At 37.5% G+C, this 71808-nt stretch overlaps 4 protein-coding genes and 1 pseudogene across 5 annotated transcripts; 2 read left to right on the forward strand and 3 right to left on the reverse strand.

Moving 5' to 3' along the window:
- Window positions 1-4987: 4987 nt before the first annotated feature.
- Window positions 4988-8559, forward strand: LOC119792415 (CMRF35-like molecule 1). Its single transcript, XM_038299035.1, has 7 exons — window positions 4988-5290; window positions 6814-6895; window positions 6978-7066; window positions 7151-7191; window positions 7471-7518; window positions 7621-7695; window positions 7934-8559. The coding sequence occupies exons 1-7, from the start codon at window positions 5032-5034 to the stop codon at window positions 7985-7987; spliced, it is 648 nt and encodes a 215-aa protein (XP_038154963.1). The 5' UTR covers window positions 4988-5031; the 3' UTR covers window positions 7988-8559.
- Window positions 8560-11041: 2482 nt separating this feature from the next.
- Window positions 11042-20042, reverse strand: LOC119792429 (histone-lysine N-methyltransferase SETDB1-B-like). Of its 2 annotated transcripts, none has more exons than XM_038299059.1 (8): window positions 19862-20042; window positions 18980-19051; window positions 17671-18141; window positions 17407-17580; window positions 14388-14589; window positions 14217-14290; window positions 13747-13937; window positions 11042-11706 (listed from the first exon to the last, which is right to left on the reverse strand). In XM_038299059.1, the coding sequence occupies exons 2-8, from the start codon at window positions 19047-19049 to the stop codon at window positions 11587-11589; spliced, it is 1302 nt and encodes a 433-aa protein (XP_038154987.1). In that variant the 5' UTR covers window positions 19050-19051; window positions 19862-20042; the 3' UTR covers window positions 11042-11586. The 2 variants fall into 2 exon arrangements, with proteins under 2 accessions (XP_038154987.1, XP_038154979.1); XM_038299051.1 differs by having other exon boundaries at window positions 18980-19054.
- Window positions 20043-21489: 1447 nt separating this feature from the next.
- Window positions 21490-26967, forward strand: vdac2 (voltage-dependent anion channel 2). Its single transcript, XM_038299078.1, has 9 exons — window positions 21490-21642; window positions 23357-23428; window positions 23526-23575; window positions 24333-24485; window positions 24595-24647; window positions 25187-25414; window positions 25561-25711; window positions 25825-25882; window positions 26073-26967. Exons 2-9 carry the CDS (start codon window positions 23362-23364, stop codon window positions 26162-26164), a joined length of 852 nt encoding a protein of 283 aa, XP_038155006.1. The 5' UTR covers window positions 21490-21642; window positions 23357-23361; the 3' UTR covers window positions 26165-26967.
- Window positions 26968-28374: 1407 nt separating this feature from the next.
- On the reverse strand, window positions 28375-31964 carry LOC119792446 (neurofilament medium polypeptide-like). Its single transcript, XM_038299069.1, has 3 exons — window positions 30867-31964; window positions 30655-30779; window positions 28375-29649 (listed from the first exon to the last, which is right to left on the reverse strand). Exons 1-3 carry the CDS (start codon window positions 31788-31790, stop codon window positions 28605-28607), a joined length of 2094 nt encoding a protein of 697 aa, XP_038154997.1. The 5' UTR covers window positions 31791-31964; the 3' UTR covers window positions 28375-28604.
- A 1174-nt stretch (window positions 31965-33138) lies between these two features.
- Window positions 33139-38501, reverse strand: LOC119792462 (annotated as a pseudogene).
- Window positions 38502-71808: the final 33307 nt, after the last annotated feature.

The raw sequence follows: 71808 nt of genomic DNA on the forward strand, positions 1-71808 counted from the left end.
ACACCTGCTCCTTGTCAGCTCGTTAGCCCTGCCTTTGTCTCAGTCACCTATTTATACTCTCCCTCTGCTGTCACTCCTTGTTGGTTCCTTCTTTTTGCATGTCCTGTTGTTGCTGCTTTCTTCCTGCCTCGTCTCTCCCCGTCTCCTCAGGCTCGTTTCCCCCTGATGTCTTCATGGTTTTGGTTTGTTTAGCATTTTAAGTTGGATTTCTGGATATCTTCCTCTGTTACCTATGGTCTGCAATTAAATCTCTCAGAAATCATCTCTGCTTCACTCGTCTCTGCATCTGAGTCTTCAAGCAACCTCACCACCCATTCATGATAGAAGGAACCAACCAGGATGGACCCAGCAGAGTCAAACATTGCAGGAAGCATGACAAATCTTCTGGAGAACTGTCGGTTCACTCTAGATAGGATTGCCACTCTCAGCCCTCCCTGAAGACGGGGTATGTGCTGCTGCCGACCTTAAAGAGATTTTAACCCCGCAAACAACTCTCCTCTCATCCCTAGGGTTTCTGGACATTTTAGAAGAGGTGGAGTGGAACCACAAGGCCGCTTTTGCTCAGCTTTTTAATAAGCTTCCTCACCTCGACCACAATCACCTGCAGCGGTTGCCTGCTCAACCTCTCCATCAGTTCCTTCCACTTCTCCCTCAGCCTCTATAGTTTCTCCCCAGCCATCTGTTTCCTCCAGGCGTAAGCGCCGCCGGGGGAAGAAGACCACTCCCTCTCTGGTGGGTCAGCCTGACGCCTCCACTCCCTCTCCGGCGGGTCAGTCTGACGCTTCCCCTCTCTCTGGAGGGTCAACCTAACACCTCCACTCCCATGGGTCAGCCAGCTTCTAGCTTTAGCCCCCTCGCAACCAGGTCAGTTTTTCCCTTAGTCTCAGTCGTCACCTCCATGACCAACAGCTAGCCCCATCTTTGAAGAGACTCAAATCGGTACCCATGATTACACCCCCTGCAGTCAGAGCTCCCCATCTAGAGGAGTCTTAGTTATGGGGCTTCTTTTATGGGGAGAGGGAAGATCTTTTCCCTTTCCTGCCACCTCCATCAGCTCCAGAGCCCATTAGCGGGCCAGTTTCCCTAGCTTCCGAGCCCATGAGCGGGCCAGTTTCCCTAGTTTCTGAGCCCATGAGCGGGCCAGTTTCCCCAGTGCCTGAGCCCATTAGCTGGCCGTTAAGCCTAGTGCCAGAGACCCCTTAGCCCGCACTAGGCCGTCCAGATACCCCTGAGCACACTAATAAAAGGCTCTCTGAATTAAAGCTCAGCGGGCTCTCCAAGCCTCCAAGGCCCCTCAGCGGGACTTCCAAGCCTCCAAGGCCCCTCAGCAGGCTCTCCAAGCCTCCAAGGCCCCTCAGCGGGCTCTCCAAGCCCCCTCTGAAGCTGTTAGTGTGCCGCAGTTGGCGGCCCCCTCCGAGGCTTTTCCTGTGCCGCAGTCCTCCTCCAAAGGCACCCCTTTTGTCAGAGACGGCATCACAGGCCTCTGCCAGAGGTCCTCCTGCAGCAGCACAGACTGCGCCCTCCTCCGAGGTTCTTGCTGCAACCGAGTCGGTGTCCTCCTGGGCCGCTATATCAGAGACTGCATCCTCCAAGGGTCCTTCTTCATCGCCGGCGTCCTCCAAGGGTCCTCCTTCGTCGCCAGCCTCCTCCGGAGGCCCTCCTTCGTCAGAGATGGCGTCGCTGCCGGCCTCCTCCAGAGACCCTCCTTCAAGACTCTTCCTGGTCTCCGGCCACACGGACGCCCTCCAGAGACTTTGTGTGCCCTCGCCCACCTTGGGTGGGGTATTTTTTGTTTCTGGACATTTTAGGGCATCTTGGATCGCCCTTAAGTGGGGGGCACTATCATGGTCTTGGTTCTGTTGTACTTTACTTTGCTCCTTGTTTTCTAGTTTTATTTGTTTAATTCTAGTTTTGTTATTTCTAGATTTATGTTAGTTCTCATGTTTTTCTGTTGCCCTCGTGTGTGTGTGTGTGTGTGTGTGTGTGTTCCTTTCCCCTTGGCTCCCTCGTTGTCTCCTCACACCTGCTCCTTATCAGCTCGTTAGCCCTGCCTTTGTCTCAGTCACCTATTCATACTCTCCCTCTGCTGTCACTCCTTGTTGGTTCCATGTTGTTGCTGGTCCTGTCATTGCTGCTTTCTTCCTGCCTCGTCTCTCCCCGGCTCCTCAGGCTCGTTTTCCCCTGATGTCTTCATGGTTTTGGCTTGTTGAGCAATTTAAGTTGGATTTCTGATTTCTTCCTCTGTTACCTATGGTCTGCAATTAAATCTCTCAGAACTCATTTCTGCTTCTCTCGTCTCTGCATCTGGGTCCTCAAGCAACCTCACCACCCATTCATGACAGCCTGGTGTTTTAGTCAAGACTACACCAATAAAGACCAAGACCATATATTGTCTTGGCCTTGTCTTGGTTTTGGTTGGTGTGGTCTTGACTACAACACCAATAAATCCACAGATGATAACTTGGTTTTAATTTACAGCTTTACCCTCTGGTATGGAAGAAACCTATGTTACATAATCAACTGCAACTACATTTGATGAACTTTTGACAAATTAGTCAAAGTGTGATATTTATTTTATGATTATAACAGAACTGAAGAGGACAAAAATCCCCATAAGATATATTTTTAAAAAACGGATGTTTATTGCAGACTTCTATACAAAGTACCAGAATATCTTTCAAGCCTCTTGGTTTGCTGATCTTATCTTTTTTTGCCGTTTTATAAAAATAAAAAAAAACACACAATACATCAAGTCTTCAGAATGAACATTTACATTCTGCATCCTTATATTTAAGGAACTTTCATCACTCATCACTTGTTTTCACTATTGTGGTTCCGTTTCTTTCAACTGAGTGAAACAAGAGGGGGAAACCATTTAAACAGCAATAGTTCTCCCCAAACATTTGTTGTTTAGAAGGGTATTTTCTGTCTGTTAAAACCTGAATCAGTTTGTCAAAACATTTTTCCTCATATGCTTTTAAAATAAAACCCACAATATGTACAACATTTCTTTGTTACTTTGATAATGCTATAATGTAAGGCTAATGTGTTTATGTAGATTGAGTTGTTTGCAAATATTTGTACTCTTTAATTTCTTTAACAAATACGTTTGTTAAAGCTTAGCTCAGGAGGATGGTGCGAGCAGCATATCACTGAACAGCATACTCTGATAATGTGACCATTGCTTTTGATTTTATGAGAAATATACCTGCAGATGTGCTTATTTGAGCTTCTGCTGTCAGTCGGTTTATTTTCCCCTGACAGTGACATCAGCAAAGATGTTTTAACACCTAAAGCTCATTGGCTATTTTTTTCTGATCGCTATTTATATATTAAATTATTGTGAAAGGAAATGCAAGCAGTTTGTACTATAATCAGTGTTTAACGTGCAATTATATAAGAACATTATGCAAAATGGCATGCTAAGGTTTAGAGGTAGATTCAATCAGATGCAATGACTTCATTTTTCCTAAGCTCAATTGGTGGTTTTATTACTTTTATTGATTGAAATCAACTTTAATTTTTTCTTTGTTAGAAAAACTACATTTGAACTGCTTATGTGTCAACACCTCTCAAAATGTTACAAGTTTGTTACTGCAAAAGGTGACCTCTTTCAACACCACAGCAACAAGAAAATTCCACTTCTGTTGTAATTTTCTGTTGCTGTTTCTTGTACTTAAAATTCAGAAAAAGATCATGCCATTAAAAGCTGATATTAGAGAAAGAAACCCTTCTCTAAGGTTTAGCATTTATTGTGCTGAATTTGGGATCAACAAACAGAAAAAGGTGTGAATTAACAGTAATGTAGATAATTATAATAATTAGGCGGCAGTTCCAAGCAAAGGATGTTGAAACTTTGAGAGAATAATAAAAAAAAAAAAGGAAGTAGTGACTCAGTTTTACAGAGCAAGTGGATGTTACTGCTGTCCTTGTATCAATATGTCTAATTCTCTGGGTTTTCTTCTAATTCTTACTCTCATAACAGGTAAGTGTCTTTGGATAACACTTTTTATCATATGTAGACATAATCATATCTTTTTGGTCTAAAATGTAAATTATGTAAATTCGTTTCAGTTTTCATCTAGAAAACCTAAAGTTTTTTTTATGCCTCAGAGAGTTCTGTAATTTAACATTAAAGATTATATTATTCACAGATCACTATTTCTGCTTCACAGTAATATATTGCCGTAGATATGAAAAATATTTTTCTTTAGTCTAAAAGCATAAACACAGTCAGTAAAGCATACATAAGAACTTAAGCTTCGGTCTCCTTCCTCTTGTCTTTGGTATTAATACAGATTTTTATATGCTTAAGCACTGATGTCCATTAGTATCGTTTTTTAACACTTTTTTTTGTTTGCCATGTCCTTAATGACTTGTAATCTTAACCAGTAGTTTTTAGTAATATTTGCCATGAGGACCCAGTTTTATTTCTCTTATGTTTCATAGATATTTGCAGTAAAACATTGAAAATATGCCCTTTTAAGTTATATTTTGTTTCACAGGAACTGAAAGTATTACCACAATCAGCAAGGTTGCTGTAAAGGTTGGAACTTCCATATCTATCCCCTGTCTTTATCAACCAAAATACAGAGGCCATGTGAAATATTTATGTAAAGGAAGTAGTTGGAATTTTTGCAAATATGAAATTAAAACAACTTCATCAAATAACGTAAAGTATTCGATTTCTGATGATAAAAGTCAAAACATTTTCAATGTAACCATAAAACAGCAGACGGCTGAAGATTCTTATTACTGGTGTGTCGTGGAGATTGATAATGGAGGAGATTTCGGGCAGTTATTTGAACTTTTCACCAGAGGTAAGCAATTGTAAAAAAAAAAAAAAAAAAAAAAAAAAACATATTTTAAACAAGACAAAAAAGGAAAACAAAGTAAAGTTTTTGTCATTATATCTTAATATATTTTCATTAAAAGCAAAACAATGTTTGGAGCATGAAGTCTACAAAATTAAAGTGTTTATTATGATTTGTTTCCAATGAAGACAAACCCAGTCTATATGTGGCTGATCAGATGGTGACCGGATTTATTGGAGAAAACACGACCATAACCTGCTACTACAGAGCCAAAGGAAAACTTGATTGGTGTAAACTGGGCAGGACATGTATCAAAGATGGATTAATAGATGGAATAACAGTGAACACTGACGAGAAGAAAGATTCATTCAGTGTGACCATGAGTGGACTGAGAGGAGAGCACAGTGGTTGGTATTACTGTGTCAATGGAGACCTTCAGATGCCAATTTATCTGACTGTGACCATCAGACCCACTGGTAAGAACATACTAAATGGAATAAAGCTATGCATGAATTTAATAGCTGATTATTAATTTCAGTGCTCATGCAAAAGTGGACCTTGTGTGTTGTAGCTATGTTGTCTTTGCTCTAATCATGAGAATAATAACCCTTTAATCTAATTATTTTATCCTCTATATACCATCACACATAGATTTGTTCAATTTCATTACATTCAATTTGATGATTAAAAGTAAATATAAAGTATGACATTCTTTGACTCATTACAGGTTAGCTTTTCTGGCATTAGGCTACCACAAAAAACTATCTTTAAAAACGATTTGCTGTTGGTAAAATCTTTTTTTTAACTTTTGCTATTGGTCCAGAATCACTACTTTTATTCATGGCAGTCAGATCCCAACTCAGACTAGTCTTTAGTATTTTCATTTTACTGACATATAAAACAATGAAATTATTTCCTTGTGTCGTGTATTTTCTCTTCTTAACGACTTAAAAATTGGAACTACGTTTTATAAAAATTCAAAGTTCTCAAAAAGCAGAAAAGTCTTCAAACAAAATCTAAAAAACAGGCAGGAGTCACGGTTTTCCAAGTCCAGAGTGTTTCATTGCAAAACACAGAGCATCCACACTGAGCTGATCTCCGGAGAACAACTGACAATACAATGAAACAGCTTCCCTTTTATACATTTCGGGCTGTTGGGGGCTCCTCCCCCAAGCTCCTCCTTTCTTTTCACCATTTTAGATGCATTTTCTTCAGTTAAGTCTAATTAATTTTGTTCTACCGGAGGAAAGTCCTTTTCAAAACATATTTTTTATATATTTATTCAAAAACCCTTTTTTACAGATCATGGTTACATTTCTTGTAGGTCATGATAACATATATTGCCATTAATACATCACAGTCTTTGTTATTAATGTTTCAGGGGAAACACAGTCTTAGTTATTAATGTTTCGAAACAAAGTTCTCTTCCAGTGAGTCATGAGTATAACTTTCACATTAAACTAGGGTGCTTAAAGTTTCAGTAAAACATCACACTTACTGTACCCAGTACTGCTTGGTATGTGTGTGTTAAAGACAACAACTCCATTTATCACAATTAGTTTAGCTAAGCTGTGCACTCCTGCACCCCTCATTTTCCAAATGCCTTTTAAACAGGCCTTACTTTGACTTCCTGCAGCTTCTGAGGCATTAATGATCTTTGGCTTAGCCATCTACATTTTGCTGAGCTCAGAATTTTTCCCTTCATTAAAGGCCTGCATCTGCAAAGCTGCACTTAGAATTCTTTCTGCTTACTTTCATTAAAAGCCTACATCTGCAAAGCTGCACTTAGAATTCTTTCCACCTAATTAACAAGCCTTATCTGTAAAGCTGTACTCAGATCTGTATGTGCAGGGTCTCTCACACACAGCTCAGCATTTTCCATGCTGATGCTCAAACGGTTAGACCTTTAAAGTAAGCCCTCTATTCAATGTGAAAGATGTTGTGTATATGATTTTAATCATTGGTGCACACTAATTCACTACACTTGTTTGAAATGTAGTCGAATCGACTACAGTTACAGCAGCAACAGAATCTGCTACAGTAGAAGACCAGAAAGAAGACCAGAAAACCAAAGAAGACAGGTCAGAAGTCTTTTTTTTAAATAGTTGTCTGAGTTTTAGATATTAGACTTGTCTAATACGCAATGTAAAATGTATTTTTCAGAACTTTTCCTGCACTACTGAGCCTCATCATCCCTCTGGTTTCATTGATTTTGGTTGCTATTGTGGCGCTATTAGTACTGTTTAGAACCAGTAGGTCTTCCTATTTGTTTCTAATTATTGGATCCAGATTATTTAATGTCAAAAAGCATAATATAGCCATTTAATGTCTTACAGAACGTGCCAAAATTCAAGATTCAAGTGGCAGCTCCAACTTGGTTAGTGATGTTAAAAGAATGACCACATCAATAGGATTTATTACCTAAATAAAAATCTTTTATATATATATATATATATATATATATATATATATATATATATATATATATATATATATATATATATATATATATATATATATATATATAATAGGTTTATTCAGCAGAATTCTGTTTTGTACTGTTGTAACTTTTATAGCTCCAATAAAAAAATCATTTTTACATTGGGTTAAGAAAAGCTTTTGATGTCTGCCGATATTTTAATGTGTTCATTTACAGAAGGAAGGGGAGGTTACGTATTCAGAAGTCAGTTTCAAGAAAAATCAGGTAAACTGCTATGCGAAACATAATATTGCAGTGAGCCGTGACATTTAAAGAATGTGCAAATACATAAAACTTCTGCTGTGTTTATTTCTGTTTGGGACACAGGCATTACCTGTTGAAAGCGATGGAGATGTGACCTACAGCTCTGTTGTTATTAAAAAGCCACAGGGTGGAAAAAGGGTAACTATTTAGGGAGCATTATTTATACTGCCAGATTAGCTATGTATCTTTATCTGCTTGACACAGAGAGTTGTATGTATAATTTCAAAGTCAAATACTGCTAAGGGCCAATTAATATCCCCCCTAAAAAAACACATAGCAAGTCTATAAGTATCTCAAAACCAAGTCATATATGTTTAATAAATACCTCCTATTTTGGCTCTTCCCTCTAACCACATTATTTATTTCTCCTTTACAGGCTAAGGCAAAGGACGACAATGTGACACACAGTCACCACAAGCAAAATGTTTAAATCAATCGGTTTTTAAATGTTTTTCCGTTACATGACTAAGATTTAGACAACTTTGTTGTAAGGGTCTCTTTGCAAGTGTGCAACAACGTAATGGTTTATTGTTTGACATTATTTTAAAAAAGCACTTGATCATATCTTTTTTTAGATTAAGTATAAGCATTCCAACTGATTATGGAACAACTTTAACCTCTTTAACAGCTTCAGAGCATATTGAATGCTTATTGTTCCTCTTGAATGCAAATGATTTAAATGTTTATATTGTCTTTATTTTGTTTGAATCCTAAAAAAATTTGTTAAAATATTTCACTTTATTGGGATCTATGTAAACGCAGAATATTAATTGTGCATACGTCTACTGAAATGTTTTTCTTCCTGACTAATATTTGCTTTTTGCAATAGTACATTTTTAGCTCTAAATGAAATCTGAGATGAACAGGACTTGGAGCTCATCACCAAAAGTAGCTCCTCAAAATATTTCACAAGATGGATGGTTAAAATTCCCAGAAGAAACATGCAGGAAGCATTTTTACAATTAAATTAAATTGTTGTTTTTGGCAAATCAATCCTCTTAAAACAAAAAATAAATTGTTTTTCCCTTTCTTTATTTACTGCTCGTTTGTTATCTTTTAAGGGATTCCTATCTCATAGTCCTAAGGTGTGAGTGTGTGTGTGCAGGGTTGTATGACACTGTGACTCTGTGTTGCCCTGTGAAAGAATGGACACCTCTCCAGGACGTACAGCCCATCTCGCCCATAGACTGCTGGAGATAGGCACTGGCCCTTATGCGATCCTGACAGAAGAAGCCGAAGAGAATGGATGGACGGATAATATTTATAGAATATTTAGGGGGACTTACCAAACTACCCTTAAAGTGTATGACACTAAAATGACCCAATTTGTAGCTCAATATCATAGAATAACAGTATTTCTATATCATGAATTTCTTTGGCAGAATTCAAATGAGCGATTTAAATCTAGATTAATTCCAAGATTACAGTGAGATTAATCTAGATTTGAAAAATTTAAAAATTTTAATTAAATGACTCAGTGCAGAAACTCTCCTCGACAAGTATTATTTGCTTTCATGCACAAAACCAGTAACTCAGTTCAGTTTTTCAACTCTGGTGGGAGAACATTTTTTTTTGTTAAATGTTTGGAAAAAAAAAAACCTACCTACCTACCTATCTATCTATCTGGAGACAAAACTGGATAAATGTGGTGTTCTTTGATTGTCAGTAGGCTCATAAGCACGTTTTAGTTTAAACAAGGAAACAACGAGAAGTGAAATGAAGATGTTATTTCATTATAGCTATTTCGGATTAAGCTATTATTAAAAGTCATGCTGTTTCTGTTAGAACAGAGAAGCTGTGAACCCTGGGTCAACAGGTTCCTTTTGACTTTCCACAGACAGAATAAATTTGCTTAAGAGTTCCTCTTTTAGCAATGAGGAAGAAATGTGGTGCAAAGTCCCAGAAAACTGTGAACCTCAACAGATAGATGAGTTTTTGTTTCAGTTATATTTTTATTTACACAGAGATAAACATAGGTTTTCACAATGGGGAAATTATCTCTCTGCATTTAACCCATCCCCTCGGGGAGCAGTGGGCTGCCATTGTGCGGCGCCCGGGAAGCAGTGTGGGGTTAAGGGGTTTGCTCAGGAACCCAGAGAAGAGGCTGTGGGGATCGAACAGGGTACTTGCAACCTTCTCAGAGCACAAGCACACTGCTCTAGTGACAAAGCCAACACTCCATATCATAGTGGGATGAAGAATGCGATTTCCTTTGCACAAAGGGCTGATATGTATGGTGGTGAGATCCACAATAGGTCCTTTGATGAGAGACAAGTCCACCCCTCAATACCTTCTGTAAGACCAGTGGCCTTAACTTATCCAGTCAGGAAAGATTTTGAAGAACCTCTCTAAGCTGTAATATGTTTAAATCTGTAAAGGAAAAATTAAGCCTTTTTGCCTTCTGAGACAATAGAATGGTTGAAGACTCAATATAAAAACTTAATTTATATTTTAAACATGCAAAATGCCTTGGTTCTAAGGTGAACTTGCTTTGTTATTTAGCCTAAAATTCCACTCAGCCTCACATTTAGGCTCATTAACTAATTTAAATTGGTGTCAATGTGTTTTTGGATAGATTTTAGATTTTCTTCCTAAATACCAGTTTCCGGAGTGTGTAAATCAATGAAACATTTTTTTTTCTGCTGGTTATTCCCTTCATAGAATGCCTTGTACACTACTAGGACAATGCATTTTGAAGTTGAATGATCCAGTTACTGTCTGCCTATTAACAGGGGAGGGGAGTCACTTGTCAAGCTGATGAGTTATACGGTGCAACAATTCCTGAATGTCACCAAAAGAACTTGCTGTTGAAGATAAAAATCCCTGGAAGCATATAAGTTATAGAGTATGAATAGATAGATTGTAGCCAATAAAGGTATTTTAGAACATAACCAAAAATATTTCCAGAAGTTTGTTGCTTATAGGAAGCATGCGGTTGGATGTCTGCACTAAAGGCTGTCAGCAATGAGTCCAAAACATTCGTTCAAATTATAACCACCATCTCCAACACCTCATTTGGAAGCAAATCAGATGCAGCCGTTTTCATGGGAGTCTGATAGAACTTGTTTGGTTCAACCTCTAAAATATACACAAGTTTAAAGCTTTCAAATATGACAGAACAGACAACTATATGACTCTGGTACTTGGTACTAAGGTTAAATGGGGACTTTTTTTCCCTCCACTGTGTCAAAAGCCATAAAGACAGCATCATATCATTGTCAACTATGAATCCTTAACTAAACCGCATAAAACAAGTTTTGTTTATTACATAAAGGCTGCATAGATCACCATTCAAATATTGCTATCTTACAACAACAGGAGCTTTGAAAATGTTCAAGTGCAAAAAAAAAAACACACACAAAAACCCCTGATATTTAAAGGCAACTGTTCTTGGTTTTAGGTATAACTGAATAATATTTTGAACATGAAAAAAAAAACTATTTCTTTTGTAAGTGTTTGAAAACTACTGAACACAAGTGTAGGATTTCAAATGAAAGGTTTTCTATTCACCTATTACTTCCAATCAGTTCAAAAACATAAGAGTAAAGCACAGCTCGGAAACATTCAGTGTCTAGATCAAAGTCAAACTCTTTAAATGACAAAACCCCTTTAAGCTATTTATACTTTTTTTTTGCCCGCAGCTGTGCTTAACTTATACAAATGAGCACTAATCCGATATAAAGGTTTACAGTTAAATTTTACAACAAACTTAGAAAGATGCAGAAAGATGATGCATGCACTAGATGAATAAAATTTGGCTTGACTAACACTAAGCAATCAAAAAGTAGTTCAGAAGGACAGACAAAAAACATTTTAAAACCTTTTCCATTTAATAATGAAAAAACAAAAATGTACATGATAGAAACAGATGCAGATTCAAAAATTATTAACAAAGTTAAAAACAATGATAAACTAAACTAAACATATTGTGAGGACAACAAATGAAAATACGAAAGGGAAGAAATTGGGATCACATTTGCCAAAAATTCAGTAAAGAATATTTTAGTCTCCCTAATGTCAATCAATAGGTCAGAATTTAGGGTCAGAATTTTCTGCATTGGAGTCTTGGTTCAATTTCATCTCCAAGAACTTGGACATGTGTTCCAGGCGTATGGAGCCTCGGTGGATCCAGTCTTTCTCCCCATTCTCCTGTGTGATGAAGGGATAATAAAATACATCAAAATCACATCTCAAAATTCTTTAGACAAAGCAAAGAGACAGACAGACAGCGCATAAAGACAAAGGGCAGATGATGCCAGACTGATGACATTTGTATTACAGGAAGTGTAATGTGCCTGATATACAGACCATCAGGCACATTAAAAGAAAAAATAGCATTTTGTCATATATATATATATATATATATAAATAGTGGGCATAGATTTTTTTTTTTATCTTGAAATTTATCTCACTGTAATCTTGGAATTAATCTAGATTAATATCGTTCATTTTAATTCTGCCAAAGAAATTCATGATATATGTGTGCTACCTAAATAATAAGTAAAAGTAAGTCTGGCTTGAGAAACCTGTTCAACACATTTTCGCTGAAGTAAACCCTGCATCTTTATAGCTGCATCCATGTTTAACATGTCCTCAGATGCAGGCGTGGTTTCAGGGTCAGACATCATTAATGATCACATAGATCCCTTCACTTTAGAAAAACTTCATCAACAAACAATCCTTTTCCTAATTCAACAACTTTGCTTTCGGTAGGCGCTTTCATTGATAAACTCAATCAGCTGATTGTACTCGCAGCCCACTGGCTGCTTTCTTTGTTCGTCTGTGAGGGATCGGCTGGATCCCCCAACCTTGCACTTTTCTTCAAGTCATCAAGGACGTTTTTCTACTTGTTACGGCTACTCTGGCAACATAATAACTTCCCAAAAATAAAAAAAATGCCAGGAGGAGCTTTTTGACTCACTCAAAAATAAAATTACTCGCGGAGAGCTTTGTGGTTTTAGAAGGTGTTTCCTTTTCTTATAAAAATAACAGAAATAATCTGAGTTGAATAAAACAATTGGATCAACCACAGCAGCTGCTTCTGCTTGGTAATCACAGCAGGAGGCGGCCTGACAAGGAGGAGGGTCAAATGAGATAAACAAATAACAATAGGTCTACCGTTCACATAACCTTAGATCTTTAACAGTAATAATTTAGCAACAACAACAAAAAAAATTAATCTAATTCTTAAGAGGCTCCAACAGCATGTCACGTTCAATGTGGTTATTTCACAGTACGCCACCACAGGTTTGAAGACTGATTCGTTCTCGCCCCCAAATATACATCCGCGCTAGAATATCATGGTGAAAGTCATCAATATAGACCCAGCTCCCAACCCAGCTGTGAGAATAGATTAACAGCAATATGTATATTTTTTAATCACCCGACAGGAGTCTGGCGCTAATGCTGAAAACGACCCACCACTAATATATATTTTTTTATTGGTATTTACACACTTTAAAGGTGCATTACGCAAGCTTCAAGGCAAATACCTTTTTTCTTCTTATACATGGCTTTACAATCAAAGCCAGATAAGAATGAAGTGAGATTAAAAGCATTTATTTTTGTTGTTGTCACATAAAACAAATTTTACTACAAAAAGTCAATCTCCAATCCATAAAGTACTTTACCTACGTCTGGCTAATTTACTTGCAATAGTACAAAATCCTTTCCAACTCCTCAAATGTTTGAATTAGAACCCATAATTCAAAGAGATTATATCTAAAAAATGTATGTGTACTTGTTGGGTTTAAATCCAGAGAAATTTGCATTTAAGAGTTTAAAGAGGACGACATGATCAAACACAGACAGGGATTTGCAACATCAGCCTCTGCACAGGGGAGAAGAACTGCTGGCTCACAACCAGCACCTTTTCTCACTGTTCCCTTCATAGCAGAGCCTTTTATTAACAGTTTATAACATAATAGGGCGGGTCTTAAACAGAAGACCCTGTAATGATTATCTGGCAGGATACAGGTCATAAGACAGTGTGACTCTGTTTTATGACCTACTGGCCGGAGGCAGGTCAAAAAAGAAATTACCCTGAAATTACCATCTGGCTGGATGCAAGTCTAGAATGACCCTCCTGATTGAATCACAGGACAGAATGTAGCATCTTATTTCTTCACTGTTTCATATGCACACACATTAATTTTATAATTGTCATTCAATAACCCTAACAGTACTAACCTCAAACACAACCTTCATCAAGCTGCAATCAACCGTCTCAACCTGACATTTCCGATGGACTCCATTTAGTTCAATGTTGAGGGTTTGCCCTTCTTTGTAGTGGGTTAGGTGTGGATAGGGCCAAGTCTTCAGATATTGTTCCATGAAGCATTTATGTGGGCCATCCGGAAGGTCGCATAGAGTATCATCCACTGTAAAAAAAAAAATAAAATAAAATAATGCATGCATGCATACAATTAGATGGTTTATTGCTTTAAGGTTGCAGATCAACTGTTTTTTTTATTGTCATCAAATAATGTGGCTTGTTTTCCTTCCTTTCCATCCCATACATATATTCAGCATAGTTTTCACAATATTTAATATTTGATGCAATTGATCTGACTGATCTGTATTTTTTTTTAACTGTGTACTGGATAATATGGTTCCTTTATTAAAAAATATTACAAAAAAGAGGAGACAGTCAAACTTACTTTGTCTACACACCAGGTAAAGTGAAGGTAGGCTGACATACAGTGGTGTGTGATCATCCAAAAACACCAAAAACCTGAAAAACATCAAGTTATTTAGGAAAAAAAAGTCATCAGTCCAAAAAACAAATAATGAGGGTTCATAAATGCATATAAACGTATTTGATCCAAGACCTTAAGCGATTCTTCCTGCTGGGAAGCTCAGCCAGAAGTCCAGGCAAGAAGCACTGATTGTCTTCTGGAGACTGGATTAAAACACGGGCTCCGACGTACAGCCGCTCCAGCTTTGGGTTGGTGTCGAATGCGATGTGGTGTCCTGATACCAAACTCTTGCCCTTTTCCTCAAAGATCACTTTATATTTAACCCTTCCATCGTCTGCAAAGACCAAAAACAGAACAAACGAAAAAAAGAATCGTAAACAGCACATAAAAATATTGGCATGAGGTGTGGTAAAAATAAAAGAAGAGAAGTTTGTTAAAGATCAGAAGATAAGACTACTTTACAGGAGATCTAAACTAGGGGAAGCTAATACTGCACCACAGGAGAGAGCAAATTCATGGACAGAAAAATGTTTTTTTTATTTTCAATACAAATAGCTTTTAGTCGTTTTGTTTCTGGGTTTTTTCTTTCCAATAATTTAGGCATTATAAAAAACAGCCGGCGCAGCTAAAAAGCAAAGCTCCGCTTCATGAGTCTGTGCAGCAACTAGAACAGATAGAAAATGTTTATAGGAATATTATACATAAAATGGGAACTACATTTAAAGAAAAAGGAAAATGCAACAATAAAGGCTGCGGGACAGTTAAATGGGTGGTCCTCAGGGAGAGATCAGTGGAGTTTGTTGTTTGAAGTTTATTTTTTTAAATATTTTTAAGGAGTGGGGAGTGATAAGATGTGCTTACCTCCACTCTGTCCCTTATTTGCTTTTTAGTGAGGCTCAAAGACGATCATTATTTTACTATACCTGTTTTCGGTCTTACTGAAGTTTGTTGATTAAAAAAAGAAAAAAACAATTGGGGTTTAGTAACAAATAAGCTGTGCTCTCCTCTGCTGTACCTCATATTTGCAAGGCTCAAAGAGCATCACTACTTTATCTGCTTTCTTTCCTCCTGAACTCCTATCACTGATAAAGTATTGTTTTTTAAATATTTTATCAATTGTTTATGCACGGGTCTGACCCTCCCGCTAAATATGCTCTGTGAGACTCCAAACCAGACTGTTTTCTTTTGTAATTGACAGATGTTATTTTACATTTCCCCCGAAGCGGAAGTGTTTTACTTTGAAACTAGGGCTGCAACAACGAATCGATAAAATCGATAAAAATCGACTTTTAAAAGCGTTGGCAACGAATTTCATCATCGATTAGTTGTGTCGCGCGATTAATGCGTCATCCAAATTGATCACAATAATTAAAATAGCCTGCGCTTTGTAAAGCGAAAAAAGTCCTAACATGCAACTTTTGTCAAAACAAATTAACATGGCCCGGAACCACCACTGTTATGGCAGTGAAGAGAGCTGATCAGCAGGGTGAGCGGCCATGTTTGTTTGGTTTTAAAGGGGAAACGTAACGTTAGATTCTCAGGTAGCTCATCTGATGCTTTCCTTACCTTGTTAGTAGGTTACAGACAGTGATAAGGTTGGCTACTTATTTTACTTTTAATTTCATTTGAATTAGCTTAAGCAGCGTTTATATTTACTTTATAAATAAATTAACTTGCAAATTATGAGGGCAAGGCTTTTGAAGTTTAAATCTTCTGGCAAAAATAAAGTAAAGATCCTGTAATTTATGGAAGTAAAGCAGAATAAAATCCAGCAAGATCAGTAATATGTCAATTAATTATATGCCACATTCCCATGTAAATATCTGTCTTTGGAGGATGTGTTTTTTAGCACCCCTAGTTCTCTCATTTTTATTCCAAATACAATTTATAATTTGAATCACAGGGCTATTTTTATCTCTATGGTTCAGTATTTTCTCAAGTAGCAACTTTAACTGTTATACTTTCCTGTCTTAAAAGGCAGAACTCTATTAGTCTAAAAAAAACCTCATTTGTTGAAATGGGGGGGCCTGTTGTTTGAACCCCTTAGGGGCTAAAAAAAAAAAAAGTCTTTTTTTGCACTTTATGAAACAAAGTACCCTATATTTTGTGGATGTACAGCCACATTTCTCATGTAAGTTTGCGTAGTTTTAACACAAACATTTATTTTTCATATTGCACCAGTACAGTTAATGAGCAACCTGTACTTGTGTGCTTGTTTGTTCTGTCAAAAATGTTTATTTTGGAATAAAGAGTATAAAATATAGAAAATATTTTTTGTCCGATTCATCGATTCATCGAAAAAATAATTGGCCGATTCATCGATTTTTAAAATAATCGTTAGTTGCAGCCCTATTTGAAACTGTATCTCTCTTCCTGTCAGACCCATGAAATTGCTGCCGAGTTGCTGCTTGTGAGACTAAAATAGACTTGGAGTCTATCTCAGTCACAGCAACACAAACCCCCTTGAAGAAAATCTTGTCCATTGTGTTCATTCCCATTTACTCTCAATGAGCGCTAAACGTCACAACCACGGATATCAGACAGATTCAATGAGTTCAGGGCTTAATGCTCTAACAGACAGCCACTCTGGAATTTCTGTATTGACTATAAATGTCTGCCTACACTCTGATACCACCAGCAGCGATAGGTCTTCCAGTGACAGCACTCAGCAATGCATAGCTCTTACTTCTTGACCTTTCCAACATTGTTGGCGGCCATAATTTCTGCCCAACTTGCATCAACTTTGTTTGGAGAATATCACAGAGGCCCACTGATCTCTAGTTCAGCATAAATTGTCCTAGGCCCTGGCAGGATTATGTTTAATCTGGTTGAATTACGGTAAAAAAACTGAAGTGAAAACATCATGTAGTTCTGCAACATATTGATACTATAATTACATTATGAGAGAATCGATTTAGAACCAGAAATCTATTTTTAACACAGGTTTAATGAAATAAATAAGAAAAAAATATTAGCTGAGCCATCCTATTTCTAAAGTAAAATATAGATCTTGAGATTCGGTTTCACCCCAGTGGATACAGAGAGGAGCAAAGACTGGTTATTAAAAAAACTATGGTTCGAGTTAAACTGCTCCTCTAACACAAGTTTTTCTATTCAACGAAAAAAGGCATAAAATTTCTCTGTTGATTACCTCTGTTGATTATCTCTAATATCTTGCCTCTTTGCCACCTCATGGCTCTCCTTCTGGCCAGGACTGTCATGTTTACAGTGATCTCCAATTCTGGTAAATCAGGCCGCACTTTTCTTGTTTCACTGGAGTGGCTAGCAAAAGCAGACGACACTATGATGGGGGATGGTTCAAGGGCTGTGGAAAAAACATACAAAAAAATGTGGAGATGAGAGACTTTAGCAATTCCAATGTTGTTTGTGTAATGGTTAATAGACCTGTTCTTACATTTGTTGGCACTGTCAGTGCTGCTGCTGTTGCTGGCGCTGCTACTGCTGTTGATGTTACTGATCTTGCTGGAAGTGTTACTGATGTTGCCGATGCCGTTACCGCTGTTGCCAGCAACGCTGCAGTTTTTGATGCTCGTTAATGGTGGAGCCACTGTCACTTTGTTGAATTGCTTACATTTTGAATTTTTCTTTTTAGTTTTGGAAACTCCAAAATCCGAATCTCCGGAATCCTCTCCTGGTTCCCACAGCATGTCAGAGTCAGAGCTGTTGGGGGACTCTATTTCGCTGTAGAACTGCTGAGCTGTTGGTGGTTGAATGGTTTGAACTGCAAAATCAGGGAGTCGTTCCAAAACAACCACTGGTTTTTTAAGTAGGTTTTCATCATTCAGACCTTCAAGGCATGACCTTATTTTGCGTCGGATTTCAAGTGCAGATGAGGAAGGCTCGTATTTTACAGTGTGCATGTATTCTGCGAAAGAATAAAAACAGTTCTGAGGTGTAAGCACAGATAACATACAAGAAATTATAACATCCATTTGATTAGCCTCAATTTAAATTGATTTACGATAATCTATCGAGCCCCTACAGCAGAGGGCTTTAAAATGGGTTAGTTACTTTCAAACATCAACCCCGGTGGGGTCTTAAGTGCTGGCCTGTGAGACTGTAATTGTACTGCATGGCTTTCTGATTTCAAACTAATCAAAATTCCCCACCTAGTATGACAAAATACATATCTCTCAACATGGAGGTTAATCAGATAGGTTTCACATTGATAAAGTTTCTGTACTGCAGCAAGCTAAACTCTGGGCCATTGTGCCCCTATGAGAAAAATCAAATTGCAAGCAGTCACTGATTATGACGATTCTTTTGATGATGCATTTAATCATATTCTTTTTAAGACTCACAGGCCAAAACAAGTGTAAGAACCAAAATAACACAAACAGGGTCCGATGAGGTACAAGATAAAGCATTCAGAAAATGATGCACGATTATATACAAACTACATTTTGGCTTTTTCTTTAGTCTCTTTATAATTCATTAAAATTCTTAAGTACTTTAAACTGACAAGCATTGGTAGCTACATCGGTAAGAAACTGTTTTCTTTAGGAAAGAGATGTGGTAAGTGATTAAATGGGAATAAAGAACATCATGTTAGGTTAAATGAATGTGGGATCACTTCTGGAGGTTCGGGAGGCATATGACCGGCATAAAAAAAACGGTTACTTTACCAAACAAAAGGGGCTTTAATTGGCAAAGAGGAAATCACATATTATTAAATAATCATATAATTAAAAAATGTCACTAACTTGTGGTATTTTCTGGCTCCCTGAAGTCTTGAAGCTCCAGTGTCATCACCTCATGTCCATCAATCTCCATACCTACTGAAAGAAACAAAACATAAAAAATTTCAAAAAAGCATGTCAGTCTTATCGATTTAAAAATCTCCATCAAAAGATAAAAGACAGAACTCTAATATTGGGAGGAGAAACATATCCTAAGGGTACAAATTAAGTACCGGTAGTTAAATGAATAAAAGGTTCATTTTTGTAGTGGTTTCCATATGGTATTGCCACAAAACTGCATCGAGGATCACCAAACAAAATACACAGCAATGTGCATTTAATAAGAAAATAGAACACAAGAAAATATGAAAAACCCAAAGATTTTTTTTTTTATAAATTATCCATAGAGTACAAACTCCATGGGAAGATATGGACTGCATTCCAGAGTGTTTGGAAAGCTGGTCCTTCCTGAGGTCTGAAGCTAATATAGGTGAACCCCCACCCACGATCAGTCAATTTTACAACCTATTGTTGACAAGTGTTTGAAGAAAATCTAACATATACCCATGTATCAGATAAAGTTATAAAATAACATGCAGTTAAATTATAAGATCCCCTCTTTGTTTGATTGCAACGTGTCAAAGAAAACACTTCGAAGGTGAAGATACAGCTGAAGCTGTAATAGGGCGAACGCATGTAAGGTAAATCGATAAATAGGTGTCAGCACTGAGCCCTGGCCCACACCACGAACTTTGGGCTTATTTCTATTTTCGAACAATTACTAAATTTGCTTAGGATTGTGGGGGAGGCGCTCTAATTTGTTAGGTTTCGTTCGTAACGTCGTGACTAAAACTTGAGATGCTAATGCTTACAAGCTTTTTATTCCAAGCAAAATGGTCAACTTACCTGTTTTAGGGTTCCGAATACGCCCATATATTGAAATAACACACAAATAAAAATGTATTGTTACTTCAATGCGGGAAAACTAACGAATAACTGCAATAAAAACAACAGTAGAGAGAATTGCTAGCAGACAATTATTGTTAGCCCACAAGCTAGCAAGCGGCAATGCACATCTTCTTCTTCTATGTCGAATGGCGGATTGCAAACAGCTTATAGATGCATACCGCCACCTACTGTACATGTGTGTGTAGCTCTATAGTTCAACCTACTATATTCTATTTTTTATTTGTGTGTTATTTAAAAATAAAAACAATACTTTATAAATAACCAAATTTTCTTCCCTATCTCAATCTGTCCCTAAAATTCCTTTAATACTCCAATCTGTCCCTTTTTCCATAATTACTTTCCTCATCCTCTTTCTTTCAGGTGCATATTTAATTCAATCCATCAAAACATGATCGACGTTGTCTTTTCTTTCACAACCCTCACACAAATCATTATTTCTCTTCCCTAGTACAAACAAAAACTCATTCAAGTAGGTATGACCAGTTCTTAATATAGTATAAATTACCTCTTCCCTTCTGTTTATTTCTCCATAATTTTTAACAATTACAGATTTTTTAACCCTATATAATCTTCTCCCTTTCTTATCTTTATGCCATATCTTTTGCCAAAATTCTGTTTCTTTTTAATGATTGATTTACCTTCCCCTTTCCCAAACGGAATCTGATCTATATTCTGCTTTCCTAAAGCTTTTTTAGCTAACTTGTCTGCTATTTAATTTCCTCTCATCCCTTTGTGTGCTGCACCCAACATAACTGTACATCTATTCCATATCTAAATAATCTAAACAAAATGACGAATTTCTATAACAAGGTCTTTCCTACTAATTCCTCCTGAATGAATGCTTTCTTGCAGCTTTAGAATCTGTGCAAATCACCACCCTGTCCGGTCTAACCTCCTCCACCCACTGTAAACTAATAATAATTTCTTTCTTTCTTTCTTTCTTTCTTTCTTTCTTTCTTTCTTTCTTTCTTTCTTTCTTTCTTTCTTTCTTTCTTTCTTTCTTTCTTTCTTTCTTTCTTTCTTTCTTTCTTTCTTTCTTTCTTTCTTTCTTTCTTTCTTTCGCAATGATTCTGATTTACTCTCTTATCCCTGGCTTGGTCTGTGCAATTAATAACATATGCCATGAAAAAAGTGAGTTTATCTACTATTGAAGCTGTCTTCTCTTTCAACTTTATGAGTGTTATCTATCTATCTATCTATCTATCTATCTATCTATCTATCTATCTATCTATCTATCTATCTATCTATCTATCTATCTATCTATCTATCTATCTATCTATCTATCTATCTATCTATCTATCTATCTATCTATCTATCTTTCTTCGTGTAATCAAATGTATAATGAAGTATATATATCCAAATCTTACTCGTAAAAAAAAAAAACTTAAATCATAGTCATATTATGTTTGAATATAAATGAACAAATTTTTTTGTACAGTAAATACATTAATTAAGTTTTGACTCGTTTGTAAAAACAAAAAAGCAGTTCATTCTAAAACAAAACGTTAAATGCAAAGTATCCGACGGGAACCTATATGTACTCAGGCAAGTATTTGGCCACCCATAGACCCTGAGCCGGAAACCGAAAGGTCAGCATTTTGTTGCAGAACAGTCTCCTTCAGCTCGCCCTCCAATCGGTGACGCCTGCTCCGGTCGTGTGTTGTGGGGAACAGCTCCAAAAAGTCACTTTAATATAACACTAGCATCTTTTTTATTTGGTAAGTCTCCCATTTATCTATTATTGTAACATCGGTCTTTCCTAAGAGACATAACTGAAATTAGTTTTACTCATACCGGCATTCTGCAGGCTAACGTAATTAGCTTCAGTAGCATCAGAAAACTTGGAATGGCACACGCACTCTGTCAGGACGTTTTTTGTTTGTCGTTGTCCATAAACACTAAGCTTGTTATTTTCAAAGTCGGTTACATAAAATGAATAAATCGACGAATTAATTTTTGTCTTGCTTTATTTATCACTGGCCTGTTAGCATTGCGGTAACTAGCCGAGACCTGCTGCTAAAGCAAGCAGGCGAATCCGCGCTGGTTGTCGCCTCCAACTGTGTCTAAAAACGGACTTATAATAATAAATAAATAAAACATATAATGAGTTTATGCTCTGTAACGTTTCCGGTCTGCGGAACCACAGGAATACTATCTGGTGCGTCGGTATTGTTCAAATAGAAAGTAAAGCAGAGGAGGAGGTGGTCACCATCAACTCTCTCATGTTGATAATATTTCTTAACTGCTTTTAAACAGAATGCTAGAATAAATATTTGTATTAGTTGTTGATATCGCCATCGGCTACGGATTTTATAACATAAGGTCACAAATGCATGGATATGAGCTCCTTTAGATATAAAGTCTATCAATTTCATAGTGGAGCGCAGTTTTTAACTATAATATTATCATTTAGTATGAGCTGTCATAATACTTTATCACTCTTTTCGTGAAACATGTTATTTGTTTTACCTGTAATGCATTTTTATGTCCACACCCGAAGTTTACAAACCTTGTAATGAAACCATTAAAGTTGAAGGAGAGCAGGTCATAGTAAAAAAGGAAAATGTTTTTAGAGAATAACGGTTAGTCACCGTAATCATTGCAAAATTCAAAAATAAAATATATATTTATATTATTTCCCTAAGGTTATTTACCTCTACTCTGTATAAATTGACAAATAACAAAACCGCATTAAATCTTGGCATTATGTGAAATAATTCCTTCAGTTTTTATCCATTGAAAATTCTATTAATAACAGCTAATTACAAGCAACATCAAGTTAATAATCATAAAGGAAACACAATACCACCATGTTGGTATAGCAATGCAGTAAGTTATTATATACATATATATATATATATATATATATATATATATATTTATAACAAAAAAACACACTGAGAAGGGCACAGGAAACAATCTATGGTTTAGGATCTTTCCCAGTGACTCAGAATGACAATGAAATGGGGGCTGTTGCAGCTCAAAATGACACACACCCTGCTCTACAACTACAAGAAAAGGCTTCGACTTCCTTTATTGTCAATCCACAAAAAACATAGGGTGAATCTTGACAACGAAATGTCGATTACTTGGCTACCAGTGTAACAGAGCTGAGACCTTATTCCTGCACAACAAATATGTTTTCTATGAGTAAGAGCTAGCTATATAAACTATAAGAAAACTTCCTCCAAATGTCTGACATACAGGAACACAGAAATGTTCAAAAATCATCAGAAAAGCTGTAAACTGTCCTTTGGAGTAAATTAAGTGACTCAAGTATTATACACGAATTGTTCTGTAACACCACTTGGCTATATGCAAGTTTGTTTTAGAAATGTAATATATATGGTCATAGTCGCAGAGTTAAAATGTTAAATGTATTATTCATAAAACAAATGTGACCTTTTTTTTTGTCGTTGTTTATATCTGTAGGTACAATGGCCGTGCCTCCCACTTATGCTGATTTGGGCAAGTCTGCCAAGGATATCTTCAACAAAGGCTATGGTAGGTTTTTCTTCTTTGATTGGGCAAAGATATAGAAACTTCTTCTTTTCCAGCTAAAGCTGATAACTTTGATATTTGAATTTGATTTGTCTTACAGGATTTGGCCTGGTGAAGCTTGATGTCAAGACAAAGTCAGCCAGTGGAGTTGTAAGATTATTTGGATTTTGCTTCAGAATAATTATGTTGAAAGTCACTAGGTCACCTTGTTGCTTTAAAATAAACAAAGGTTAGAAGTATAGACGGGCATATACAAAGGCATATTTTTGGCTAATATTAGCTTCTTTTGTTTTTTTTTCTTTTAACTTGCATTATCCGATATGTGCAAGCATATGCCAATTCAATAGCCCGTTCAGCATCCAAGCCCTTAGATCATGTAAAGTTCATGCTTTGCCACTTCCTCCATAGCAAATAGTTAATATGATGTTTGATTTTTTTGTTTTTAAATTTAGAGTTGTGTAAAATACATTTTTTAATTGTGTGATTTATTTTTTTTAATGGAGGAAGAAAAGGTCATATCAGCTTTAAGGCACCAAAAATCATCAGCACATATCGGTAATCAGTTTGACTGATGTCTAAATAATTGTCATTGGTGTAAAAAAGAAAAGAAAAAAGCTTGTTTCAGTTGATCTGTTGGTGGAAGTATCGGTAATACTCTGCTCATCAATTTTTAAAAGACGCTTAGATTTTTCAAATTTCTTATTATTTAAGAAGATAAACTTGATACTCAGTGGCTTAGTTCTTCATGGTTACCAAACTTTTAGTAACAAAATACAAAAATGTTATCAAAATATAATGTAATATCTAAATGTATTTCATATGGATTCATGAATTATTATTATTGAATCAATGAATTTAAAGTGATTGCAGCTTTTTTTTTTTTTTTTTTGGTTATGTGTCCTTGCAGGAATTCAAAACATCTGGTTCATCCAACACTGATACCAGCAAAGTTGCCGGGAGCCTGGAAACCAAATACAAGCGCCCTGAATATGGTTTGACTTTCACTGAGAAGTGGAATACTGACAACACCTTAGGAACAGAGATCGTTATTGAAGATCAGGTTTGCTTTTTCTTCCAGCATTCTCGCAGATACAAACAAAAAGACCGGTTTGTTCAGTTGATGTAGCAGTATGTTTTAAAATTTCATTGCATAATTTTTATCATTACAGATTACAAAAGGACTTAAGTTGACATTTGACACAACCTTTTCCCCAAACACTGGGTAAGGCGATGGTTTAGATTTCCTTTTTTTTTGTATTTATTTTACTTTCACACTCAACAGGAGCAGGTTCTGTGGCTTGTTGCTTTTCTCATTGAGTAATTATGGTAACCTGATCTTTAACTTGCATACTTCTGACATGTGACCTGTCCTGCTGCATGGAACTACTATGTTGCAACACTTCACTCGGATTGTATTCCCGTTTGACATGCTATATATATATATATATATATATATATATATATATATATATATATATATAAATCATAATTTTATTTGCTTTCTGGGACACAGCTGAGAAAAAAAATGTCTTCTTTCATACCAAGTGTTTAGGGCTGAAGTCCTGAGCTGTTTTTAGGGTAGCATGTTCAATACTTCGGTGTCAGGTTGACCCAAGTTTTTTTTTTTTAGCCATGTAAAGATAACCCTAAAATCAGTTGTTTTATAATAAAGCTAAGTAGAAAGGGAGATTGTGTTAAATGAAACCTGATGTTTAACTCAATGCATTATAGATGTTTCTTTTTATTTTATTTTTTCAACAGTAAAAAAAGTGGCAAAGTTAAGAGCGCATACAAGCGTGAGTACCTCAACTTGGGCTGCGATGTTGACTTTGACTTCGCTGGCCCCACGATCCACGGAGCCGCCGTCCTCGGTTATGAGGGATGGCTCGCTGGTTACCAGATGAGCTTCGACACCGCCAAATCCAGAATGACCAAGAACAACTTCGCTATTGGCTATAAGACAGCAGACTTCCAGCTACACACCAATGTGTATGTAAAGCAGTTTTTTTTATTTTTCTTGTGGATTTCCCCTTCTTTTTTCTCTCTCTCTCTTTTAGCTCTTTAAAGTTATGAGGTCAAATTTGATTATAAGCTGATTTCTATTTATTGAATATTTTTTATTATTGATCTTACAGCAATGACGGCAATGAGTTTGCTGGCTCCATCTACCAGAAGCCCAATGACAAGCTGGAGACTGCAGTCCAACTGTCTTGGACTGCCGGCAGCAACAGCACAAGCTTTGGCATTGCTGCAAAATACCAACTGGACAAAGATGCCTCCATCAGCGTAAGTTTTCCTCTGCAGAATTAAGTAGTTATAAGGCAACAGAGTTACTGAAAAACATAAACATTTACACCGCTGACTTACATGTTTTTCCTTTCTCCTTTGGGATGTTTTAGGCTAAAGTTAACAACAATAGCCTTGTGGGTGTTGGGTACACCCAGACCCTTAGACCAGGTGAGTTTCTTGCTTACTGCGACACACATCAATGTATTCTGTTGGGGTTTCTTAGTGCATACATCCAAAATTATTTGTTGTTCTAAAGTGAAAGCAAAAGGGAATGTGGTTTTTTTAAAAGTTATCAGCTGTTTTGTGACATCTTGAATTGTATAGATACAGGACTAAATATGCTGCCTTGTGTGTGTAGGTGTAAAGCTGACCCTTTCTGGTCTGATTGACGGGAAGAGCATCAACGTAGGAGGCCACAAGCTCGGTCTGGGTTTGGAGCTGGAAGCCTGAACTGTCATACTGCAAGGGACTAGGGAATATCAGAAGAATCGGGCCTTAACTCCATTTTCAACTCAAACCAGCAAAGGGAAATTGCCGTGAGATCATGTCAAAGGCTTCTGCAACACATATCTGTGCACCACATCAAGTCGGTGCTGTTTGCAGTCATGTGTTTTTTTTTTTTTTTTTATGTATTGTACCACGTGGACGCTTCAATTCCAAGTCTATCATTGTCATTTTATTTAATAATAATCTATCTATCCAGTACTGCCATAATAATTTAGTAATTAAATCCCTCTGTACAACTATGTGTGGCTGTAGGAATATTCAGGCACTCCATTGTTGTTCCATTTGTTTAAACATAAATGCAAACCTTTTTTTTTTTCCTAAAGGGTCGTCATATTTTGTTCACACCTAAATTACACTACTTCTGTGTTTGAGTACTGACCATGCACCCAAGGACCTCATTGTTGTTCCGTTATGTTGTTTGAGGCTGGGATGTTTTAGCAAAGCTAAACATGTGACCTTCCCCTTAACTTAGCAGTTTTGGGGTTACTTAAAGTGGGAAAGAAACCTGCATGTTGCATATCACCCAAGCAGAGGTTTTGTTTTTATTATTATGCAACACCAGATAACTGTGGAGCACAATGTTCAATGATGCCAAACTTTAAATTCTTTGAAGAAAATGTAAAGTTGCACAGGTGCACTATAGAAAGCTGTGCTTCTATTCTAAGTGGAGAACGATCATGGGAGAAGTCTTTGAGGTCCCTTTGTTTATGAATGGATTTTCAATAAAGTCTTTGAAGCTGAACAAATGCCTACCGGAGTGATGGTTAGCTGAATCTCCAAAGGGAAAACCTCTTTTACACTTTCATGGTTTTCTGAAGAATTTTTAAGTTCTTGCTAATTATTTCAATGATTTTCCCACCTTCAGTGTAACACATTCTAAAAACATCCATTTGGGGAAGGGGGTTAGTTAAGAATTTTGAAAGATTTATTTATTGTGAAACTAAGCTGAATTTTTGTTCAGCCTTCTTTTTTTCTTTCATATATTTATATCCTTTTGAGGTTTATATTTAAGGAATTGTAGAGATGTCAGACGAAAGGTAGCGATGCAAATCTGATCTAATATGGCCTATAAAAATAAATCCTGCAGTGTACCAAAATCAGTTTGGGTACCATGGTGCCATTTTAAGATGATAAATTATCCAAAGGAAAAATACTTTCCAGAGTTGATTTCTAGACTAAGCATTCAACATGAGATGTGGCACTAGAACTATATAAGAACTAGAACTGTATAAATCTAACTTACCACAGATTAAACTGGCATAAAACTGTTGGATTGGAAAAGGTCACTCCATGGATGGAGGATGTTACATTTACTGCTATTAGCTCTACAGAAGGGTTCAATTTCAGGGTGAACATCAGTGTGAGTTGTTAAACCTTTAAGGTTTGGATGTGGGGTTGAAGTTTGAACATTTGTGAGACAATTTAGCTTTAATAATTAAATCCACACAAAGTTCCAATGGCAATCATTACCATTTATTATGAAGTATGTAGTCAGACATTCATTTGATCAACTTAATTAGGAAAATCGGAGGGGATCGGGATTCTGAAAGAGTCCTACTGAAACAGGGTCAATCTGAATATGTCAAAATGGAAATGACTCTTAAGCAAAAGGAGCTGTGCCAGCAGCAGCCATGAGAGATGCTGTCCTGAATAGTGCAGGCAATAAGGAAGGAGCTTCCTATCAAGGTTCCTTTAACACAGAGATCTTGCAATTTCTCTCACTCATGCTAAGACGCTTTGAAGCTTTTGAAGATTGAACTTTTTTTTTTTTTTTTTATCGAAAACATTCCTAGAAGCATGCAAAGCTTTTCTTTTTGTTTCTGAAATTGAAAAACAGTGGCTTTCTTTATTACTTTTATTTGAGCAAAAAAAAAAAAAAAAGATCCCTTTACATTCATAATTATAAGATGTTATTTTTGTGTTTCAAGTTATTCTGAAGCCAGTATCCGTTGTGAGGTCAGAAATACTGCAAAAAACAAATGTTTGTCTATTTTTAATGATCATTTTTAATGCATATGCCTACAATGCATTCTAGCAGAGTTTTTTTTAAATCCCGGTCCTCATGGCACACTGCCCTGCATGTTTTAGATGTTTCTCTTCTTCAACACACCTGATTTAGATGAATGCAGTTGAGGAAAGCCTTTTACTTTTTTTAAGTGGTATCTGATGTGTGAAAGCTGGGAAATGTCTATAGCATGCAGGGCAGTGTGCCACGAGAACCGGGGTTAAAACATTTTGTTCTAGTATTTTGCATTGCTCTTTGTACTCCACTCTGCTGGTGCCATAGTATTGAATTTGCATAATGAGCGCTTCTGTTTTTTGCTACTATCTCTTTGAATTCAAAATGTTATTATCAACTTTGACTTCATCAAACTGATATTTTTTAGATTATAGTTTGAAATTTTGCTGTATCTCTTGTTTCTGCATTCACAGATACTTTTTCTTTTTGCAAATCAGGTAGAGTTATTTGTTTTTCTCCACTGTTTCTGATTCCTGACTCTGCTTTCTCTATAGATTTGGAAGATGGGGTTTTATCTTTATTGCTTTCATGTGTGACACCTTCAGTGGTTTTCCTGTCTTCTTCCTCCACGTTTGTACTTTCCTTTTGCTCCGTGTGGCTCATTTCTTTCTCCTCTTTTTTTGTTGCTTTGGAATTTGTCTTTGTGTTTTCTATAGATTCTTTCTCTATCAACATAGTGGCCTTTGCTTCTGTTGCCAATTCACTGACTTTCTCTTGCACTTGAATAACAGCATTAAACTGTGGGAATTTGTCCCATTCCTTTGATTCTGGAACTGTGGTTCCATCCGCAGGCTTCACATCTTGAACTGACATCAGCTTTTCTTCCTTAGTTGAGCCCTGTTTATTCCCCTCTGCCTTTAAATCATGTAAGCTTGATGAAATATCTGTCTGATTAAGTTTCCCAATCTTTGCAGTTTCTTCTTCCTCTACATTCTCAGCTGCTTTAGTATCTTCAACCTCTGTGTCTACATTTTTACCACTGAGAAGATCCTCCTCTGCATCATCAGCTATCATTGCCTCATGTTTTTCCTTCTCCAACTTTTTATCTGAAGCTATTTCAGTCTGCTGACTATCAGACATCTGGTTTCTTTCATCCTCTCGATTGTCCTTATGGTCACCCTCTTCTTCACTCCCCTGTTTCTCACTTTTTTCACCCTCCTTCTCATCCTTCCCCACATCAGTTTCCTCTGATCCAGTCTCCTCAAATTCTGACATCTCAATCTCCCGGGTGGTTTCTGTTATGATCTCCTCCACAAACTTGTACTTTGGCTCTGCTCGTCTGTGTGTGAATCCAGGTCGACTGAAGCTGGGGAGGGAGTAAACTGGCGACTGATGGTAAATATGAGGCAACTGGATAGGGGAGTCAGAGATGGATGACATTCGGGCCTCCTCACCACAGAGGAGTTTCCTGCCGGATGGAAGAAAGAATTCATATTTAATAAACACAAAGTAAAAGCTTTATCCCTTCTAGCATCTCCTCAGGTTAATCGATATAAAGATTTGATACTTGTCTTGGAAAACTAGCCATACTCCTAAAACTTAAATTTGTCATGTTACAAACAGAATGAATCAGTTAATACTTTTACATCAAGAAATTGATATTGTTTCCATTCTTCTCAACCAAATAAATGTTTCACTCGAATGTATGTTAAAAATAATTTTTTTGGCCTTTCAACAACTTTCTTCTTTCCTCCAACTCCTCACTAAAATACAGATTTGTGAAACGACCTGTTCTTTTTAGATCTTCCCAGCCCTCTTGCCTGATTGATACTCTGTCTGCCCAACACTTTTCAGATTTTTATTTGTGAAGACATTTGAACAACCACGTGTCATTGTGTCATGGGCAGCCTTGTGTTGCGCTGCCACAAAAAAAGCAACAAAATAACAGCATAATGCGAGGTTTCACACTGTGCATGGTAGGCCAGTTATTATTTATCTCTAGCTTAAGTGCCAGATAAAGACTTAATAACCACTATGGCCTAAGTAATGTTCAAGTTTGTGCTTGTTGCATTATGACATATCTGAGAAAGTTCCAGGGTTTGAATAATTGTATAAAAAAAAACAAAAAAATCATTCTCATAGAGCAATTTAAGTTGAATTTCCATCATATTCTCATTTGGGGTTGTCTTTTTTTTTACTTTAAATATATCACTAAAGGAGTTACTCGTTACTGAAACAAATGAACACATTAAGACTTTAAAACAATTTCAGTTTATATGATATGTGTTAAAAGGTCATTTTAAAATGTTTGCACAAATGCTTTAGTATGTCTTAATAATAACATATTAGCACATCTAAATAAAATACATATGCATATAAAAAGCCTAACATTACCTAATAATTACATATCCCCCACCTAATCATTTCATGTTTGACCCAATTATGTTTTGAAATTAGAATAATTCTGTGATACCTGTATGACAATATCTCCACATCCAAAGCCATCTTCACATTCAGGAGGTCCTGATACTCCCTTAAGTAGCCAGACATGTCAAACTTGCAGTTTATCAGCTCATTTTCAAGCTCTTTTATTGTATTCTGAGGAAGAGAATATATGAGATAGTTAATGGAATCTCATCATTTGTGTAAAAGCTGCACTGATGCAGCTGCAGAAGGATTTCTTACCTGATAATGAATAAGTTCCTCCTTGTGGCGATCCTCTACGTCATGAAGTTGCTTCTCCAGAGCTTCTCTGGTGCCTTTAGTGCAGTCCAGCTCAATGTTTTTGGCCTGCAGACGCCTCTTATACTCCTGGATCTCGTGCTGGCTCGCTTTCAGCGCCTCTCTCTTTGCCTCGGCCGCCTCGGTCAGCCTGGAGAACTGAGCTCGGAAACTTTCGCCGTCCTGCTGGATGTCGGATACGGTGTGACCCTCCAGCTGCGCCCTGATGTCCCGCAGCGCCGCAGTGACACTTGCATGACCAAATCCGTGCGCTTTAAACTTTGGTTGAGCATCTTGGATCTGGACACACATTTCTGAAACTTCGGCCTCGTGATTTCGCTTTAGAAAGTTGATTTCATCTACAAGGTACTCCACTTTCCTATCCAGCAGTAGTTTAGCCTGATGCACGTCGCTCATGTCTTTCTTCAGGATCATTATGTTGCTCTCAGCTTCTGATCTGCTCTCAGACTCTCGCTCATACTGTTTTCTCAAGATGACAAGGTCTTCCTCCAGATTATGATGTTCGATCTCAATCTGGTGCTTCTGTTGGGTTATATCTTGCAACAGCTGCCTCATCCTCCTCAGGTCTGGACCGTATTCCTCCTCCAAACAAGATGCGGGCTTGACTTTCCCTTTGATGCTCTCAATCTCTCTCTCCAGGATTAGGTTGTGCTGTTCTAGGTGGTGCACCTTTTCTATAAAACCCGCAAGTCGATCGTTCAAACCATGCATCATCTCCTTCTCGCTGCACCTTTTAGATGGGAGGCTTTCGGAACTCATGTCCGCGGAAGTCGTCTTGGTTTCCGATGGTCTCGGATTGTGTTGTGCAAAAAGACCAGGAGCGTTTCTGGTGGAGAAGTCGAACCTGTCATGTATCCAGTGACTCATGTTGTCAGCGTGGGTCTCTGGTGAAAAGATGCATCCATGCAGGCTTTTATAGCAGCCACCACCTGCTCTGTCTGCAGAATAAAGCTGTCCATGGTGCTGAAAACACGTAGCGTCAGCTGCTGCTTTAATGAGCTCTTACTCCACATTTTGTCGCAGAAAGCGATGACGTTGGTGAGCTCAGCGGTGAGCAATTACCTCTATGCGTGATACTATTAGTAGTAGCAATAAAAGCAGATGAAGATCTAAGTCCTAGAAATGTTTCTTACTCTGTATGTTGCACTGATATTCGCAGATAAAGCTTGATATTTTCTACGAAAATGCACTTCTCTCTCATAGTCCCATTAAATTTAAATCTTTCATGCTTCAAGTCAGATAGCAGCAGCAGCAAACTCCTTTATATATACAGGTAGGTATTTTATTAATTGCAGTGACACCCCCATGGCACCATCAGCTTCCTTCTATTCCATTCTTTCACGATTGAAAAATAAAAATCAAACAGTCAGTTTGTCATTAAAGATTAACCCAGTTAAGGTTCAGATACTCCATTAAGTATTGTCTTAATGCTCATCTTAACTTAACCAAATAAGTCTTAATACAAGGATAAAGACATTGATGATCTTCTTTTTAGTATATTTACAAACAGAATAAAGGGTTTATGAACCTTAGATTGTGTTTTTGTTCAGTGTTATTTAATTCAGTAACTCTAATACTTAACTATATTGTTGTATTTGACATTTTAGACTACAGATGGTCCAATATAGTTGACTTGTGACAATATGACAATAAAATCTGGGGAAAAAAAAGGCTTAAATCGGAGGCAACCTGACTTTCATTCGGTTTTTCTGAAACACTCCTGGATATGTGCTGAAAACATTTTCAGAAACACAGAGTAAAAGTCTGGTTCCTCCGATTTAAGCCTTTTTTGTGACTATTGTTTAAAATAATGTAATCAAATAACATGAATTAGATAAATTTATTCGATATTAAATCCTGTCAGAAGAAACATTTATCAAAATCAAAATTTTTACATAAACTTATAAAACTAATCCTTACAGTAGGCAATGTACATTACTACGTAAGGGGAAGAATAAATAAATTCCAGTGACAACTTCTACATTTTACTGTATTTTCATCTGATCTTCAAGTAGTAGCTATATTCTCATTAGATTGTTACTTATGTAAAAGTTAAAAGTTTGTATAAAAAAACTGCACATCTCTTTACATTATTTAATTAAAAGTAGTTTCTTCCCGACAAGGTGATTAACATAACTTTTATTTAATAAATATCTTAGAACCATTTTTCCTGCTTTATTTTTGTTTTTTCAATAATGATAGTCTTTTTCTTGCATATTTTCAGTAAACATACTGATCTTTATTATTTTTAGAATCTTAAAAATCTTACATCCTTTCACACAATACTCAAATTGTTGAATTGTGGAACCAGGAGAGCAATAAATCACGCAATAACATGGGAAAGAATGGCATGATATATTGCATTTGCCTATAACATCATTTTCAGCGTTTAATGGCAATGGTCAGCCCATCCCCCACAGTGAGCATGCTCAGTTCAACTCTCTGGTCGTTGTGTATCTTCTTATTGAGTGCATCTAGAGTCTGCGACGTAATATCATTGGGTTCAGGGTTCACAACCTTTCCACTCCACAGGACCTGAAAGGGAGACGTCACAGTCTATATTTGTTCTTAAAGCATGAACTGAAAATAGAAAGTTTACTTACGTTATCGATTGCAATTATACCACTATTTCTAATGAGCTCAAGAGACTTCTCATAGTATCTGTCATAGTTGGATTTATCTGCATCAATGAACACAAAATCATATGTTCCAGCTTCCCCAGCTGCTACCAGTTCATCTAAATAACATAAATGAAAACAAGTATTAGCAACACTTTAATTTCTGCAGGAGAGTCATTATAAGACCAATGAAACTTCTTACCAAGTGTTTTAAGTGCAGGTTGATGCTTAACATCTATTTTATTTTCCACTCCAGCCTGCAAAGTGTACGATTATGTAAAGTGGGTTCGATACAGACTTTACAAAACAAAGTTCTGTCAGGTTTTAAGCAGTAGCAGATTTAACAGCTTGGCTCTGCAGCTTTCTTTACCAGTTTACTGAGCAGACACCTCAAAGTTCCCATTTCTTCCCTGTTTTTAAAATGTTCTTACCTCTTTCAAAAAAGGTTTAGCTATTTCCACGTAGGTCTCTTCTATTTCACAAGCAACCACTCATCCATTCTGTGGCATGGCCAATGCCATGCTCAGAGCGTTGTATCCAGTGTACATCCCTGCATCATACATGGTCTCAGTTAGTACTTTTTGTGAGAAATATATTTCCTGTTTTCTCAATATCATTCACTTAAAAAAAAACAACCAAAGTATATCAAAATATCATGTTTCACAATACTTTTATTTAAGGAAAACAAATTGCTCTGCTGAATAAAAGTCATATATTGTTATAATCTAGTGATAGGCTGCATAAAACCATAGTAATATTGATAGCTTGCAATGCCATTCAGTATTTATTTGCTCTGTCACCTTTAAAATTCTTTACCTTCTGATTCACCTTTTTAAACTTTTCTTACCTATTTCAATTGCTTTTGTGGCATTTATCAATCGAATGAGATTGGCCATAAACTGGGCTTGCTCCGCTGCCACCATCATTCTGTTCCACTGATCCTCAAGGGTCCTCTGAAATTAAAACACAAAGCTTACTCTGTACCTTTAGAAAATAAACCCCCACCATCAGTTCTTTTCTGTATTTTGTGTTTCCTAGAGTAGGTCTGCCCTCTAGTGCTGTAAATCCATGTTGCTTTTACTATATAATTTGACGCTATTTACTTATTTTAAGAATATTGAGCCTTAAGAAAAATGCCCAATATATTTTAGTGCAACACTTTAAGAACACATTAGATCTATACTGAAAACAACATCATACTGTAGCTAAATCTATACTGATAATTATTGTTGTTTATTTGATAGGGATGGGTAAAATCAACAAAGATCAATGGCATAAAACAGGTTGATTCCTGCATCACAGTGTTTAAGCCATGGCTAATTCACAATAACTGTCACTAAAAGAGCATTTCAAATTTTGATTAAACAGATAAATTAACAGTTAATAAAATGTCCAGTAATTATTGAACAACATTTCTAGAATTTAAAATCAATACCTAAGAATGATACTTATCTCAGATTATCCTTAGCCCATTCTTAATGAAGGAAATAATCCTTTTAACATCCTGTGTGTGCTTAAAGGTGGATAGTAGTGAGTTCCAGACCTTGTAACCCAACATGTTAGAACAAAATGGTGCCATATGATTTGATGGAGATTGTCATCCGAGAATCAGACCAAGACATCATAGAGCTACTGGTCAGTCTGAGGTGCAGCGTTGTGCTATAATATGGATCTAAATATGATGTCCTAAAGATTTTCTATTGGGTTGAAGGTCCAGATATTTTGGGTTCAGGTGTGTTCATGCTATCAATTCCTTCATCTTCCAAGAACTACCAGCACTCTCTTGCCACATAGGGACAGGCATTGTGTTGCATTGCAATGAACATACCACCCCTTGCACTATTCAAACAATGGGTCTAAGGATTTCAATAACTTATCCTGCAGAGGTATTTCTGTGCATTCATGGATATGCGTTCCCAAATCAACACTGACCCACCACCAAACTGAAAAACAAATTTGCAAGTAGAATGCTAATCTGGAAAATAAATAAGGTACCAATTTTAAAACAGAAAATGCAAAGCTCAGCAGGCCAGACAAGGTCCTTTAGAGGATTTGGAGCTCTCAGGCCATCTTCTAGGTCTGTTCCTATTTGGCCAGACACAAAGGAACAAATAATGGTCCTGCTGATGTATTTACCACCAGCCGTGCTGGGTCCAGGTATCACCTCATGCTACCAGTAGTGACATGGGAACAAATTAAAAGCCACGTAAAAGCAGTAAAAAAAGAAGAAAAAAAAGAAAGAGCAAGGGAAACCTAAATATTATATATAATATTATGTCTGTGGTCTCCACTTTATTGAACCTGCTGTTACCTTTGTTAACACCAGAATAGCTGACACAGATTTTTTTTAACCACTTTTACTGCTAGGCTGCTAAGCAAACTTTATCAATTTTCTAGAACATTGTAACTTGAAATCATATTCCGATTGAAAAAGTTCCGTAAAACTATTTTAAGCTGTGTTTTAGTGTGATGTGGATATAGAATCGTAAGGTAGACTGTTGATCAGATAAAAGCAAAAAACAAACAAGAAATTTAGAAAGTTGACCTGATCCATTTCACTTGTTTATATGGAAACAATGAGAGCGGTGCATGAATCCTCTGGACTGGTTTATTTTGCCTCATGAGGAGAGGAAAAGTTTTTAAGAAACCCTTTTTAATTTAGGCAGTTGGAGGAATCCTAAAGTGATTTAAACACATAAGTGTGCAGGAGAATTATACTTAACCCAATTATAAAAAAAACAACACAATATTACTGATAACCTTTTTTTTAACATCTACAAACAAAATGTCGTTGTGAAAAAACGGCTTAATTCACTAACTTGCATGACACACACATACATACACGCGTGTCTGAAAATGAATGGATATATATATATATATATATATATATATATATATATATATATATATATATATATATATATATATATATATATATATATATATATATATACTCTGAATTGTGGAACTCTCTCTCTGTGTGTATATATATATATATATATATATATATATATATATATATATATATATATATATATATATATATATATATATATATATATATATATATATATATATATATATATATATATATATATATACACACACAGAGAGAGAGAGAGAGATTTTTTATTTATTTTTTAAAAGGAAGCAAGGTTGGAACGTTGTGTAACTATCTGACTTGTTAGCAATAGGACTGAAAACTGGTTTGTCATGTGGTCGCCCAAAACTGATCTAAATCGTAACATTTATGATTAAATCAGCTTTGGAATAGTTAACCAGACAAAAAAACAGGCTATTAGCACTATGATTATTGTCCTAGTTATATAAATCCTATAAAACAGAGCAATTCTGCAGTTGCAGTAAGGATCAGGTTGTAAAGGTTTAGATTTTTGCTTCACCAAAGTCAGCAACAGATTGATATGCTACTGTATCCATTTACTGCTTTAGTAACCAACATCTTCCTCCTCCTGTCTGTTGCATGGAGCATCTGACAGGTATCAACTGTTCCAAGTTGTCATATGTTGTGTTGTCAGAGTATTTTACTCTGTTGCCCTCCCTTTTTATGCTTCCAAGCTCTTGCATGCTGTGCTGGAGTTCCACTTCTAACCACATGAGGGTAGCAGAGAGTAAAACAAAATATCTGAAGTATCTGCAAAGCTAAAGTTAATGCGTTGTTACGGCATTTTGGGCAAATAATCAAGAAATATATTATATTTAGAGCACTTAAAATTTTTTTTATTTTTTTTTTAAAAAGTACTACTTTAGATCCTCAAATTCCAGCATCTTATTGTATCATTATTTTTGTAGAAATTAATTTAAGGTGCTTAAGAAATGTGAAGTGGAAAAAAATATTGTAACCAAGGTACCTAATTACGAAATTAGTCAATCATTTAACAGATGTACAAGTGAAAAAGAAATCAATAAAAGTTTAACACTGATCAAACAACAAGGGCTTGCATAATCAATCTCAACAGAGGGGTGTTAAATTATCCAATATGCAGAAGCTACAAAAAACAAAATAGAACACATTTAAATAATGGCATAACTATTAGTTCATAATGCTGTAATCCAAAACTGTATGGCTCCAACAAGAAGCTACCAGGAACCTAATCGTAGTTGCTGTTTAAGAGAAAATCAGAATAAAGTGAAAAAAACTGTTTGTTTTTTTTATCTTAGAATTTTATCTTCTAAACACAATCTTATATGCCCTCTTGTGCATATTAGATGTTTACTGAGCAGTTGTTATTATTTCAGTGCATGACACATTGCTTATAGCAAAGGGAGAAAAAAAATCAAAAGGATAATTTTACACAATCTTACTATCAGTCTTTTAAACAGGTAAACAATTGTTACTTAGTATTTAAGCATCCAGTTGGAAGTTTATTCATCTATTTTTAAACACACATTAGTTAATTACTTTTTTCACATTTTATTAGAAAAAAATTGCAGCCCAGTAGTCCACCTGCAGTATTTGTTCCCTTATAAAACATGATCTTTTATTTAACAGTGTTATGATTAAGACATTTTATTATCAGAGAGTTCTACTTAGTAAAATATATCAAAACCCAGAATGTTCTGGGTTGTTTTTTCTTCCTTACCAGTCTGAGTTTGGTGAGGACTGAATGCTCCCTCAGGGAGTTGTTAACTACATATTGCAGCACCAGGTTATCTCTTCCTCCACTGTGGCTCTTTCCAACGAAGGCAGACTTTCCTATGCCTGATCAGGCAAAAAAACAAACAAAAAAGAAACAGCTCAAATAAACATAATTGAAGCACTTTTCAAAGATTTCATGCTTTGTAATCCAAATCTTTGCTACCTGTTAATACAACTGCAAATCCAATGCAGACCATTATCTTGATGTCTGCAGCCATTCTGCTCTGCTGTCCAGGTTTTGTGTTTAAAGTTATCAAACAGGTTGTGTTTTACTTCACTCTCAGTGTCGTTGCTTTTTGGACAGTGCCATCTGTGTTTGCTTTGGTTAACCTTTTAAAGAGAAGGCCAAACTTATTGATTTAAAAAAAAAAATGTTTAACAAGCTCTTTTAAGAGAAAAGCACTAGACTTTTTCATTTGATCAATTTTATTTACTTGTTCAAATCCAAAATTGTGAAATATTGCATAAATGTTACATTTAGACTGGCATCTTTGGTTGAGCTTTTTGTTTGTCATACATTTGAAGGTAAAAATAAAACTAGGCTTCACAGTACATAATATATAGTTTTTAAGTTTTTTTGTCAAATGTGGGTAAAATGAAAACCCTTTAATCAGTCCTTAAAATTGATAAATTTATCAATGTGATTTGCATTGTAATGGATTTTGTTTTTGCTTTTTCAGAGGATAATGTCACCATCTGCTGGTAGAAACCTAGAATGAATTTGCACATATAGGTTTAAGCAATTGCAGTAGGAAATGTCTAAATGTTTTTGTATACTTTACATTTATGGCTTCTTTTTTTTCACATTGTAGTGTGAAACTGTAAACAAACTTCAACTTTGCACCCAAGAAGGCAAGCTACCTTCTATAGATTTGTTGAAAGAGTCGTACAATGTGATTTTTTACTCTTCTCTTTAATTTCTTAGACTTCTGAAGACTGTTTAACAAGTTTCTTACATTCCCAAGATGGATGTAATTTTTTTTTTTGCATCCATTAACACCTTGTTCTTTTTAGGGCTCCGAATCTAGGATTGGGTGCTGTTTCCTGAGTCTTAGCCCAATCAGCAATCACCTGCACCCTATTTAAGGCCTTTTAAGTTGTACCTCTGTGGTTGTTTGGAGCATCTAATGGGCTGTTAATTTGCCGCCATGTGAATCTGTTCAGATGTTTTTTTGTAGGGGAGAGTTGCCTTTTGTTTAACCCAAGTTTTATCCTATTTATTTACTTGTTTGGTAGGTTATTTTGTAGGCTTTTATATTTTGGTTTTAGTTTTAGTTTGAGTTAGGTAAGGGCCCTTGCCAATTTAGACAGCGTATGCCTATCATCCCAGAACTTCCTAAAAAACTGGAATATGCTCAACTTTCTATGTATTTTTTAATTTTGGGTGTCTACATAGGTTATTCATTGCGAGTCCAGAGCATGCCCAACAACAGCCTAACTTATACATAACACACGGCAGCGTAATGCCGATGAAATGATGCACAAGCCGGTGTCCTGACGGGCGCAGGCATGCGCCCAGAGGCGCCCGGTCCGCATGAAAAGATGTCTTTAATCGCGATATTGACCTAGCTGCTGTTTACCGCCCACCAAAAGAAAAAAAATAAATAAAAAGAAAAAGAAAGAAAGAAGGTTTGCAGTCGCTGTGTCATGTCTGCAGGGAAGTTTGTTGGTTGTGGGCATTAACACTGGGCGGATCAATCACACTCACCTTCTCGCTCTATGATGAGGATGAAGCTTGGAGTAGTAGTGATGGTTTCCTCCTGTGAACCCCCTTTTATACCAAAACACTGCCAATATGCCATTATACAGTAGCTGTAAGGTAGAAACACATTCAGCAGTCGTCTGGAACACATCAAACACGTTGATATGCATTGGAGAGAAGTTCTTGATAAATTGCGCATAAGTTATGCACATAGATTTTAGATAAGCTAGATACCTCAACTTATGAATAACTTATGAAGAATTATTTCAACGATCAGATAACTTACCTGTAACTTATGCCCCACGTATGCGCATACGCCTCAATACGTCAGAAAATTTTGAGCATGCTAAAAATTTCTCAACATACTTGCCTTATGTCGACGTGTGCCAGTGTTTTTTAGCCTGCTTTATCATGCTCATAACTTATACAAAACGTACCCATAACTTAACTAATCCATAACGTGTAAGGCATAAGCTGTCTAAATCGTCAAAGTGGGACAGAGCCTTAAGTCCACTTTTATTTTTCATTTAGTGTTTTTTTGTCTATTATTTTGGCCTGAGCTCTCCCTGAAGCTTTTACTGCTCTATAGAAATTTTTTCTGAAAGAAATGGCAGAGAAAAAAAACTCTTTAAATTTCTTTTTACTCCTTGATTGCTTGTCTAAATTTACGTTGGTCCCTTATACCTCCTAGACCTAGCCTGATAAACCAGACTAAATGTGAGATTAAATGTACAATTTAGTCTGGCCCCAATGAATGAGACTTTGGGAGATTTTTGATGAGAACAACCTGTTGTTTTTCAAGCCGCTGTCTGTGCCTATTGGCCAACGTGCGACAGAAAGCTGTTGGGGGAGTGTTAACAAACATGGGAATAAAATGGCAAATACGTCCTTCTTAAAAATGACTGAGCATAGAGCCTCTTCCTGCTCACGTTTCAACGAAAACCTAAAGTCTAATCCTTTGAAAACTGATTCCAAAGCTGAGTCAAAATCGCCATCAGAGCCAGCGATCCTTCATACATGACTATGCCGAGAGAGGGCCGCTGCAGACAGGCTGCGGTTAGCCCTGGCTGCCGTTAGCCCTGGAGATCCACATGTTGCCGCTTTCTCCAGTGATGCACAGCTTTGTCATCCCGCCCTCAAAACCCCCACCCGCTTCGCATCCAGAAATTAAAATCACATCTCTGCGTTGTGATTGGCTCGCCCATTCTAGGGCCTGGGGCGTTGATAGAGGCTAGACCAAACTCGTAGTTAAAAATGATTTTGGCCACTTGCAGGTGGGGCTAGTTTACTAGGTTATCCTAGACCCAGTCAGGGGACGTACCATGCTGCATCTGATCATGGGTTGCCTTCATTCAAGGGTCTCCAGATACGCTCTAAGACAGACCAATAAGAGATCCTTCCTGCTTACAGTGATTACAAAAGGCAAGGTAAATGTATTAATAAAGCAAATTTCAGTAGCAAGACAAATAAAAGTGCTCTACATAAGTGCTCTCTAAAAACAAAACAAACAAACAAAAAACATATTTACATACTAGGAAAACACACATGCTGTAGGTCTTGACTCGTGTATTTTGTTATGTTTTCGAAAGCATGGTTCTCCTCCAGAAAAAGTTGGCTTGTCCCCATCATGTTGGAGAAGAGCTCCTGCCTCAATTAGAGGAGTTCAAGTGTCTTGGGGTCCTGTTCATGAGGGAGGGGAGATAGGGTTGGTGCAACTGCTGCTATAATCCGGAGACTGCACCAGTGGTAAGAGAAAAAAGACAAAATGTACCCATCCGTCTAAGTTCCTACCCTCATCTACCATTGTGAAATCTGGATCAAGCCCGAAAGACTGAAAATTCTCAGACACAAGCAGCTGAAATGAGCTTCCTCCGCAGAGGGGGCTGTTCATTACTTTTACCACTTTACCACAGGCCGAAAAACCTGTTTAAACCCACTTTTAGTGGTTGTAGCAACAGCTTACTGACCTGTGTCGACCCAGGTCAATCAGCTTGGAGAGCGACCTGTGTTAAAATCCTCTCGGCTCTGATTGGCATGCTATGAGAACACCAGACCCGGGTCGAGCCACTAATTTGCGTGATACCATCGAGCACAACGTACAGAGACAACCACGCCTGTAGGGTTTGATCTAACAAGCCGAAATAAATCTGTTTACATTTGTTAAACAGACATATACAGAATATCCTTCCTGATTTAAACCAGTCAAGTACTGAACTAGAAAGGCCAACCAACTTATCCACACACTCTTATAAAATGATCAATGACGTTAAATGATGCGCTAAAGTCCAATAATACCAGCACTGTGCTTCTTCCAGAGTCTGCATTTATACAGCTGACATCCAACACCTTGATAAGGGCATTCTCAGTACTCTGGTGAGAATGGAAACCTGACTGGAACATGCCAAAGCTGCTGGTAATTGCTAGGAAAGTGTTTAATTGCTGAAACACAGATTTTTCAATAATATGCTGGGCTCACACTGAATGCACTGCGTTACACGTACTTTGAAACTGCTTTGTGGGTGCCACAAGGAAGCCACATCATTAAATTCAGTGTGTACACTCACATCGGTCAAGGAGCAGTGCGGTCACTGAGGCCGGGCCAGTCAACAAAATCTTTCCTGAAGAAGGAAGCTTGGCAGGACGCTGCAACGGTGTCTGCATCAAGCCCCTGAATTTCACACCTCAAAAGTAAGTGCGAGAGCCAGATAGACAAAATTCCTGGTGAATTTCAGAACAATTTCGTCCCACCAACCTACACAGCTTACTTGGTGTATCATGTTTTTGTTGTTTATTTTTTTTTAATTGGTCAATTCTGTCAAAATCCGATAATTTTAGTACTGGATTGATATTAATATTCAGGCTATCCCTTTTATCTATTCCGCTTGTTTCAGAGATGAAGTTAAGAAATTTGTTGCAGGCCCTTGTAGAGTGAAGGTTCAATTGCTACAGTTATAGGAGGGCTTGTTATCCTGTTGACAGTGGAAATTAGGGCATATTAATAAAGTTATTACTAATGAGATTCTCTTGAATTTTTTATTTTTAATTTACATTTGTAAAGTCTCTCTTTATAGATGTTCAAATAAACCTGGATTCCAACCTTTTGCCACCTGCATTTGGGTTTTCCACACCGTGTTTTTCCACTTCTGAGTGATGGAGTATTTCTCCACTGAGGCATTTTTTTTTTCTCAGGCATGACCTTCACTTTCATTAGAGCAATTAAATCGATAATGTTTAAAATTTTAGTATAAACTTTATCTAACAGTTCATCTTCAGGCTTACAGGGCAAAGTCGAGTAAAAGAGTGTGGGCAAAGGTTTCAGTAGCACCATCCTTAAGGTTGTTTTTGAATTAATTTATCTTTGAGTTGCTGGAAATGTAGCCTACGAAAATGACTCAAATTGTCGGAGATGGGAACATCAGTTACAGACACATTGGAGATTTTTAGACCTTTAGTGACAAACAAACAGTTTGTTTGTTTGTTTGCTGTTTAAGATGTTTAGTCAAAACCAAAGTTTGTTTAACTGTATCACATAGTTCTATTGGACTTCTATCTTCCCCTGAGGATTGTCAATATGAATGCTAAAGTTTCCCACATAAATTAAACAATCATAACCAACACATAACACAGACAGATGGTCATTAAAACCACAGAGATTTTGTTTTAAACCTAGGAGGCCTGCAAATATTCAAGAGAACAATGTTGCTACTTGAGTGTGTGTGTGAAGAGTGAATGTAGTGCAAAGTGCTTTGCTCAAGTCTCCTTACTTGAAAAAGTGCTATACAGCTACAGAAAAATTATCATGTTATTCACCAATACAAAGCTTTCCAACCATAATTACAGTTTAACATTATATACACAAGCAACAAGACGTCAATTAACTGTGAAAACCCCTATGTACCTAGATGTAATGCATTGCTTTAACAGTATAGAACTTGATGTTTTGTCATTGGTGTCCTTTGTTTGGGTTTTTTTCTTTTTCATTATTATTAGTTTCACTGTAATTTTGTGTCTTTGCAATAGTTTTCTGGCAGTGTTGTGTTTTTGAGTTACTCTCTGTTGCCCCCTTGTGCTTGTCTTCTTTGCCCAAGCTCCCTTCTAGATACTTCTATCCACACCTGCTCCATATCAGCTGATTAGCCCATTCTTTGTTCTGTCTCCATATATATTTATACATCTCCTCTGCAGTTCCTCATTGCTGGTTTCTCTTAATGTCTTCTACCCTCATATGTGTTTCTCACTGGTATCTCCTAGTTTTGATTTGTCTTTTTGTTGCCTTCTACATTGCTTTAAATCTGCAAGAACTCATTTCTGCCTCCTCATCTCTGCATTTGGGTCCTCAACTTACTGCCACCAAACCTGACAATATGATTATTGCTTTCATACTGAAAAAAAACAAAAAAACAAATGCAAACAAAAAATTACTGAAAGAATGGAGGTCATCTTTGTATTTTTATTCACATGATGATTATCATTGATCCGCCTCTCATTCTAAAAGTCCACTCTTTCCTTCTGCTTTTTTGGAAGCTCAAACAATATTCTAAAAACTCTATGATGACATTTCAGTAAATAAAAAAAAAATCCTCATTTAGTTTTGCAGAATGTACTGTTTTATGTATTCCTGAACATGTAGATTTTCAATGAGCCATTTATTCTAGAGCCATTCTGTCAGGCTGTTTTTTTTGTTTTGTTTTTCCGACCCAAACTTTTAGATAATCTATTCTCACAACTTCAGTACAGGAACAGGGAAGATGTTATAGCCAGGATTGTTCAAAAAGGAATTTCGGGATGTGAGTGGGATGCATCGCCTCTCCAAGGACACAGCACTTCCTCTGTCTGTTCCCCAATTAAGAATGCACAGATACAAACAAAAACACACTGGCAACAAGAGCCCATCACTTAAATGAGTTATGGCAGTAACCGTCTCATAAAATTTTTTTTGAACAGTGGCAAAGGAAAGGAAGAGGGTGTCTCAAAGTGTGCATGCAGCTCTGTTAAAGTCCTCTTGGTGAAAACGAGATGCCGTGTTTCTTCTCTGCTATCCTCTCCCTCTTCCTCCTGCTGCTCTGGGCCCCTGCTTATGTGATGCTAATTGTTTCTGCTACTTGTGCCAAGTACCCACTCTTCCCCAGCACATTCCACAGACAGGCCCTGGTCCCTTGGCTGCTTTTTGTGTCTGTTTAAGGAATGAAAAAATGTGCAGTGCCATCTGTGGCAAGCACACCACCATTCCCCCTCCTGGCCTTGACTGTCACTGTGCCATAATGATACACGTTTATGTACTTTCTCTGAGGTAGAGCAGGGAAAAGTCTATGTAGTGGAGAAGCAAGAAAACAAACCTGACACATATAACTACTAATATGAAACAAAATAATTCAGGAGGTTCATGGTTTGATGTGTTTAGCAAGTGAGATAGCGGAGTGTGTACAACTACGTACAGGCTTTTAAATTGTGGGGCATGCAGAAGCTACACTGAGGTATTTTGTCTGTTTAAAACCAAGCCCATCTTATTGCAGGTAGGGGTCTGTCTTTGATTTTCACACATCACAGAACTCCCAGGAGAAGTCTACAAATCTGTGCAATTCACCTCAAAATGTAATTTTCTTTAGTACCAAGCTTTGACCACCAAGGGGCAGTGTTGCTTAGCTAATGCACAAGAAAACAACTTTCAGAGGGACCAAGGCCTTCACACCTTTGTCTCTGTTGCAATATCACTTTCCTCTTATTGAACTGACCTGCGACACCATCAGAGTCTATACTGGTGCAACATATTGATGTGCTCGTAACGCTGCATGACTCTTACATCATCCGCACATTCATCACAGGGAGACAGCTTTCTCTGTACTCGAACAAGAGGAGTCAACTTGGCATCGTCTCAGCAGTCAGACAGGCATGCATGAATATTAAGTGATCCTAATCACAATGGAGAGACCAACATTAGGACAGATGACTGACAGTTCTCAGCATTTAATTGACATCCTTGGATTTGTCCTCTGTTTGACGACAGCATCCTTCAGTCTGACAAGTCTGTTTAAAGCTCCAGTATGAGAAGATAAGCATGCGCTAAGGCTAGTTTTACACTAGCCTTTGGTATCACCCACAGACATAATAAACAGGTTAAAGTATCCATCTGTCTGTCTGTCTGTCTGTCTGTCTGTCTTTTTTTGAAAGACCTAAGTCAAATCGTAAAACATTGTTTGTGATTAAGCAGCATAATCAGCACAGAGGTAGATGCTATTAGGATGATGGTTATGTTGTTAAATAATATTCAAAACTCTGCAGATCTCATGGAATTCTGTTTATTTTATGTTAAACTAAAATATATGAATATGAAATAAATAAATGAGGCAGAGCTACAAACCTAAAAAATGGCCTAAACTGACAGGGTTAGTAGAGTTATAACCAGAAAAGCAAACTAAAGGCTCTTATAGCACAGGAAGAGCTGCAGAGTTTGGTTTTAATAAAAATATTAATTATGCAGTCCAAAAATCTAGCCTTGTGACAGATTGGTGAGAAGACAGAAGCCTGCACCACTACCTCAATATGTCTTCTTTATTATCTTTTTAAGAGGGGACAGGAAATCTCATCAAAAGTGATTGGGAAGATAGAAAATATGTACAGGGTACTTCTGGATGAAGACCAGTTAGAGGCGTCAGAAACTTTGACAATGAGACAGAGGGCCCCTCTATAAAACTTACCTCAGAAAAGGGGTGTGAACACTTTCTTCAAGGCACTTCATCCAGGCTGTTGCAAGGGTTGCAGAATTTGGATGATGATGTGACAAAATATACTGAAGAGCTGTTTTTCCAATAATGAAAATCTGGATTTACTACATTTGTGCACAGTGCATTCTGCAGAATGCTGAGGATAAGCCATTCAGTTCATTATCATCCTCTCTTTGTGTGTTCAAGCCAAACAGAACAAAGCAGTGGATCTGCCACTGCTGAAAAAAATGAAATGGGATGAATGGCAGGTGTGGTTGTTTGACTTTCAAATCACTAAGGCATCTATTCTATTAACCTGCCGTGTAAATAAATACAGAATTCAATTTCCATGCAGTCACGCAATAAGTTGACAGTCCTCAAGAAGATCAAACAGGCCGCTCCAGGGCACGTGAGCCACAGTAAAAGAAAAAAACAACAACTTGGCTATGTGAAAGGTGTTGACACCTCAAGCAACCCACAAAAAAGGGGGAATGTCACATCCTGAGAAACAATTACTGGGTGAACCCTGGGTTTAAAGCTAGTTCTCCCAGCCTCATTTCAAATACAGTAGAGCTTCTCCAGTCATATCTCACAGCGGTTGTCAGTCCTCATTGTCAGAGAGAGAATATGTCTGTATAGAAGTAATAATACCTTAACTGCCCATTTCCACTATAGCAATCCTCTGTTATTTTGTGCACTTAAAGTTACATTTGTATTTGCTCCTCTCTTCCAAAGCAAACTCAATCTATGCTTAAGTTCCACGGAAGTCACTGTATCCTCCCTTCCTATTAGTCTCACTCCCATTTGATTGCTGTGTCCCGTTGTGACTGCACTTGAGGCATTAATGATAATGTTATAACTCGGACCAATTTGCCATTGCAATCAGACTCACTTAATTGAGTTGATTATGAGCTCCCCATCTGAGATGACCCCTCTGGACTTGGAAAAACTGAGCAGGGAGAAAAGGAGGGTGTGGATGAGGAAGAAGGGTTTCCCCAGGCATTCCATCAACGCACAATGGACACATGGACTATGACTGTTCGGAGGCCTGAGCTGGGGCATATGTGCATGCGTGAGTCTGCACATGACAGTGCCGCATGTGTGTGTGCCGGCAGGAGCTGGAATGTAGGAAGAGCAGGCCTTTGGGGAGGTGTAAAAGGAGGAGAAGGGTGGAACTGTGGCTGTAAGGAAGAGGCAATGGTTAGGATTTGGAGATAGGAGTTAGGGGGGGGTGGGGTGTTTTCAGGCTTGGGGTTCGAAATCACAACAGGGCTCTTGTAATAGACCCAGACACACACCACATCTGAAGTTAATCCAATCAGGGCGAAACACAGCACTTTCATCCGCTCAAGACCCACAAACATAAGGTCAGGAGCAGCTTGTATTAGAGCGATGATGTCAGGAAGAAGTGGTGTAGATAATTGACTGTCGGCATGTTTAAAGGGCTTGGAGAGAAGCAGAAAAACAGAAGGAAGGGAGAGGTTTTTGCAGCTGGTACAGCCAAGTAAATGTAACGGGAAGGCTGAATGAGTCATTGTACTTTCAGCAGGTTGATGTCAAAAAGGGACTATTGTAAAGCTCTAACAGATAGTAAAAGTATTCTATTTTTTCCATTAAACTGAGGAATAAAATTGAGCTTTACTTTTTCATTTTTAATATTTTTTAACAAAAGCTTGTGCCCCATGAATATTTTGCCATGTGTCTTTGCCACACGTTAATCGTCAACCACATTGTAGAACCAAAAGGTATGCTCAAACATTGAAAATGACTCCAAGATGACATCTGACGATGACCCTCATCCAGGAGGTCACAAAGAACCCATAAAAACTGATGATAAAGATCTTACAGACACATTTAATACTTCATGAAAGGTGTATCCTGTGAAATCATAGTATAACTGGAACATCAAACCAACAGTCAGATATGGTAGTAGTAGTTTGATGGTTTGGAGCTGCATTACTACTGTAACATTACTGGCTGTGGTTATTAGAACAATACATTGTTATCTGTATCAAAAGGTCCTTAAGGAAAATGCTTTCTCAATGTCAAATGTCAACATTATGCATGTCATCTAGCGGATTTGTTTCTAGAGCATTTTAGATGCTACATATTGTGATAGTGAATCATAAGCTCATTTGTGATTTAAGATCATTGAAACAAATATGGCATAGCATTAATCAATAAATAACCCTTAACAAAAGACTAGCAAGTACAAAAGCAATTAAATGGTTAATATTTTTTTTATTATTTTCAGTTATCTGTTGTCAACTACCATATTTACACTTTGACTACTAAAAAGTCGAAGTGCTTCTGATTTTCGTAAAAATTACAGGTAGTTGCATTGTTGTTTTGAATAGGACGCTGACCTTTCTGTTCCTTCACATACCTTTCACAGTTTCGGTAATTTAGTACCATACTTCATCTTCATCAGGAAATTTTGTACAAACATTGTGGTAATTCCTACCAGACATCTTATAGCAACTTTGTAACGGTTGTTAATTTTTAAAACATTCTAGGCATTATCTTTCACGAGGAAATTAAACTGAATAATCTCAGCCACTTAACAAAAAAAAGACAAAGAATCTATCCAAAACATAGTCAAATTTTGTTTTCCAATGGGCCTTAATAAACAGAAACATGAACTACAATGAGAAAGGGAAATAACACAGTCATCCATCCATTTTCCGTCATGCTTATCCCAAGCGGGGTCACCAGGGGTGCGGTGCCTGTCTCGAGCTGTCTATGGGCGAGAGGCAGGGTCACTCTGGAGAATCCATCGCAGGGCAACATAGAGACAAACAGGACAAACAACCATTCACCAACACACTCACACATAAGGAGAATTTAGAGAAGCCAATTAAACTAACAGTTATATTTTTGGACTGTGGGAGAAAGCCGGAGTACCAAGTGAGAAACGACGCATTCTCAGGGAGAACATGCAAACTCCATGAAGAAAGACCCTGGGCCGGGAATCAAACCCAGAACATTTTCACAGTGCTACCCACTGCTCCAATGAGTAACCTATATCCCAATCAAATGATATTATATGTTAGATTGGTCTATTACTTTAACTATGGTCCATGAAAATACTAAAATATAAACAGAATACTGCAGTTTGTTTTCATACAAATAATTAAACTAGGAATGTAGATCATGATGCTGCATAAATGGAGAGTTAGCTGGACATTGATTGTCTGCATAATAAAACCAACATCTACAGCAAGTCCCAATGACCAGCTGGAAATCCTTTCATACTAAAGTCCAGTGTTTAGGGTGCAAACTACAAAAACTGTTATGAATTTCCTTTTTCTGAGACTGCATTTACTTTTATATGAGTAAAAATAATAGAATTCAGCTTATTTGTTTGGTTGAGTGTATTCTGGCTTTTTAGTTTTGTAATATATAAGTAAAATCCCCATATACTGTGCCACTTTTACTGTGCCTGCTTTAGCAGTTAAAGTACATAAATCTGTGAGAACTTGTTTGGAATATAAGAACAGGGGACAATCTACAGGGGCCACGCAGAGAATTGCACTGTTTTATTTACAGGAGAACTGGACACACTAATAAAAGACACGGGGCACTGTGCCGTTATATCTGGAGGTAGAAAGCAAATGTGCTTTAGAGAGCTGAGTATACTGGTCCCTTTCATAGGCGACTTGGTTCCACCCATGATTGAATGCAACATTCTAAAAGGACTATTTACTCTTTTCATTTCCTCTTGTGTATAACAGACGAAGCAGCGTGCAGCTTGCTGTAAGAAAACAGGACCTGGCCTAATGTTGCATGAAGACCATGGTGAATTCATATTGATGGGAGAGCAGCCTCTGAAGCCCAGCAGCCATGATTTTTTCATAAGCCACTGGGAACAAGAAGTCAGTCAGCTGACAGGTGCTAACGCCGCCAATTGTGCAGTGGATAAGAGATGGGACGTGGAGAAAAGAGGCAGGGAGAAATAAAAAGCAGAGGCAACAACCGGTTCCTCTTCTCTGAGGCACTTGTGTGTGCAAGAGCGTATTCTGTACTTGTGCTTGCATTGTATTTGCTCCATGCACCCGGCTCCCTTCTATAGCTGCAGAGGATTTTACGGAAGGATCTGTGTAAACACCCGAATGCATGTCAAATATGATGAGCCCTGATAGCTGTAAAACATACCCAAGGACTTCTCCTCACTTATTATCTCTAACCAGAGCCCTGGAGCTGTGTCTGCATCCTTCTGCCTTCCCTTCACGCATGTTACGCCACAAGTCCTTCTCTGGAAAGCATTGATTACTTTAGCATGAGTTGGGGATAAAAAGAGAGGTGTGATTTCTTTGTGTATCCTTGAGAGCACAAAAAAAAATCAGCAAAATAAATATTTTGTGAGCTTGCTGCAGCCACGAGAAAATATGAGCACATTGAGAAGGAAATAAAGATGATGGATTTGCTTGTTGATGTGCGTGTGCCTTTGTGAAAGAGGCTGTGTGGAGGTTTTCTTGGCTGCTACTGTTGGTGTGATGTTGTTTGGGTTTTTTTTCGTTCATGTGCATGTCTTTTCTGAACTGTACATGCGGCGGAATAATATTATCTATAAGTAATTGTGTGCCCCTGTTTGCTGTGTCTCTGGGTGTGCTGCGTGAGGCAGAGGGAACTGCTTGGCGAAAAGTGCGACCAAACCTGCAGGCGGTGTGAGGCTCCGGGGAACCACTTGAGATTGCAGGCAGAGGGACTGATAAGGCAGCTAGCCATTCATCAGACGAGATGAAGGCAGTATAGTTGACTGGAGGAACCCAGGCATCGCCCCAGGACGGCTGTCGGCCTCTCAGTGGAGACCTGTGACTAACACATGCGAGCAGGCATGCATGCACACAAATAGTTGAAGAATGAGTGAAGAAGGCAGGATGAATGGCCTGGGAAGAGGTATAGGGTCCAGGACTCAGGAGAGGAAAGAAGAAAAGAAGTATAATGGACCTCCAGGAGCTGGAGCCCCATCTCTTCAGAGCTACACCCTGCAATTGAGGCTCCTGTCTGGGGTTCATATGGCCCTCAGTGCTCCAAAAACATCCATCAGACAGATATTACGGCAATCCAGAGGTGATACATTAGCCTGGGTGCCATGGGGACAGTGTGTGCCGCTGATGGATTTCTCTAGGGCTCTCTGCCACTGTCACAGGGGCCTCTCTAAAAGAGAACTGCTGCTGCCCAACTCACAGTTTGAATTTATTCCACAGCAATAGTCTTTGTATTTTATACTTAATCATACAACCCAGAGGATTGAGACACATTTACACCAAAGAAAGTACCACTAAGTTGCACACTTATGAAAGCAATACATTACTTAAGCACTTATGCTGGCCAAAGAGGAGAGATGAAGCTACTTTAGAGTGTTACTGGGTGTGTTTATAAGGCTATATTAGTGGCTCACTGGCGCTTTGATAGAGCTTGCTGTGTCAATTTGCACAAAGCCTCTATCTTGGCTCACATAAATCCCACCTTAGGGTTATTATGAATCTGATTTATTTGCACCGCTTATGTTTATTATTGTGTTTTATAGTTTATATTCCTGTGTTAAATGCCATCAATAGGATAGAGGAACATGTGTGTCTCATCCCACAGTGGATGAAAATGGTTTATGGAGCAGTGAAAGCCAATAAAGAGGCGGACACACTCTTTCAGATGTGCATCTTTGATGTTTTATGCATGATGAATTCAATAGTTTAGCAGAGGTACAAGGCCAAATGATGAGTGCCGACAGGACTTCCCGAAGGCTGCTTGAGAAGCAGGATATTGAGTTGTGTGTTTGAATAGAGATCCTGTCGTAACTTTTTTTTCTCTGGCTTTATGTTCGAATGACAAGCAGCAAAAGCAAAGGAACTGACAAGCTAAGCAGAATATAAATGTTTGAAAGGGAAACCAATGATGTTCCCCACTACATTTGATGTCCAATTGTGGTTCGGTCATCTCATTTTAACAATGAACTTATACAAAGCAAGGGCCTTCAGATGGGTTCTTACTGCACACATCACACCAAACAGACTGACTGTATAACCAAAGCACAGTGAAGTGACACATTGTCAACAGAATGTTTTGTTACAGACAATACCATGACTTTATTGTGTCTTAATAGAGTAGAGCAGAATCAATCATAATGTTGACCACATCTTTGTCTTTTAACAGAATTTTTATATTAAATGAGCAATTAATCCACCTGGGAATGTGGATTTATTATGCTTGAAGTGTCAACACAGAAAATAAGACAAATCAGATCATGACATTTTTAGAAACATAATTAGACACTGGGAAAAAAAACTGTTATCAATAACAGAGTGTTGAGATGTTACATAAAATGTAAAATTAAAAACTGATGCCCCAGAACAATGGATTTAACAAGCGTCATTTTTCATGTTTTATACATTAAGCATGTTCAAGGTGTTGTTGAAGCAGAAAATATTGAATAAAGTACATAATCCATTATTTTTGTTACAAAAAAACCTGTCAACCTGGGCATAACTATTGATCAAATTATGTGTGCTTTATCAGTCCATTGTCAGGCAATGGCTCAGCATTATTTCCCTTAGGAAGTATTTCTATCTCATTGATATAGAATGCGATGCACCAGTGTGATGGGATGTAAGCAATAAATGCACACAGAAATACATTCTGAGTCAAAATGCTTTTCTTGTTCATTTACCACCGATCTGTTGTTTTTAAACCACTCCAGGTCTCCTGCTTCAAAACCAGGTGAAAAGATGAGCTTCATCACAATTCACAGATTTGATGGAGTTTGTGTGCCAGGTGTAAATGGGAGAATGTGCAGATCTCCTTGTGTTTCCATCCCAACGTCTGTCTGCTGTGAGTGAGTCTTTGATAGCTGCTGCGCCGCAAGACAGACAGGCCTGTGCCAAGACGATGGCATCAAAAAGCCCACGATTGACAGCTACTGACAGCCATCTTCCTCCTAAACACTCTTCAGGTCCCCTGTGTTTCCTCCTTCCCTCTTTCCTCCCCCCTCCTCTCTATCTGTTTCCCCCCCCCATATCTGTCAGGGGAAATCGAGGAGAGTCAGACATAGAGAGAGGGATGCCGTAAACTGGCACCTGTCATCGTCTTTTGTTTTGGTCAGGGCGCAGTGAACATTCGTAAAGTTTTAAAAGAAATTTAGAAGATATGAGTACTTTTACAGCTAGCATTCAAATCTCCAGGTGAATTGTCCTGTAAACTTTTTTTCTTCAGTATAATTTTCAGCATAAATATTTTTGGATTAGTAGAAATAAAATGAGAGAGAAAAAAGAAAAGACCACAATTTTTTCTGTAACACAGGCAATTCGTCACAAATTAATATGTGACCTTAATTTGGCTAAATATGCTAAGACAAAGTATTCACATGGGATACTTAGCCTTCTCAGTTTTATTCTCAAGACCTGTCACATCAATGTGCACCGCTGTCACCCAGACCGAAATGTTTGACATGAAACACAAAGAACCTGTGATCTTTACCAGGCAAATATGCACACGCATGCGCGTGAAAGCCGGCACCTAAACAAACTCTTGCATCTATGCAGACACGCAGATAAACGCACAGGCACCTACATTTCTCAGGTCTTGGCTGTGTTTCATCAGACAATGTTTCCTCACTGTGCTCAACCTGTGGAGCCATTATCCCCTGACACACTTATTCAGTTCTAAATGATTTCTCTTCATCTTGTGCTCGACACCTAATCAAAATTGAAAGAAGGGAGCCTAATGCCATTCAGAGATCCCACTGCTTTCAACTGCATTTACTGTCATTATGAAAATGAATGGCAGCAGCTGAGAGCTCACATGTTCTTTCGCATCGTGACGGAGTGTCTCTTAATGCATCTTGTGATCTCTGCTGTTGCTGCCTTTGACTAAAGGTCTTGGTCGGGGACTTGACTAATCACATTATACATCTGACTCATTACCTATGGTTTCCCAGCTGCCTGTGCCGTGGGTGTTGCACATCGAGATCATTAGCATGTACTGCAAAGAGCACAGAGGAAGTAACACTAAAAGTTTCATCTGCGACTCAGAGCTGGCGGGTTCCTTGTGACAGAACATTAGCTCAGGGGAGTGTCAAAAGCCAAGGTTTGTCAAGTTTGTCTGTGGACAGGCAGAAAGAACGGGGGGATGTGAATGTGCAGGGAAGGGTTGACTTTCCATTCTAGAAACATGGCAAATGTTTTCAATTGTTCCCAACTTTTTTGAAAAAACAACATCCATACACAGTGTAGAGGAACTGTTGTTTGAAAAGTGATTTGACTTGTTTTGAGCTATTTATGATCATTACCTTTAGGATAAGTCCTAAGGTGTTAACTAAGCAATAGACTATGGGCGTCAATATAAGCTCCCTGTGACACATAATTAGGTTTTGGAGTAAAGGTGTTGATGTTCCTCACCACAACCTGTCTTCGAGCTGTCTCTGCAGAACTCGCTCCTCCATGGAGGAAATGTATTTATTGAAAGCACCTATCACCTGCCGTGTTTCTCAAACTTATTCCCCACATTGTGTGCCATAGTGACGATTGGATGACATCTCCATCCTGTTCCTAATCCACAGCCCTCTGCTGGGTGCGTTTGTTTAAGTTTTATACATGTCTACAGAGACTGTAATTACCTCTTTTTTGACACATGGCTACAAAAAAAGGATTTTATTAAAGAATCAGAAAAACTGAATCTTCCCCAGGCTTAATTTGTCAATTATTAAATAATAATTATATTTTCTTTAAAGCCATTAGTTACGGAGGCTTAAACAATCATTTTATGTAAGGCTGATAACTTCTCTGTTCTTTGCACAAAGACTGAGGGGGGAAAAAAATCATTAAAATCTCAATTATGTGTCCAAATTCTTTTTCCCCAATTTAGCTAACATAGAGCGGAGATGATTCATGGCAGATGAAGGCGGGATTTATAATTAGATTAAGGTTTAATGGAGTAGGATTTATTAATGATGTAGGCGCTTACACACAGTCTTTTCCTCCACACTTGTTCCAACTTCAATTGGCACATTGCTCGCTCATCTGTAGTCGGCTGCTGGGTCCACTCACTAAGTTGCAATAACAAATTCTTACAAGGAATTATGCACAGGCACGGACTGGCCAGCCTTTAAGTGATGGCCACAATATGCATTTGCCTTTACAACTTATAGGGGGAGTTTAATTTATTGGAGTTGTCACATAGCAGGAATGACAAATTATTCCCCCCACCCCTGTGGACCCGAGTTGTTAATGGATTCAGGGTCTCAGGGGTGGGGGGTGGCTGTCAGTAGGACACCCTCACTCTGATCATTGGCCATGTTGGATGGCTTATGATTCATGATTTAGTACTATAAATCTAAAAATCATCCTCTAAGGAGCTTTATTTGAATGTCTCAGTTTAACCTCATCCCCGGTTCTTCATTTCTAGATCCTAACACAAATTTAAAAGGGAAGACATCCTGTTCTGTGTCGCTACTTTGGAAAGATTTCTTACAAGATACACCGATATTTAAGTGGGAAAGATAAAAATAGAAGCAGTAGTTAAAGTTGCTGTTGTTTTATGGGATTCATAGAATTAAGAAAAATATTTTTATTTAAAGTCAGTACCATAAAATAATTAAGCTTTCTTCTAAAGATATCCTTTGTTTTGTTTCTTTAGCTTCCTGTCAGGCAGGTCAGTGTTCTGGTATTAGGTTCTGGTAGGCAATCCTTTAATGTCTACCAAGCCCCTGACTCTAGCTTATCAATTAAACATTACCCTTTTTTGTTTCTACTTGTTCTTGTTCTTTTCTTTTTTGGTGCTGGATTGATATATTGTTTGGCTTTTTTTTTTTTTTTTTTGTTGGTTTGAATGAGTTAATATTAATCTTTTTTTTTTTTTAAACTATGGTCTTGCCTCAAGCTGGTATGTTTATAATGTAGTATGGTATTTACAGGCTGCAAGGCTTTTCCAATCTCTTCAAACTGATTCATATGTTATTAAAATCCTCTGTTTACAAAGTGCCCCAAGAAAGAGAAAAGAGGACATACATTTTTGCGGTAAAGAAAATAAGGAAAAAAAGTAAAAAAAAACAAAAAAAAAACAACCTTGTCATTGTCCAAGTTTACATGTTTTTAAAAACTGTCATGTTTATTTTGAGTTTAAGTGCTAGAGGACAACAATTTTCTCCTTTAAACAGATGCCAAACAAATGACAGCAGTTATTTTGTAAAACACTGACAGGTTGGACAAGAATAGCATCATTCAAAGAAGTAGTCCAGAAGACCATTGTGGGGGAGCTGCAGACATCCACAACTCAGGTGGGAAAATCTGCCCATTGGTCAGATATTAGTTATGCACTATTGAAATCTGGCCTTTACAGGATTTTATAAAATCAAGAAGTGTCACTTGCAGCTTAACATGCAAACAGTAAGTATGTGAAAAATTGGGTTCTCATTTAATAATACTAAAGCAGAAAACATGTTGGTAGACCAAATCATTTTGTCTCACTTTTCACACCGAACCCTCACTGTGATTCTGATTAAGATTGAAATTGACCATTGGTGTACCAACTCCCAATTATATGTTACTCTGCTTTTGGTATATCACATGAAACTGCAATAAAATAAAAAGAGAGGTTTGTTGTGACATCAAAAGTGACATACAGAAAGTATTATCAATACTTTTGAAAGCTGAAATATGTACTTGCAATGGCAATATAAGCCTAGTTTAGGAAAGTTTAGGAAAACAGCATCATATTCTGATTAAATGCATAACTCTACTGAGAGGTGGAAACTAAGCTATTAAGCCTGACAGTTTTATTTTTTGGACGTATCAAATGATCAGATCTGGATTGTCATAGATCTGCTTGATTCATGATTCAACAAAGCTTTTTCTATATCACGCCTATTTGTTTACTTCCAAGAACAGCACACTTAGCCATTTCGAGATAAAGCCAAAGGTTATACATGCTCTTCAAAGTTAGTACGTTAGCATTAAAGCTGAAAATGTATGCTCTTTAATTAGGCCAGTGTTAGATCGAATGAGGACTTTTGATAATGATGTGTATCTTGATGTTTTCTATGTCAAATCAAGTTTATTTATATGGCCCATTTCATATGATAATCATAAGCCCAATGGGTATGATGTACAGATGATTTGTTTAGATTTAATGGTTTTGGCAACAATGGTTTGTGAGTTTTATTTAAGACTTACTACTCACTAAAGGGTACATATCACAAATCGGGGCATGGACTAAGTTACAAATGAAAATGCAGTCATCAACTAATGAGGCTTTGGTGCAGAAAGGTTCACAACTCTCAGGCATACAGTAGCTGATTAAAATGTACATGTATTTAAAGGCAGACATTGTAGTATGCTCTATAATTTAGTGTTCTTCCTTAAAGGCAAGCTAAACATTCTTGTTTAACATTAGTTGCAAAGAACCAACTTATGTGTACTTTAAAAAAAACAAAGAGTAATATAAGATATAGAAATGTAGGTGTCTCCGGAGAGGGAAGTCAGGGATTCTATCCTGAGACTGCTGCCCCTGTGACCCAGTCCCAGATTAAGCAGGAGATGATGAGAGATGATGAAGATATAGAAATGTTTAGATTTTTCTGTGTTGCTTTCTTTAGGTTCAGACGTTTACATAGGCTAAGATTTTAATACCTTTAGTTCAGATCATCATTTGAACTTTAGCAAAGGTCATCTTGAAATAACCTCTTTTGTTCAAGTTTTCCTTTAAAAAAGCAAGCTTTTTTATTGTTAGGCTTCAATCTCAGTGGTATCAAAGCCCTGCTTTGTTATAAACTAAATAGGAATGCTTGTCATAAAAAGATCTCTTTCACTCCTTACTTATTTAGCAATTGAGCCTTCACTCGTGATAGGATGACAAAGTCCACAATGTTGTCTGGGGGCATGTGCCTAGACACGCTAAAAATCACATTCAAAGAGTTCAAGTAGAGTGTAAACTTTATATCTGGGCTTCCTACTAGTGCAGCTCCAAGACAAATAAGAGGCCTTGGTCTTTTACACGGCTCTGATAATATCAAAGCCTTCTGCATCCAAGAGAAATCTCACATTATCTATTGATTCCCTCTCACCCTGTGTTTCGGTGACTTACGCCTCCCTCTAATTCCCATTACCAGGAACACTGTACCCTTATCAGGGGAAACAATAAGCCACTTGTCAGCACTGAAGGAAAATATGAGGAAGCATCTGCCACAACCATAGGAACTCATGACTCTGTAGAGAAAAAAACTACCTCCTTCTGTCTGCCCTGCTTCTCTTACCCCTTCCTCTTTGTCAGTCCTCCTTGTGACCTCTAGAAAGGCGTGGCTGTAGCAGAGGCAACTACATTGCAAAGTTAATCTGATCATCTGGGGATAAGCCATTAATTGAATTTTGCTTCCTTCATTGGGGGGTAGCATTTTAGGAAAATGGTGTGTGCTTTCAATGCATAGGTGGCTATTAGGAGGAGCAAGGACTTAGGTACAGGGTACTGGGACACCAATGCTTTATTGTCTCGCACCCCCAAATAGTAGCCAAGGTCCTGAGCTGTAAAGCTGTCACAAAGATATGCCTCTGTCGATGATGGCATCTGACTTCTTTTTTCTCCCAGCTGCCCCTGTGTAGGGCTGTTATCTCTTTCCACCCTGCTATGTCTCTCTGCTCTTTAAGACAAAGGGTAATAAAGCTATAAATTGTGTGGTCTGCGGAAGGTATGGACATTCTGTCTGGGAGACGCTGTAAGAACTGCCATAAAGCACCCTCAAAGTCATAGCTAAAGATTTACAGTTATTTAACATCCTCCTCTTCCCCTAAATCACAGTGATAAGAGAATTAAGTGATGGCTATAGGTTCTTTGTCCTTAGTCTATTGATTTTCCTCGCCCCTCAGAAGGATCCTGAACATTATAATTATTGAGTCCTGCAGTTTAATGCAGGTTTACAGAGTAGAGGAGGTGCCCCCAGTTCAATTCTAACACAGTTAAAACAAAAGGCACCCGTTTTTCAATTTTGTAATGGGTTTCCAATTATGCTTCATTTACCTTGTTTGGGTAGAAAATGGTATATCTGAAGCCTCTGTGCTATAAACAGCTTCTTTGTGCAGTGACAAAACCTTGGTAACAGCTCTATTTATCTTCCATTCAGGCCTTCTTCTTCAGCTATTATTCAGCCACGGGGAGAGCAGGAGTTTTTTGTAACCCAGGTTTTTTTATTAGGAATAAAGCTCACATTCTTGGTCATTTAGTCAATGCAGTGATTTGTGGCATCTTAAAATATTGTCTGTGACTCACAAATCAAGACAGACTGAAGTCACAGCATATCATCTCTTATTAAAGCCTGACCATAAACCTGAAATTTGATTCAGAATAGTTTGTTGCTGGTATGTTTGATTTTTAGATTCTTTTTTATGTCAGAAACATAATAAATGCAGAAAGTAAAATAACTACTGGGAGAGTTTCAGTCAATTCAATGATTGTCTGATATATGTAAATGTTAGTCCAGTTAGCTGTCACCATGTGGCCTTCTGATAGTTCTTTGCTACTGTGGGCACCACACCTATTTATAAAATCTCATTGTGTCCAGTGCTGGGGTTCTATTTAGGCTTAAAATGGGCTATATTTAATACCATAAAGATGTACACTTGGTGTATATAATCTTATTATACCTTGACAAAAAAAAAATTCTCTTTTGTTATTTTTTTTTTTATAAGCATATAACATGTTGGTATAACACAATAAGTAGTGATATCGTATCTTCTTTGTTGATAATATTTTTAAACTTGCACATAAAAAAGTTCACAGCTTAAAAATCTGATACACACATTCTAATATTTTGCTTCATTTTTTTTTTATGCAAAATAAGTCAAACACAGAAACATAGTGGCACACTCACACCTACCCACACACACACACACACACACACGCAAACACCCCAGGCATCACAAAGGGCCACAGCCCTGCTTACAACTGCCTGACAGTTGGCTTCTTAACAATGACGCAGGGAATGTAATTAAATCATTTACCTTTGATACCCAGCCAGCTCTGTAATTAATTAATTCCCCCAGGGTGTGCAGGAATTACATTTGCAGAGAGACAAGAGAACAAGACAAAAAAATAAAAAGAAAGGAGCATAGTTTGGGAGCAAAATGGAGCACTGTCCCCCATTTTTTCTCCTACCTGGGTCCAGATCTCTCCTTAGAGACAAAGTCTAAAGAATCTGGTTGGAATAATGACTTTATGTTGATGTTCAGGCCTCATCAAGCAGAATGCCTAAGGCCACATCAGGCTCTAGAAGGGGAACAGGCCATGCTCACACATCTCTCTCATTTGCACTGACCTTTGCGGTTGCTCTGATGTGGGAAGGTGATTGCTGTCAACATGATCAGTGTCACTGGACACCAGAAATAGCCTCTGAGGTAACCAGTATTAGCTCCAGTGGAGCCTTGCATAATGATCCCTTGCAAAGGTATACAGAATTGTTGAACTGAGAATAAAATATAAAATCAAGTGATGATAGGTTTTACACTTATGAAATTAACAAAATAGACTTTTGCTATCCAAGTATCATTAATCTTACTCTTATGTCATGGCATTACTAAAATAGCAACTTTTTGGAATAGGTAAGAGCAGAAAAAGGATCAGCTTTGTGCTGCCTTTTAGCTGTTTGCCTTAGGTGTGTTTTTGCTGGTATAATTATCATATTTTTGCACCGGATCTGATTCAGACCTTTTTAGCTCTCTGCCTGATGCTCCGAAGGCAGCCTGGAGCAGATTCTTCAGTGTCATCTTCTTGCCTTTCCAAGAACATCAAGCAGATGAATCAGTGAGCTTTTATAAGCAATTTTTTAGGCCTTTATGTCACTTAGCTAGCTTAGCTTGCCACTGCAAGTCATGTTGAAGACATATTGTATTCTGTTTTTTCTTCTTTTTTCATTGGGATCTGAAAATTACTACGAGAAAACATCTTGAAACCAGCTGTGTAAAGTCTTGTTAATAAATTGTAGTGAATCATTTTGGATGTGGAAGAGGTTTATTCTTAACTTTGGGGCTCAAAGCACACAGGTGTATTTCACTGAAAGCTAAAAGGAAGAATTTGTGTGCTCCTAATGCCCACTCATCATTCTATGATGAAAACATTTTTAATGAGTGTCCGTATTAGAGTTGTACTCTTCGCAAAACCATTTTCTTGTTTCTGTATGTCTGAATGCTTTTCTTCCTTCGTAGTTTTTATAGAATGTTGTCATTATTGTTTGCACCGATATCAGTATTGGGTGGGGCCCCGATCCAGCACTGCAATGATGTATCGTATCTGCGAGTACCAACAAATAGGGCATCGATACCATTTTGAGAGCCAAAAGTTTATTTAACTATTGTCACCCATTCCAGGTAGGCAATAAAAAGTTCTACTGGATTCACTTTGTATTAGTCTCTTTCCTGCTTCATAAAGGTAGGCTGCAGCTTGACAAAGCCATGATGGCAATTATTTTACTTCCAAGTAGTATGCAGTTCTTCATATATACACACATACATCAATTTCAAACAGATGGTATCGATATGGTATAGGTATCGGCCAATACTGCACAGCCAGGTATCGGGTATCGGTATTGGGGCCAAAAAATAGCATCGGAGCAACACTAGATGTCATATAATAACATATGTAACATCGATCATGCACATGCAGAAAACTGACTCAAACTTGTATTCCCTTTTATTCCTTTTTCTTTGTGTACATCGTAGCCTAGTTTAGTTGAATTTCACTAGGTTTTAACTTGAGTATGTTTGATTGGTAGTTGAATGATGTTTTGAAAAAAGTGTATGTTTGAAATGAAGGTTGTTGTGGCGTTATTCCACCTTTGTGCAGAATTAACTGTTACACCATGATTTGAGTTTCTTTCACACTTTCATGTGTTGTCCTAACAAAGACAAAAATATGTGACAGTCGAAAAGTTATTTAATTAATAAACAGATTTGCCAAACCCACTGGGGTTGGCATTAAATGTAAAGTTATTGTGAAAGATCTGCCTTAGGTCTGCACAATGCATCAGCCAGTCATCAGTGGATTTGGTCTTTATATGCCTCTTGAAGCCTAATACCTATCTGTTCTGCCTGTCACTTTCTTATTAAGTTGTCACCTGCCTGCTCAGACTTGTTACCTTCTTGTCCTCCTATATTGCTATTTTAATATACCTTTTTAAATACACCCCATGTCTGCCTGAATCTAGGTTCTTTGAGTTCTTGCTGGATCATCAGGATTTTGCAGCTTTCGACAGCTCATCCTACAGATTGTCCTATGCTTAGCCCCAATAATCTCCTCATCAACTCTGTCCATCTTCACATTAAAGAAAGTTTTCCCACACAACATGATGCTACCACAAATGCTTCCTCCCAAGATGCTGTTATCATAGTATTGTACACTGTTAGTTTTGTTGCCAAAAAAAATGACATGTAGGCCTAAAAGTTTGGTAAGAAAGTTAGAAATGAACTGTATACCTTGCAATGTGAGTAAAGGCATCATGACATAAACCTTGTTAAAAAAGCTCACAAATGAACACAGATATAAATCAGTACTAGCTGCTGTGAATGCTCTGTGCGATGATAGATCACTGTACCTGTATTGCTGTGTATGATATCAATAAAATGAAAATGACTTGGTTAGAATGATGGATAAGCATCATTCATCATCAAATTATTCAAAGCTTTGAGCATCTCACGAATTATTGTTCAGTCCAGTATGGCACAACTGCAAGACTCTCTAAAACAGGCCCATATTCATTCAAAGGCTGAGCAGAAGAACATTGATTAAAACCTATTTTGGGCTGGACCTGATTGCTTTAACCCACATTAGGAAGAAAAAATAAAATGGTTTAGGAATTTACTCATTTCAATCCCCTCTGTGGGAAAGGACACATCAAATCTTTGGATACTTGCAAACACATTCAATTTCTAGTGATATAAACTTATACAGTATATATTATATATTATCTGTGATATAAACGGATAATACTGCAGCCAGTTGCTGTTTTTCTATGTTCACTTCTTCAACCAATAAAAACCTCTCCCCTTATGTCATCCCATACCGTAGGTCATTCTCCTGGATAAAGCTCTGATATCCAGCTGCAAAGAATAGAGCTGATTAAGTGTCATGTGGGGACAGTGTTTACTCCCCCTAAGATCAAAAAAGCATTTAGCCGAATCAAATGTTTGCTATTGGTAAGTGATATTTGTGTAAATGTTTCCAACAATTAACAGGGCAGAAATTGGGCTAGCATTAACCTCTGGGCGTTTGATGGATGTAAACACTCTCTCCTTGAAACATTTTCCTTCCATCTGGCTACTCCTTACTCTGCTTTCTTCTCTGAGCCATACTCTGTTCATCCTGTGACCTCCATCCTTTTATTCCATGTTCTCTGGGTCCAGTGGAAGTGATTTACTTTAGCGTGAAAAGACTTTTGATGACGCTGAGACAGGAGGCCCTAAGCCCTTGGCATTGAATGCTTCAACTACGTTTGCATGAGGTTCATGGCCCCGGAGCCATGATAAATGTCAGCACAACAAACGTCCTGTAAATAAGACGGAGCACTGCAAAAGCCACAGTCTGCTTATTGACTTCCCAAGCAGAAGGTATTGTCTTTGTGTGTGTGCAAAAGTGCGTGTCAGTGTATTAACTCAACTATATCTTCTCTCAGAATAAAGGCAACACATCCTGTATTTCATAGACACTAGATGTATTCTGAAAGCAGTTATAAGGACTAGTCTGGAGGGATTGATATGATACCCATGTAAAAAGAGAAAAAGTTTGATAAGATTGACTGCTATGAATGTGTTATAAAATGTGTTTGCTATACTTTTAGGATAAAGACTGCATTACCTACGTGTTCACATTTAGACGTCAGTTTATCTCAAATTATATGTATATATTTATTGATTCTATCCTTTTATGAAGCAGCTTCTTTGTAAGCTGAATTAGTGCCAAATGTAGGACATTGCCATCTATAGGACATTGACTAGAATAACACATCTTAGTAAATTAAGGAAAATAATGCTAGGTTCAGACCACAAGCAGCAGAGGCAGCCGAAGCAGCTAGTTTACATGCAAAGTCAATGGTTGACATGCATCAAAGCGCAGAAAAAGGTCCTGTAGCATGTTCTGAGCAGGAGCAGCGTGTCTGAGCAGTTGAAATGCACGACACCTTGCGAAAATAGCAGCTGGAGATGGAAAAATTTAACTTTTGCTGCTCGAAGCGCCACATCAACCAATCAGATAAGCTGATCTGGGAACTTGCAGGTAAACAGTCACAGCACTGCTGATGCAGAGAGCTATGATCACTCCTCTGAAACAGTTTATAAACACCTAAATGAACTTATAATGTTGAAACCTGCCCACAAATTAGTTTGATTTTATTATTCTGGTGTGTGCAGCTTGAATTATGTATATGAAAAATGCCTTCCTTATTTATACAGGTCATTACAAGGACAACTCAAAGTGTTTTACATGAATTCAAGAATAAAATAGAAGAAAATTGAAGCAGAATTAGAAGCAAATGAAGATAAAAGCAGGTAGTAAAACAAACAAGAACAGTGGAACCACAATGTTAAACTAACAATACCTCAGTTAAAAAGTTTAACTTCAACAGTCAAAGGCAATTAAAATGGGTTTTTAATTTTGATTTAAAAGAACTCATGCTTTTAGCACTTTTACAGTCTTATGGGAGTTTGTTCCATAACTGAAGCATATGAACTAAATGCTGCTTCTCCATGTTTGGTTCTAGTTCCGGGTTTATGAAGTAGGCCTGAACTAGAAGGCCTGAGTGGTCTGGGAGGTTGATACACTGACAACAAATCTGTTATGTGTTGAGATGCTGATTTTGAATCAGCTGCAGCTGATTCAAAATTCTGATAGGCAAACCTATGAAGACACTATTGCAGCAATCAATTCCACAAAAGATAAATGCCTGAAGGAATTTTTCTAGATTATGTTTAGAAATTAGTAATTTAATCGTGTAAATGTTCTTTAGGTGATAAAAGGCTAACTTAATAACTGCCTTAATGTGCATCTGAAGGTTCAGGTCTGAGTCCATCATGACAACAAGTTTTCAGCCATAATCACTGGTTTTTAGCTGTAGTGGCGGAAGCTGCTAGCTAACTCTGGATCTCTTCTCCTTTGGGTTCATAGTGACCTTGTGACATTGTGACGTAAAGCTGTATGTTGTCTGCGTAGTTATTGTAAGTTATGTTGTTGTATATAATCTGAGCTTAAGTGAGTAAAAGGCTCTTATCTTTGAGGTAGGATTACAACCTGTCCAGTTTGGGACCAGAAAGCCAGACCCAGTTTTTCAGACGCTCTTATAAAATCAAGTAATCAACAGTATCAAATGGTGCACTGAGCTTCAATAATAACAGCACTGTGGTTCTTCCAAAATTTAACACCTTATTCAGGGCATTCCTAGTAATGTGGTGGGCAAAGAAATCTGACTGGAAAACATCAAAGCAGCTGGTCATTGTTAAGGAGGGACTGAACTGTTGAAACACAACTTTTTCAATAATGTTACTGATGAAGGAGAGGTTTGAGATGGGTCTGTAGTTCTACAGGACCAATTTTTCCAAGCTTCTCTTTCTCCCTTTTCAAGAATGGTTTAATAATTGCTGTTTATAAGGCCTGAGGGAAAACATCCAACATAAGTCATAGCCATCAATTCACACAATGAAACAGGTAAAACATTCTTACAGTAATAAAACCTGTGGGTAAAACATAAAGACAGCAGAAACAGGAGCTTAGCTGCTGAACAATTTTCAAAACTTTTGCTGTTTAATACAGAAAAAAATATCAGTGATTACAGAAAGTAGTTATCAAATAAGATTATATTGATTAAGGGAAGCTATCCAAAGTGTCCTTACCCTGGGTAGATATATAATGAACCCCCACTGCTAAATTATGAATTACCTGTTATTTACCTCAGTTTTGGTTTTTCCACATGTCTGTTTTTTTTCTGATGTTGATCACACTTCAATTTGGCCTTCTCCTTTCTATTAGATAATGGAACTTGGGTCTGCAATAGGATTTTTAGGTGCAGCTATGATTGCTCTCTTGTGATTTATCTTCAGAAAAAGTCACTTGTGTTCTCTCGCTAATACTTCAATAGCTGCGGAGAGTAAAATTACGGAGACAAGACCATGCGCACGTCCAGGGAATCTGACCTGAATCATTCTCTTTTGAACTGAATAATGGAGCCTACAGAGACAACTGTGGAAAAGTGGAAAACTTATTTAACAGGTCAGGCAATTAACGTTATGCCAAATGCAAGATTGCTTGGCCTATGCAGAAATGCATACCTGTGAAAATGAAGCCCTGACAACTCAGCATAGTTTAAGAACTACATAGTGAAGCACAATATTACCTGATGTATTTAATGGCACATTTTGTCTGAGTAGCAAACATTAAGGCAAAGACAACTGGCCTTTTTTTTTTTACATCTATTTAGTAATGTTATTTTTAGGCAGCAATAGACAAATAAACATTAAAGCCCAAGTTTTCAACAGACAGAAGAATTTATAATGGACACAGTCATATTGGCTGTAAGTGACATTTTGTGCAATGCATATAACAGTTATTTGAAACGGGTGATAGTGCGTTAACAAGAGAAGGGTGAAAATAAAGAATGTTTTTATTACATTTATAATCAGGCTATATATCAATATCTAAAGCAAATGTAACCCACGCTTTTTTTAAAGCTTAACAATCCTTTTTAACAACAATCAATTAACTGTTGTGTTAAGCTGCTCTTGCAGCAGGCTTTGGTTCATCATTTAGATTTTCCAAGACTCTGTTTTGGTTTTGGAAATAGAATAAGCTGTTTTCCATCCTCTATATACTTTGCGTAATGTGTCTCCAAAATGAATGTTCCTCATTGTGAATATTAAGCCGTAGATTATATATTTTTGGACATAATTCCCATAACTGTTATGCTGTCCCAATGCAAAATCATGGTTAAATTGTACTTCTGTAGGGGAGGACCTTTTCACTTCAGGACAAATCAAGATCACTGATTGGTCAGTTGATAACAAGCCTCCAGGATTAATTGATTAGAAATGGGAAAGAAAGAAAGAAAGAAAAGAAAGACTTTTAAAGTTAATGGACTTTTTGGACTATTTTGGATTTAGTATCTACCTAATAATTTAATCCAATCCAACTTTATTTATATAAACACAAACCAACAGGACCAAAGTGCTGCTCCAAAGCAGAAATACAAACACCATCAAATGAACTCAAATTAATTCAAACAATATGAAAAATAACTAAAAACAATATGGAAAATAAAAGTAATTTTGAGTATTAAACTACAGAGAAAAAAGATGAGGCTTTAAAAGAAATTTTAAAATGGTCAAAAATAAAATCTTCTTAAAATGCAGCAGCAAATCCTTCCAGATTTTGGGACTGACTACAGAGAACATGCAGGTCTCTCTGACCTCACACCTCTTTCTAGGTACTGACAGGCGTAACTGATTAGCTGACTAAGAGAACAAAAATATACATAAGGATATGCAAGATCGGTGAGGCATGACCGGGAAAGGCCATTTAAAGACTTAAAACAAAATAAAATAATTTAAAATTAATCATAAAATCCGCAATCTGTAAGATTGTTTATAAAGGTTCAAATACATTTAATTCTGAGCACGGATGTTTGTTGAGCAAAATCAAATAAGCAAGCATATTTAGCAAAAAATATTTTAAAACTCGCTTATCCTACATAAATTTGTAATATTAGGAAAATCCAATGCTATTACAAAGTTATATCTTGGTAAAATGAATGGTCTCAATGTCCATTGTTCTGAGCCAATCTAAATTAAACTTTTATTTTTCTTGTAGTTTTAATTCATAAACTATGCTTAATATTTAGCATTTTATTGCATATTATTAAATTATTATTTTATTCTATGTAAGAGTAGTTAGTAGTGGAGCAGCTGCTAATTGCCCTTATATTTTTATTCCTCAAATACAAATGCAGACAAGTCCTAGCATTTACAATGTAAGAGCTCCCTCTGCCTCTTTCTTCCTCTCTACTGTCTAGTTTCTAAATATTTGTAAACACTTGTTGACCTTAACCATTGCAGAAACTCTTTATTTCATAATTTTAAATAATCTATAAAGAAAAAAATACAGGAATTCGGTAAATTAACAAAACCAGGGCAATCTCTTTGCTAGTTTATTTCCACGATATCAGGACATAGCATCATCTTGGCTGCAGAGTTTATAATATTATCTTATTAGGTACACTCTTCATACCTTAGGAATTTCCCTGATGTTTAAAAATGAGAAGCGGAGCAGGAACAGGGCTTCATGTTATTAGAATTATCTGGGGAAACACAGTCCTGCATATATCACCCGCTGCCACAGTGTCATCCCCACTTGATAAACTGCACGTCCTGCCAGTGGAGGACGCAGAAGGTTACAGCAGAGATTAAAAAGAACAAAACAACCTCCCAACTGGAATGGTGACACGTCCAACTTGCAGGAGGGCTCCAAATCATTTTGAAAATTCACAGATGAGGGATTACATAAAAGCCTTCAGGTGTCCTTCACTGAACCCTAAAATTCCTAATGATGTATATAATAATAATTCCTAATAATCCACAGGAATGAAAGAAACAAGGCATGCATACAAACTAATGTTCAACTTCAACACAAAAGGTGTAAACATTTGCCTTCTTCCACTCAGATGATTAAACAGGTATATACATTAGTATCCCTTGTCACTTTTTTAATATAAAGACATTGGCTTACTCCTCCATCTGTTGAATTGGCTTAAATATTTCACCAGCACCCTATTGGTTCTGCCCAAGGAGTGTGACCTGCTGCATGCCCAACCCAAAGCTGTGTTTGCTCACCAGGTCCAGACACTGAGGTAATTTATAAGCCTCTGGCTGGAGGCTGATTAGAGCAGTGCTTGTAAAATGTATTTTGGCAAGTATACTGGGTTTTACCGGAGCCCTGCCTGTCACGGATTACCCATACATCAACACTAAAACAGAAAGGTGAAACACAAGCAGCAGAGGGAGGGTGGAACTGTCGGTGTCAAGAGTCTCCATTTTGTGAATGCCTTCTATCAAAATGCCCATACCTTGAGTTTTTGTCAGAAGAAAACAACGTTTATTGTATTTTATATACCATTTTTTTAAAACACTATGAGTCTTTTTATTAATTTATGTACCTCTCAGTGCAGTTTCCAGACTTTGTTTGAACTTACTTAGAAAATATCAATGAGCTCGACTACCTGTCAACCAACCCTCAGCTTAATTTGTGACTACAACATCTGACCAGAACAATTGCGTTAACAACTGCCCTGAAGCTCCTAGTATGTCAGGCCTCACCAATACCATGTGAGATCTTTATCAAATTACAATTATGAGATGACAAATCCTCTCTTTGTTTAACCTTGTGGACTGGAATTGAACATGTGCCACTGTCACATGAACACCAAGTAAGACATTTCTTGTGAATTGGTCTTTATTTTTCTGGCAACATCTACATCTCGTCAAGATCAGAAGTTAGATATGAAAGAGTGCTTTCCAAATTTGGATTTATAATGATGCTGACATTTTACATTTTATTGATTATAAGACATGAAGTCATAGTTCTAAGTTCTTTGAATGTGTGGCCTCTTTTCAACGGTCATCATTCAAATTTTAGTGAGCACCCCTAAGAGGTCTGACTGTGTTACGTGTTTCTACTTTATAAGAATTTAACAAAATTTCAGCAACCGAGTGTGTGGGAAAGAAAACTGTTTTCTTCATGACTGGAACATGCAGTGTTTTGGCTTTTTCCACATGTTATCATATTATAACCATATACCTCAAAGCATTCTATTCAACACTATTCAACGGCAACACTTGATTTCCATGTGCACAAAGGCCCTTTTTCCTCCCCCAGTATCCCCTCTGTTTCTTTGTGTTTCTATTTTGCGATTTTGTGTGTCATTAGCCAGGTTAGTAAAAGTTGGTGGGTTGGTTTTATTCTGAAAATTATCTGAACTGTTTTCTGTCTGAAGTCTGACTTCCTCTTCCTGTAAACAATCAATTTGAAAGATTAAAGCAATCTGTTTATTCTAGGTATCTCTTGCCCAAGCAGATGGGTAAAAGAAGGTCGATGTGTGTTGGCTCAATGAAAAGGAGGGGACAATGTCCAGTTCAGTTCGGTTTGAATTAGTTCAGTCTGGCTCGGGAACCCGCACCATTCGTCCAACAGGCAACTTTCATAGATACTTGGATTAATCTGATCCAAACAACAAAAGAGGTAGATCTACAGGGCTTAATTTGATCACTTACGGCATCTTTGAGAAGACTTATTTTCAGAGTAGCGGCTAATAGCTTTTTAGCAGCGACTAAGAGAGGCAGCAGCAGCACAGCTTCAAAACAGCAGCCGAACCTTTGGGCTTGGTTCAGCAGTTTACAGCGTCACCTTGGCAAACAGCAGTCGGGCCTGGGCTGTTCTACAGTATGGGTGGTAAACAAGGGTCGACATCATCTGCCTCAGCAGGAGGGTTTGCAATGAAAAGCACTGTGTACAACTTGGTTGGAACCACAGGAAGAAAGTGTCTAGGTTCTGTTCCCCTTGAATTGTTGGCAGGATGTAGTCACAGATTCTTCTCTGGAGCGGTGAGAAAACCGCTGAAAATCGGTGTGCCAATCCTCTCATACCCCAAGGGCAAAGAGAGACAGGAAGGGGATTTGGCTGCTTAAATAATCTTTGTCCCAGGGATTGTCCAGGGGGGAATCGCTCTCACTTCGGCACTGACATTTGATCTTCAACATCTATGGGGGCTACCATGATAATTCTTAGTGAGGAAAGAAGGCTGACTTCATCTCTAGATGTAGACAGCAGCTCAGGACCTCTGCGTGGTAAACCGAGGCAAAGGAATTGATTACTGCAATAGTGTTTTCATAGGTTTGCCTAGAAAGTCCATCAGACACCTGAAGCTACTCCAAAACACTGCTGCCCATGTTCTCACTAGAACTAAGAAAGTAGAGCGCATCAGTTCAGTTCTAAAGTCCTTAGTACATTGGCTTCCTGTTGCTCAGAGAATACACTTTAAAATCCTTCTGTTAGTCTATAAATCACTGAATGGATCAGCACCTCAATACCTGACAGATTTGTTGTCAGTGTATCAACCTCCCAGACCACTCAGGTCCTCTAGTTCTACTGTACCTTACACTGTACATCAAGAACTAGAAACCTAGAGAAGCAGCAATTG

This window comes from Cyprinodon tularosa, unplaced genomic scaffold (assembly GCF_016077235.1).
Source record: "Cyprinodon tularosa strain WSP-4 unplaced genomic scaffold, ASM1607723v1 ctg1116, whole genome shotgun sequence".
NCBI classification, from domain to species: domain Eukaryota; kingdom Metazoa; phylum Chordata; class Actinopteri; order Cyprinodontiformes; family Cyprinodontidae; genus Cyprinodon; species Cyprinodon tularosa.

Excerpts from the sequence above, each read along its gene's own strand:
- vdac2 (XM_038299078.1), top strand. The coding sequence starts at position 23,362 with ATGGCCGTGCCTCCCACTTATGCTGATTTGGGCAAGTCTGCCAAGGAT. Across the intron at positions 24,486-24,594 it reads AGATCGTTATTGAAGATCAG|ATTACAAAAGGACTTAAGTT; the intron begins GTTTGCTTTTTC and ends TTATCATTACAG. Across the intron at positions 25,712-25,824 it reads ACAAAGATGCCTCCATCAGC|GCTAAAGTTAACAACAATAG; the intron begins GTAAGTTTTCCT and ends GGGATGTTTTAG.
- LOC119792429 (XM_038299059.1), bottom strand. The coding sequence starts at position 19,049 with ATGGAGATTGATGGACATGAGGTGATGACACTGGAGCTTCAAGACTTC. Across the intron at positions 17,581-17,670 it reads CACTGACAGTGCCAACAAAT|CCCTTGAACCATCCCCCATC; the intron begins GTAAGAACAGGT and ends TTTTTTCCACAG. Across the intron at positions 14,291-14,387 it reads AGCAGGAAGAATCGCTTAAG|GTTTTTGGTGTTTTTGGATG; the intron begins GTCTTGGATCAA and ends GATGTTTTTCAG.
- LOC119792415 (XM_038299035.1), top strand. The coding sequence starts at position 5,032 with ATGGTGACCGGATTTATTGGAGAAAACACGACCATAACCTGCTACTAC. Across the intron at positions 5,291-6,813 it reads TGTGACCATCAGACCCACTG|TCGAATCGACTACAGTTACA; the intron begins GTAAGAACATAC and ends TTTGAAATGTAG. Across the intron at positions 7,696-7,933 it reads AGCCACAGGGTGGAAAAAGG|GCTAAGGCAAAGGACGACAA; the intron begins GTAACTATTTAG and ends TCTCCTTTACAG.
- LOC119792446 (XM_038299069.1), bottom strand. The coding sequence starts at position 31,790 with ATGAGTCACTGGATACATGACAGGTTCGACTTCTCCACCAGAAACGCT. Across the intron at positions 30,780-30,866 it reads AGGAACTTATTCATTATCAG|AATACAATAAAAGAGCTTGA; the intron begins GTAAGAAATCCT and ends TCTCTTCCTCAG. Across the intron at positions 29,650-30,654 it reads GTGGAGATATTGTCATACAG|GAAACTCCTCTGTGGTGAGG; the intron begins GTATCACAGAAT and ends TCCATCCGGCAG.